Raw genomic sequence first — 72,089 nt, forward strand, 5'->3', positions numbered from 1 at the left:
TTGGTAATATTCCCTCCAATAAGCTACTTTTCTATGGTAATATTTCCTCCAATAAGCTACTTTTCTAAATGGTATAATCAAGAACACTATATGGTATTTTCAGAACTTTTCCCAGAAGATGTTTACTAAAATTAAATGGTTATCATTATTAGTAATGTTGCCATTATAAATGATCTAATTGCTAGTTATTTTTGCACCTTGTTGCCCATCTGGGGGAAGTAAATCTCTTATTTTTCTCTTGAATTTGAGCTGAAATGTGGTTTATAAAATTACTTTATATACTACAAAATGATCACTCATTCTATCTTACTGAGAAATCAGAATGCTATAGCTCTATGGAAACTTACAAAAATATGAATAGAAACCAACTTATCAACCTTTAAAATAACTACTTTTATCACTTGAAATGGTTATAGGAAGTCATCAAATATTTAAATGGAATTCATTTTTCAATAAATCTTCACCAGATATTTTTAGTAATACTATCTAAGAATAGCTAATCAAAATATGACCTTGTAAAAGCCAGGTTTTCTCCACACAAGGAGAAAAACCTGGATAGTTGGAGTCTCTGCATTTGGTTTCTGCATCCTACTGAGTTATAGTCACACAGACTATGAGGTTAGAGTTCCCATCATTCAGACTATCACCTGATAGCTTGACTCCCATGGAATTGCTTCAAAGAGCTTTTTTTTTTCCGTGGGTGGCCTAATCGTTCATTAGAAACTCACTTTGGTTCCATATTTTAATATTCTGTTTTATTAAAGTGTGGAATGAATAACAGTTGTATACCAACATTGCAATTAATTTGGCTCTGTTCTCAGTCAAATGTATTTAGAACAGCTTGAGAAGGATACGTATTATCTCTGTTTTATTTTTTTTTTTATTTTTTTTTTTTGAATTAATTTTTAACGTTTATTTACTTTTTTTTTTTTTTAGTTTTTTGTTTTTAAATTATTTATTATTTTTTTTTTTTATTAAAATTTTTTTAATGTTTATTTATTTATTTATTTTTTTTTTATGAAGTTTATTGACAAATTGGTTTCCATACAACACCCAGTGCTCATCCCAAAAGGTGCCCTCCTCAATACCCATCACCCACCCGCCCCTCCCTCCCACCCCCCATCAACCCTCAGTTTGTTCTCAGTTTTTAACAGTCTCTTATGCTTTGGCTCTCTCCCACTCTAACGTCTTTTTTTTTTCTCCCTTCCCCTCCCCCATGGGTTCCTGTTGAGTTTCTCAGGATCCACATAAGAGTGAAACCATATGGTATCTGTCTTTCTCTGTATGGCTTATTTCACTTAGCATCACACTCTCCAGTTCCATCCACGTTGCTACAAAAGGCCATATTTCATTTTTTCTCATTGCCACGTAGTATTCCATTGTGTATATAAACCACAATTTCTTTATCCATTCATCAGTTGATGGACATTTAGGCTCTTTCCATAATTTGGCTATTGTTGAGAGTGCTGCTATGAACATTGGGGTACAAGTGCCCCTATGCATCAGTACTCCTGTATCCCTTGGGTAGATTCCTAGCAGTGCTATTGCTGGGTCATAGGGTAGGTCTATTTTTAATTTTCTGAGGAACCTCCACACTGTTTTCCAGAGCGGCTGCACCAATTTGCATTCCCACCAACAGTGCAAGAGGGTTCCCGTTTCTCCACATCCTCTCCAGCATCTATAGTCTCCTGATTTGTTCATTTTGGCCACTCTGACTGGCGTGAGGTGATACCTGAGTGTGGTTTTGATTTGTATTTCCCTGATAAGGAGCGACGCTGAACATCTTTTCATGTGCCTGTTGGCCATCTGGATGTCTTCTTTAGAAAAGTGTCTATTCATGTTTTCTGCCCATTTCTTCACTGGGTTATTTGTTTTTCGGGTGTGGAGTTTGGTGAGCTCTTTATAGATTTTAGATACTAGCCCTTTGTCCGATATGTCATTTGCAAATGGTGCTGGGAGAACTGGACAGCAACATGCAGAAGGTTGAAACTAGACCACTTTCTCACACCATTTACAAAAATAAACTCAAAATGGATAAAGGACCTAAATGTGAGACAGGAAACCATCAGAACCTTAGAGGAGAAAGCAGGAAAAGACCTCTCTGACCTCAGCCGTAGCAATCTCTTACTCGACACATCCCCAAAGGCAAGGGAATTAAAAGCAAAAGTGAATTACTGGGACCTTATGAAGATAAAAAGCTTCTGCACAGCAAAGGAAACAACCAACAAAACTAAAAGACAACCAACGGAATGGGAAAAGACGTATTATCTCTGTTTTAAATGTCTGGTAGAAGTCCCCTGGGAAGCCATCTGGTCCTGGACTCTTATTTGTTGGGAGATTCTTGATGACTGATTCAATTTCTTCACTGGTTGTGGGTCTGTTTAAGCTTTCTATTTCTTCCTGTTTGAGTTTTGGGAGTGTGTGGGTGTTTAGGAATTTGTCCATTTCTTCCAGGTTGTCCAGTTTGTTGGCATATAATTTTTCATAGCATTCCCTGGTAATTGCTTGTATTTCTGAGGGATTGGTTGTAATAATTCCATTTTCATTCATGATTTTATCTATTCGGGTCATCTCCCTTTTCTTTTTGAGAAGCCTGGCTAGAGGTTTATCAATTTTGTTTATTTTTTTCAAAAAACCAACTCTTGGTTTCATTGATCTTCTCTACAGTTTTTTTTTTAGATTCTATATTGTTTATTTCTGGTCTGATCTTTATTACTTCTCTTCTGCTGCTGGGTTTGGGGTGTCTTTGCTCTTCTGCTTCTCTTTCCTTTAGGTGTGCTGTTAGATTTTGTATTTGGGATTTTTCTTGTTTCTGGAGATAGGCCTGGATTACAATGTAATTTCCTCTCAGGATTGCCTTCGCTGCATCCCAAAGCATTTGGATTGTTATATTTTCATTTTCATTTGTTTCCATGTATTTTTAAATTTCTTCTATCATTTTCTGGTTGACCCATTACTTCTTTAGTAGGGTGTTCTTTAACCTCTATGTGTTTGGAGGTTTTCCAGACTTTTTCCTGTGGTTGATTTCAAGTTTCATAGCATTGTGGTCTGCAAGTGTGCATGGTATGATCTCAATTCTTGTATACTTATGAAGGGCTGTTTTGTGACCCAGTATATGATCTATCTTGGAAAATGTTCCATGTGCATTTGAGAAGAATGTATATTCTGTTGCGTTGGGATGCAGAGTTCTAAATATATCTGTCCAGTCCATCTGATCCAAAGTGTCATTCAGGGCCCTTGTTTCTTTATTGATCCTGTGTCTACATGATCTATCCATTGTTATAAGTGGAGTATTAAAGTCCCTGCAATGACCACATTCTAATCAATAAGGTTGCTTATGTTTGTGATTAATTGTTTTATAAATTTGGGGGCTCCCGTATTCTGCACATAGACATTTATAATTGTTAGCTCCTCCTGATGGACAGACCCTGCAATTATTATATAATGCCCTTCTTAATCTCTTGTTACAGCCTTTACTTTAAAGTCTAGTTTGTCTGATATAAGTATGGCTACTCCAGCTTTCTTTTGAGGTCCAGTAGCATGATAGATAGTTCTCCATCCCCTCACTTTTAATCTGAAGGTGTCCTCAGGTCTAAAATGAGTCTCTTGTAGACAGAAAATAGATGGGTCTTGTTTCTTTATCCATTCTGATAACCTATGTCTCTTGGTTGGAGCATTTAGTGCATTTACATTCAGTGTTATTATTGAAAGATATGGATTTAGAGTCATTGTGATATCTGTAGGTTTCATGCTTGTAGTGATGTCTCTGGTACTTTGTGGTCCTTGCAACATTTCACTCACAGAGTTCCCCTTAGGATCTCTTGTAGGGCTGGTTTAGTGGTGATGAATTCCTTCAGTTTTTGTTTGTTTGGGAAGACCTTTATCTCTCCTTCTATTCTGAATGACAGACTTGCTGGATAAGGGATTCTCAGCTGCATATTTTTTCTGTTCATCACATTGAAGATTTCCTGCCATTCCTTTCTGGCCTGCCAAGTTTCAGTAGATAGGTCTGCTACTATTCTTATGTGTCTATCTTTGTAAGTTTGAGCCTGTTTATCCCTAGCTACTTTCAGAATTTTCTCTTTTTCCTTGTATTTTGCCAGTTTCACTATATGTTGTGCAGAAGATTGATTCAAGTTATGTCTAAAGGGAGTTCTCTGTGCCTCTTGGATTTCAATACCTTTTTCCTTCCCCAGATCAGGGAAGTTCTCAGCTATGATTTGTTCAAGTACACCTTCAACCCCTTTCTCTCTCTCTTCTTCTGGAATTCCTATGATATGGATATTGTTCCATTTGATTGCTCACTTAGTTCTCTAATTCTCCCCTCATACTCCTGTATTTTTTAGCTCTCTTTTCCTCAGCTTCCTCTTTTTCCATAATTTTATCTTCTAATTCACCTATTCTCTCCTCTGCCTCTTCAATCCATGCTATGGCCGCCTCCATTTTATTTTGCACCTCATTTACAGCATTTTTAAGCCCCTCATGACTATTTCTTAGTCCCTTGATCTCTGTAGCAATAGATTCTTTGCTGTCCTCTATGCTTTTTTTCAAGCCCAGCATTAATTTTATGATTATTATTCTAAATTCTTGTTCCATTATATTGCTTAAATCGGTTTTGATCATTTCGTTAGCTGTCTCTACTTCCTGGAGTTTCTTTTGAGGAGAATTCCCCCATGTTGTCATTTTGTGTAGTCACTGCGGTAGCTCCAAACTGCAGAGAATTCCCCTGTGCTGTCCACAGTAACTTTTGTTGGTGGGAGGGGCAGCAGTCAGACCAGATGTCTGCCCCCAGCTCACAGCTGGGGCCACAGTCAGTCTGCTTTGTACCTTATCTTCCCCTCTCCCAGGAGCAGGACTTACTGTGGAGTGGTGTGTTCCTTATCTGGGCTACTTGCCAGGCTTGTGGTACTGCTTCGATGGGATCTGGCCAAGGCCGTATTAGCTGGGGTGGATCCCAAAGGTGCACAGGGGTAGGAGGGCAGGCTTAGCTCGCTTTGTCATAGGTGGTCCCCTGAGGGAGGGACCCTGCAGCACCAGAGGGAAGCAGGCCTATTGGAGGGATGGATCCATAGAAGCACAGTGTTGGGCATTTGTGTGGTGCAAGCAAGTTCGTTGAGGGGAACTGGTTCCTTTTGGAATTTTGGCCTCTTCTGTTGGCTCTTGTCTATGCTTAGCTCCAGAGAGTCCATTCTGCTAGTCTTCTGGAAGTTTTCTGGGTTATTTAGGCAGATGTGGGTGGAATCTAAGTGATCAGCAGGATGAGGTGAGTCCAGCGTCCTCCAACACTGCCATCTTCCAAGATCTCTCAAACTCTGTTCCTTAAATCTCCCCTCATGATGTGCTGCTCCATAGAGCATTTCTTCTTAGCATAAACCTGTGGGCTTTTCTTTAACTTTTCTTCTTTTCTTGTCCTTGACAATCTACACACACACACACACACACACACACACCACAATTTATTTACTCTGTTGGACTCCACCGTTTTCTAGGTTTGTTTTCCATACTCATTGCACAAGTGCTGACAACACTGACTCCATCTTTGGCCCTCCATCTTGTTCATGCCTGTGCAATGACTTCACTTAGGGCTATTTTCCCAGGCCCCATGGAGGTTAATATATGCCTTGAGTGGAATGCACTAAGTATTGTTCTAATCCCTAAAAAGCTCCATTTCATATAACTAGTAGAGTTGACTGGCACACAGAAGACCCAACTTAAGATAACTAGGAGAGATGACTGGCACATAGAAAGCCCCACTTTATATATACTAGACATTCCCTGGTGCACAGATTGCACTGCTTTAGATATTTGCCCTGTGACCACACCACCATGCCTCTCACTCCATAAAAGCTGAGGTTTAAGGCCCAGACTCAATGTAAAATGGGTCAGAGAATGGTTCTGTACCTCCTGAATCATATATCTTGCTTCCAGATCTATCCTGTCAGCAAGTTATCTTGAATAAAGTTGTGTATTGAATAGCTTGCTTCATTTTTCAGTCTTAAAGTATCTTCTCAGTTCGGGGGGGGGTACATTATATTTTTTTAATTTTTTTAACACTTATTTATTTTTGAGAGAAAGAGAGAGAGAGAGACAGAGCATGAGCAGGGGTTGTGCAGAGAGAGAGGGAGACATGTAATCTGAAGCAGACACCAGGCTCCAAATTGTCAGCATAGAGCCTGACATGAGGCTCGAACCCATTGGAGCACACTCCAGGCTCTGAGCTGTCAGCACAGAACCTGACATGGGGCTCGAACCCACGAACTGCAAGATCATGACCCGAGCCAAAGTTTGAAGCTCAACTGACTGAGCCACCCAGGTGCCCCTGGAGGGTACGTTATTGACTCTCCTCCACCTTCTAATAATTGGTGAACCAGCCAGAAGACCAACAATGAAACAAGCAAAGGTAAAGGGGATGTGCTGAAGGAAAGCCCATTGTCCATGGGGGAAATCCCAAACTGGCTAGTCACACTGTGTGGGGAAATTTGGCCAGGTCTTTTGAGCATTTTGGAGCAGTGCATGACTAGGGGGATGCCCTAGAAATGCCCAAGGGGTTGTTGGATATCCTATCCAAAAAGGTGGGGAGAAATGGAGAAGGGAAAGTGACCAAACTATTGTGGCAATAGCTTGGCCATTGATCTAAACATTTTGAGATGCCATGGAAAGACAATTTTGAGTAAGGAGAAAATTGGAACAGAACAGGGAGGAATACTTAGAGATTGTGGCATGTGGCAATGCAGGGATGTATGGGTATGAACTGACTCACATCGAAGTGAAAACTATTGTATCTCAGGAGAGTTGTGTCCCTGAGGCATAAGATCCCTGGAATGATGACTCCTCTGATGAGGAAGACATTATAATATAGGAGGAAAATTATTTTCAGGCATATCCTTTGACTCAAACAAAGACCAAGTTCATCCTGGAGTCAAGAGATGGCCGAGAGGAAGTTCCCACCATTTAGAAGATGACTATGAGGGAATATTCTGCCACTGAATTGGTGTAGCTAGCCAGCTACTTTGAGAAGGGAGGCTGAGAGGTGGTGGCAGATTGGATGTTGCAACTATGGGATTCTGGGAGAGATGGTACTATGTTAAATGGGTTTGAGATGTTAGAAATGGCCTCAGTCACTACTCAGTCTACCCTGAAGCTGATATTATGTGCCACAGGCATGAGCAAGAAATGCAGGTGCTCAGCTAATTTGATTGTCTGGATAAATGCTAGCCTTAAGATAACCGGACCTAGTCAAGAATTGCAGGTGCTCAGCTAATTTGACTGACTGGAGCATTAAGATAGCATTAAGATAACCTGGTCTTTCTGTAACTTTTTTTCCCCTTAGTCTTCCCCATGGTCTTCTGTTAAGTTTCTCAAGATCCACCTATGAGTGAAAATATATGGTATCTGTCTTTCTCTGACTGACTTATTTCACTTATCTAATACCCTCCAGTTCCATTCACATTGCTGCAAATGGCCAGATTTCATTCTTTCTCATTGCTATGTAGTATTCCATTGTATATATCAACCACATCTTCTTTATCCATTCATCAGTCAATGGACAGTTAGGCTCTTTCCATCATTTCGCTATTTTAAGAGACTCTTGGATACTGAGAACAAACTGAGGGTTGATAGGGGGTGGAGGAGAGGGGAAAGTGTGTGATGGACATTGAGGAGGGCACTTGTTGGGATGAGCACTGGGTGTTGTATGGAAACCAATTTGTAAATAAATTATATTAAAAAAATAAAAATTAAAAAGTTAAAGAAAAGATAACCCGGCCTAACAAAGGGGCTGTTCCCTCCCTTCCATTATGCTGGATCTCAGTGGAAGAACTACAAGAAATTATATGTGAACAGAGAAAGAATTATTTTCTTCTGGTATGAAAGACAATATCTTGCAGTCAGCCCCATGGGGTACCTAATATATCCTTTTGGTTAGAAAAAAAAAACAGGACATCCACTAAGACATATCAGTATATACTACAGTTTTCTAACACCTTTTTCAGTATTCTATTAGGACTTGAATCCCAAAACCAACTTGCGTTCCCATGGAAGAGGAAACAATCGACCTTACAGGCATTGCCTTAAGGGTATCTCCATAATCTCAAATTTTGTCACAGGATGGTAGCCAGAGATTTGAGAAAATGGTACTGCCAGAGGAAATGGTGCTTTTAACTGGTGATAACTTATCTTTCCTGTCTCAAACAGTTATGTCTTTACAGGCCTACTTAAAGACAGGAGGATGAGAGGTAAACACCAACAAGATCCAAGTGTTGAGTCAATCAGTAAAGTTCCAGGGCATGATCTGGTCAGGTAAAACAAATGTGATGCTGGAGGCAGTTACCAATACAAAGAAGCATTCCATAATCCCTGAAATGGTAAAGGAATTACAGGATTTGTTGGTTTATTAGGTTATGGGAGACCTTTTATTTCCCTTCTAGCACAGATATTAAGACTCTTATATGCCTTGGTTACAAAAGGGAAACCGATGGGATTGGGGTTCTAACCAACAAGAGGCTTTCTTAAAGGTAAAAAATGGTAGTGAAACAAGTACAGGCCCTGGGGATATTAATGCTAGATGTAGTTTGTTAATTAGATATAAGCTCATATCCACAAGGGTTTGACTGGGGCTTGTGGCAATCACAAAATGGGAAACAAATCCCATTATGATTCTGGTCTCAATTATGGAAGAGAACAGAAGCCAGGTATAGTCCAATCAAGAAACAACTATTAGCTGCATAATCTTGCACTGCAACAGATGGAAGGACTGACTGCCAACATGCCCATGATGATATGAATCATTTTGCTGGTAGGAGGATATATTAAGGACATATTCAGCAAGCCTAAGAGTGTACCCAGGTAATCACCTTAAAGAAATGGCATGCTTACACAGCAGAAGAGAAATTACAACATCAGCCTACTATCTCATGAACTACACTCATTACTAGGGCAAGTCACCTATGTTGACCAAGCCCAACTTCCAGAAGTTGCCGGCATTATGCCTCCCCTCACCCAAGCAAAGAAAGGGGTGGTATTACCTCTAGCAGGCACATGGTACACTGACAGCAGTTGCCAGGAAAACCCACCTATTTGGCATTCCTCTCCTATACAACTGGATTCTTATGCACTTTGGTTTGAGTAGGCAAAATTGAGAGCAGTATGGATTTTGTTGATGAATGAACTCATGCCCATTAATTTGGCTACTGACAGCTGGGGAGTGTGGAAAGGGTTAGCAACATGCATGCTCCAGTGGCACAATGAAGCCTGCTCTATATTAAATAGACCCCTGTGGAGAGTGGAACTATGTGAAGATAATTGGGAATTGGGAAGTATGCCCTAAACCCAATTCAGGCATCTAATTCTGGCATGTGTCTGCTCAACTCCACATCCACAATACCAGGCAATCATTAGGCAGAAGCTCTAGTCCAGGCATGAGCCCTTCTGCTGGAGGAAATGCTGAGCCTGATGCAGCAGAATGGATCCACTGTAAATCAAGACACCACTGTCCCAAAATGACTCGGGAAATAGTAAAAAGACAACATCAGCTTTTAAAATATTCCAATCTACAAGCACTGACAAAAACTGGCCACAGTGCTGCCTCAGGCAATGGCCACTGTACCACACTCCAGGACACACTGGGCAGACTACATACCCTGTTTCTTGCTGGCTAAAAGATTACATAGGCCCATTGCCAGTATCTAAAGGGAGCAAATATGTGCTGACCTGTGTGGATACTTCCACAGACTTGTATAAGCCTTTGCCTGTAGAAAAGCCAATCAGGCTACAACTATAAAGATATTAATGGACCCTGGAAGATAGCCAGTAGGAGGATCATAAGATCACCTCATCCCACAGATACACCTAAAAAAGAGCCACATCAGTGTCACTAACCCAGAAAATGAACTGAACACTGGCAGAACAGACTGTCCACAGTTATTTGTAGAAAAGAAGCCACATTGAAAATGGGAGGAAGGGCAGAGTCCCAGTCTAGAACCAAACTACCAGTGAGGATAATCACAAATGGGAGGGACACTACAAATACAAAGAAGGGAAAGGAACATACTCTACACCATGCACCCCAGACATAGGGGACCTGCACTAGTAAGATGAGTTCTCATGAAATTTGACTTTGAAAACCAGAGGGGCTTACCTTATAATAAGTGGAGCTTAATGCTGGGAACTTTAAAAGTCAGTGGGCTTGACTCTGGAGGAGCTGGATGTTGACTAGAAACTTAGTCCCCGCCATTAAAAATACAGCATGAAAAACAACCCTGCCAAGATACAGCATAGAAGCAGCAATTTGAAAAGCTCCTGGGGTATATGGAATAAGATTTATGTACTAATCTGAGAAAATTCATGAGAGGGACAGGAATCTTTAGGAGGCTTCTCCAAAAACAAAAAAGCTGGTTGGCGCCATTCCATTCCCCCTTCAGACTAGATAGCCAGACACCTGTGGGAACCACCAGGAACACTGTCAACATAGCTTGCTAACACTGTGTGCCCCATACCCATGTTCTCCTGTGGACTTCCCCATCTAACCTGCCCCATTCCCTGGGACTCTCTCCAGAGCAGCTCCAGCCAGGCCTTATCTTGCAAGCAGCCACAGTAGGGACTGGCACATACATTGCTAACACTACACACCACAACCCTGTTTTCTCCTGTGTACTACCCCATCCAACTTGCCCCACTTGGCAGGAGTCCCACGAAAGTGGTGCTTGACACATTTTATTTTGCAAGCAGCTCCAACAAGTGACAAATACCACTCCAAAGGGACTCCTGCCCTGTGGAAAGGGGAAAATAACCACAAATAACAGTTCCACTACAGCCAAGCAGTGGGCCAGGGATAAACATCTACTCTGACTGCCAGTCTTGCCCACCAACAAAAACCTGATAGGGGATATTACAAGGAGAAATCCTTGTAGTTTTGGGTCCCTGCGAATACAGCAGACAGACTGGGGGCAGATATCTACTTTGGCTGAAGGCCCTGACCACCAAAGAAAGCCCCTCAGGGAACAACATTGGGAGAAAGCCCTACAGTTTGGTGCAAATGCAGTTCCAGCAAATGGACGGAGGACAGGTATCTGATCTGACCCAACTGTAAGACCAAGGAGGCCCCAGACATGCCCCTTAACAGCACAGGGACCAAATACTACCCATTAAAGTCGAAGAGCACCATTTTAGTCAACAGGACTGAAGGCAAAGATGACTCTGTGACAACTATAAAGTGCACATAACACACATAGGAGATAGTCCTGAAGTGCCAGGTTGTGGTGAAGAGGAGATACTTTACAAGACACTATAGGAACTCTTTTTCATAAGGCCACTAGTTTAAGATCAAAAGACATAGCTGGCTTTCTGAATATATAGAAACAAACACAGAGATTTAGACAAACTGAGGAGACAGAGCAATATGCCTCAAATAAAATAATAGGACAAAATCATAGCAAAAGAGCTAAATGCAATGGATATAAGCAATATTCCTGATAGAGAATTATAAATAATGATCATAAAGATACTTTCTGTACTTGAGAAAAGAGTGGAGGACCTCAGGCATTCAAAAAAGGTATAGAAAACATTAAAAAGAAACCATCAAAGATGAGAACTAAATAACTGAAATTAAAAATACACCAGAGGGAACAAATAGTAGACTAGAGGAAACAGAAGAATGGATCAGCAAGCTAGAAGACAGGGTAATGAAAAGCAACCAAAGAGAACAGTGAAAACAAAACAAAAAAAATATTAGTAAAAATTGGGAATAGGTTAAGAGAACTCAATGACATCTTTAAGCATAATAACATTCATATTTTGGGATCCCAGAAGAAGAGAGATAAAAGTGAACAGAAAATTTATGTGAAGAAATAATAGCTGGGGCCCCTGGGTGGCCCAGTTGGTTGAGCATCCCACTTCAGCTCACTTAATGATCTCATAGTTTGTGAGTTCGAGCCCAGCATCAGGCTCTGTGCTGACAGCTGAGAGCCTGGAGTATGCTTTAGATTCTGTGTCTCTCTATCTCTCTGCTCTTCCCCCATTCATTCTCTCTTTCTCTCTCTCTAATAAATAAACATTAAAAATTAAAATAAGTAAAATTTTTAAAAAAGAAAGAAAGAAAGAATAGCTAAAAACTTCCTTAGTCTGGAGCAGGAAACAGACACCCAGATCCAGGAGGCACAGAAAGCCCCCAACAAAATCAAACTAAGGAGGTCCACAGGAAAACACATAATGAATTGCAGAAAGTAGTGATAAAGAGAAAAATTTTAAAGCAAGAAGACAAAATGTTACACGAAGGAAACCCCATAGTTGTCAGCTGATTTTTCATCAGAAACTGCAGGACAAAGTGGGTGGTGTGATATATTCAAAGTGTTTAAAGCAAAGAAACCTGCAGCCAAGAATCCTCTATCAAACAAGGCTATCAGTCAGACTGGGAGAGATAGTTTCCCAGACCAATAAAAGTTTAAGGATTAATCACCAATAATCAGCCTTACAAGAAATGTTACAGGGAATTCCTTGAGTGGAGAGAAAAGGCCATAATCAAGAGTAAAAACAATTAGGGAAAGAGAAAGTTCACAGGTACAACCAATATAATAAAACTAGTAGATTAATCACATAAAACCAGAAAGAAATAAAAACACAAAAGCAGTGAAATCAATTATATCTATAAAGATCAGTCAAGGGATTCACAAAATAAAAAGATATGTAGTTTGACATCATATACATAAAACATGGAAGGAGGAGTAAAAATGTATTGCTTTTAGAATGGGTTCAAACTTAAGTGACTTTCAATCTAATATAGACTGCTATATGCACTCCAATCAAGTGGGATATATTCCAGGGATGAAAAAGTGGTTCAATATTAGCAAATCAATCAAAGTGATACATCTCATTAACAAGAGAAAGTATAAAAACAATATGACCATTTCAATAAAAGCATAAAAAGCTTTTAACAAAGTGCAAAATCCATTCATGACAAAACTTACGACAAAGTTGAAAGACAACAGCAAAGAAAGTCCAAAGCCAACAGAAGAAGAGAAATAATAAACATTAGACCAGAAATAAACAATATACAATCTAAAAATACAGTAGAGCAGATCAATGAAACTAAGAGCTAATTTTTTGAAAGAATAAAGGGAATATTGATAAATCCATAGCGACACTCCTCAAAAAGAAGAGAGAGGACCCAAGTAGATAAAATCACAAATGAAAGTGGATAAATCACAACCAACACCACAGAAATACAAATAATTATTAAATAATATTATGAAAATTATATGCCAAAAAACTGGCTAATCTGGAAGAAATGTACAAATTGCTAGACACTCACACACTATCAAAACTGAAACAGGAAGATTTAGAAAATTTGACCAGACCATAACCAGCGAAGAAACGGAATTGGTTATCGAAAAATCTCCCAACAAATAAGAGTCCTGGGCCATATGTCTTCAAGGGGAATTCTATCAGACATTTAAAGAAGAGTTAATACCGATTCTGGGAAGATGGCGGCGTAGGAGGACGCTGGGCTCACCGCGCGTCCTGCTGATCACTTAGATTCCACCTACACCTGCCTAAATAACCCAGAAAACCGCCAGAGGATTAGCAGAACAGAGTCACCAGACCCAAGTGCAGACGACAGGCCCACGGAAGAGGGTAGGAAGGGCGGCCAGGCGGTGCGCGCTCCACGGACTGGCGGGAGGGAGCCGGGGCGGAGGGGCGGCTCGCCGGCCAAGCAGAGCCCCCGAATCCGGCTTGCAAAAGCAGAGGGGCCTGACGGACTGTGTTCCGACAGCAAGCGCGACTTAGCGTCTGGGAGGTCATAAGTTAACAGCTCTGCTCGGAAAGCGGGAAGGCTGGAGGACAAAGGGAGGGTGAGCTGCGGAGCTCCCGGACGAAAGAGCTCAGTTTGGCGGGGAACAAAGGCGCTCGCCAGCGCCATCTCCCCCGCCCATCCCCCAGCCAAAATCCCAAAGGGAACTGGCTCCGGCCAGGGAAATTGCTCGCTCCGCGCGAACACCCAACTCTGTGCTTCTGTGGAGCCAAACCTCCGGCAGCGGATCTGACTCCCTCCGGCTGCCACAGGGCCCCTCCTGAAGTGGATCACCTAAGGAGAAGCGAGCTAAGCCTGCCCCCCCTGCCGCCGTGCACCTTGCCTTCCCACCCCAGCTAATACGCCAGATCCCCAGCATCACAAGCCTGGCAGTGTGCAAGTAGCCCAGACGGGCCACACCACCCCACAGTGAATCCCGCCCCTAGGAGAGGGGAAGAGAAGGCACACACCAGTCTGACTGTGGCCCCAGCGGTGGGCTGGGGGCAGACATCAGGTCGGACTGCGGCCCCGCCCACCAACTCCAGTTATACACCACAGCACAGGGGAAGTGCCCTGCAGGCCCTCACCACACCAGGGACTATCCAAAATGACCAAGCGGAAGAATTCCCCTCAGAAGAATCTCCAGGAAATAACAACAGCTAATGAGCTGATCAAAAAGGATTTAAATAATATAACAGAAAGTGAATTTAGAATAATAGTCATAAAATTAATCGCTGGGCTGGAAAACAGCATACAGGACAGCAGAGAATCTCTTGCTACAGAGATCAAGGGACTAAGGAACAGTCACGAGGAGCTGAAAAACGCTTTAAAGGAAATGCAAAACAAAATGCAAACCACCACGGCTCGGATGGAAGAGGCAGAGGAGAGAATAGGTGAACTAGAAGATAAAGTTATGGAAAAAGAGGAAACTGAGAAAAAGAGAGATAAAAAAATCCAGGAGTATGAGGGGAAAATTAGAGAACTAAGTGATACACTAAAAAGAAATAATATACGCATAATTGGTATCCCAGAGGAGGAAGAGAGAGGGAAAGGTGCTGAAGGGGTACTTGAAGAAATTATAGCTGAGAACTTCCCTGAACTGGGGAAGGAAAAAGGCATTGAAATCCAAGAGGCACAGAGAACTCCCTTCAGACGTAACTTGAATCGATCTTCTGCACGACATATCATAGTGAAACTGGCAAAATACAAGGATAAAGAGAAAATTCTGAAAGCAGCAAGGGGTAAACGTGCCCTCACATATAAAGGGAGACCTATAAGACTCGTGACTGATCTCTCTTTTGAAACTTGGCAGGCCAGAAAGAATTGGCACGAGATTTTCAGGGTGCTAGACAGCAAATTATGCAGCCGAGAATCCTTTATCCAGCAAGTCTGTCATTTAGAATAGAAGGAGAGATAAAGGTCTTCCCAAACAAACAAAAACTGAAGGAATTTGTCACCACTAAACCAGCCCTACAAGACATCCTAAGGGGGACCCTGTGAGACAAAGTACCAGAGACATCACTACAAGCATAAAACATACAGACATCACAATGACTCTAAACCCGTATCTTTCTATAATAACACTGAATGTAAATGGATTAAATGCGCCAACCAAAAGACATAGGGTATCAGAATGGATAAAAAAACAAGACCCATCTATTTGCTGTCTACAAGAGACTCATTTTAGACCTGAGGACACCTTTAGATTCAGAGTGAGGGGATGGAGAACTATTTATCATGCTACTGGAAGCCAAAAGAAAGCTGGAGTAGCCATACTTATATCAGACAAACTAGACTTTCAATTAAAGGCTGTAACAAGAGATGAAGAAGGACATTATATAATAGTTACAGGGTCTATCCATCAGAAAGAGCTAACAATTATAAATGTCTATGCGCCAAATACCGGAGCCCCCAAATATATAAAACAATTACTCATAAACATAAGCAACCTTATTGATAAGAATGTGGTAATTGCTGGGGACTTTAACACCCCACTTACAGAAATGGATAGATCATCTAGACACACGGTCAATAAAGAAACAAGGGCCCTGAATGAGACACTGGATCAGATGGACTTGACAGATATATTTAGAACTCTGCATCCCAAAGCAACAGAATATACTTTCTTCTCGAGTGCACATGGAACATTCTCCAAGATAGATCATATACTGGGTCACAAAACAGACCTTCATAAGTATACAAGAATTGAAATTATACCATGCATACTTTCAGACCACAATGCTATGAAGCTTGAAATCAACCACAGGAAAAAGTCTGGAAAACCTCCAAAAGCATGGAGGTTAAAGAACACCCTACTAACGAATGAGTGGGTCAACCAGGCAATTAGAGAAGAAATCAAAAAATATATGGAAATAAACGAAAATGAAAATACAACAATCCAAACGCTTTGGGACGCAGCGAAGGCAGTCCTGAGAGGAAAATACATTGCAATCCAGGCCTATCTCAAGAAACAAGAAAAATCCCAAATACAAAATCTAACAGCACACCTAAAGGAACTAGAAGCAGAACAGCAAAGGCAGCCTAAACCCAGCAGAAGAAGAGAAATAATAAACATCAGAGCAGAAATAAACAATATAGAATCTCAAAAAACTGTAGAGCAGATCAACGAAACCAAGAGTTGGTTTTTTGAAAAAATAAACAAAATTGACAAACCTCTAGCCAGGCTTCTCAAAAAGAAAAGGGAGATGACCCAAATAGATAAAATCATGAATGAAAATGGAATTATTACAACCAATCCCTCAGAGATACAAACAATTATCAGGGAATACTATGAAAAATTATATGCCAACAAATTGGACAACCTGGAAGAAATGGACAAATTCCTGAACACCCACACTCTTCCAAAACTCAATCAGGAGGAAAGAGAAAGCTTGAACAGACCCATAACCAGCGAAGAAATGGAATCAGTTATCAAAAATCTCCCAACAAATAAGAGTCCAGGACCAGATGGCTTCCCAGGGGAGTTCTACCACACGTTTAAAGCAGAGATAATACCTATCCTTCTCAAGCTATTCCAAGAAATAGAAAGGGAAGGAAAACTTCCAGACTCATTCTATGAAGCCAGTATTCCTTTGATTCCTAAACCAGACAGAGACCCAGTAAAAAAAGAGAACTACAGGCCAATATCCCTGATGAATATGGATGCAAAAATTCTCAATAAGATACTAGCAAATCGAATTCAACAGCATATAAAAAGAATGATTCACCATGATCAAGTGGGATTCATTCCTGGGATGCAGGGCTGGTTCAACATTCGCAAATCAATCAACGTGATACATCACATTAACAAAAAAAAAGAGAAGAACCATATGATGCTGTCAATCGATGCAGAAAAGGCCTTTGAAAAAATCCAGCACCCTTTCTTAATAAAAACCCTTGAGAAAGTCGGGATAGAAGGAACATACTTAAAGATCATAAAAGCCATTTATGAAAAGCCCACAGCTAACATCATCCTCAACGGGGAAAAACTGAGAGCTTTTTCCCTGAGATCAGGAACACGACAGGGATGCCCACTCTCACTGCTGTTGTTTAACATAGTGCTGGAAGTTCTAGCATCAGCAATCAGACAACAAAAGGAAATCAAAGGCATCAAAATTGGCAAAGATGAAGTCAAGCTTTCGCTTTTTGCAGACGACATGATATTATACATGGAAAATCCGATAGACTCCACCAAAAGTCTGCTAGAACTGATACATGAATTCAGCAAAGTTGCAGGATACAAAATCAATGTACAGAAATCAGTTGCATTCTTATACACTAACAATGAAGCAACAGAAAGACAAATAAAGAAAATGATCCCATTCACAATTGCACCAAGAAGCATAAAATACCTAGGAATAAATCTAACCAAAGATGTAAAGGATCTGTATGCTGAAAAGTATAGAAAGCTTATGAAGGAAATTGAAGAAGATTTAAAGAAATGGAAAGACATTCCCTGCTCATGGATTGGAAAAATAAATATTGTCAAAATGTCAATACTACCCAAAGCTATCTACACATTGAATGCAATCCCAATCAAAATTGCACCAGCATTCTTCTCGAAACTAGAACAAGCAATCCTAAAATTCATATGGAACCACAAAAGGCCCCGAATAGCCAAAGGAATTTTGAAGAAGAAGACCAAAGCAGGAGGCATCACAATCCCAGACTTTAGCCTCTACTCCAAAGCTGTCATCATCAAGACAGCATGGTATTGGCACAAAAACAGACACACAGACCAATGGAATAGAATAGAAACCCCAGAACTAGACCCACAAACGTATGGCCAACTCATCTTTGACAAAGCAGGAAAGAACATCCAATGGAAAAAAGACAGCCTCTTTAACAAATGGTGCTGGGAGAACTGGACAGCAACATGCAGAAGGTTGAAACTAGAACACTTTCTCACACCATTTACAAAAATAAACTCAAAATGGATAAAGGACCTAAATGTGAGACAGGAAACCATCAGAACCTTAGAGGAGAAAGCAGGAAAAGACCTCTCTGACCTCAGCCGTAGCAATCTCTTACTCGACACATCCCCAAAGGCAAGGGAATTAAAAGCAAAAGTGAATTACTGGGACCTTATGAAGATAAAAAGCTTCTGCACAGCAAAGGAAACAACCAACAAAACTAAAAGGCAACCAACGGAATGGGAAAAGATATTTGCAAATGACATATCGGACAAAGAGCTAGTATCTAAAATCTATAAAGAGCTCACCAAACTCCACACCCGAAAAACAAAGAACCCAGTGAAGACATGGGCAGAAAACATGAATAGACACTTCTCTAAAGAAGACATCGGGATGGCCAACAGGCACATGAAAAGATGTTCAGCGTCGCTCCTTATCAGGGAAATACAAATCAAAACCACACTCAGGTATCACCTCACGCCAGTCAGAGTGGCCAAAATGAACAAATCAGGAGACTATAGATGCTGGAGAGGATGTGGAGAAACGGGAACCCTCTTGCACTGTTGGTGGGAATGCAAATTGGTGCAGCCGCTCTGGAAAGCAGTGTGGAGGTTCCTCAGAAAATTAAAAATAGACCTACCCTATGACCCAGCAATAGCACTGCTAGGAATTTACCCAAGGGATACAGGAGTACTGATGCATAGGGGCACTTGTACCCCAATGTTCATAGCAGCACTCTCAACAATAGCCAAATTATGGAAAGAGCCGAAATGTCCATCAACTGATGAATGGATAAAGAAATTGTGGTTTATATACACAATGGAATACTACGTGGCAATGAGAAAAAATGAAATATGGCCTTTTGTAGCAACGTGGATGGAACTGGAGAGTGTGATGCTAAGTGAAATAAGCCCTACAGAGAAAGACAGATACCATATGGTTTCACTCTTATGTGGATCCTGAGAAACTTAACAGGAACCCATGGGGGAGGAGAAGGAAAAAAAAAAAAAAAAAAAAAGGACGTTAGAGTGGGAGAGAGCCAAAGCATAAGAGACTGTTAAAAACTGAGAACAAACTGAGGGTTGATGGGGGGTGGGAGGGAGGGGCGGGTGGGTGATGGGTATTGAGGAGGGCACCTTTTGGGATGAGCACTGGGTGTTGTATGGAAACCAATTTGTCAATAAATTTCATATATAAAAAAATAAAAAAAAAAACTGAGAACAAACTGAGGGTTGATGGGGGGTGGGAGGGAGGGGCGGGTGGGTGATGGGTATTGAGGAGGGCACCTTTTGGGATGAGCACTGGGTGTTGTATGGAAACCAATTTGTCAATAAACTTCATATATAAAAAAAAAGTAAAATAAAGAAGAGTTAATACCTATTCTTCTCAAAATCTTCCAAAAAAAATAGAAATGGAAGGAAAACTTCCAGATTCTTTCTATGAAGCCAGCATTCCCCTGATTCCCAAACCAAAGACCCCACTAAAATGGAGAATTACAGACCAATATCCCTGATGAACATGGATGGAAAACTCCTTAGCAAGATACTAGCAAATCAAATACAACAGTATATTAAAAGAATTATTCAACATGATCAAATGAAATTCATTCCTGGGCTGCAGGGATGGTCCAATATTCACAAATCAATCTACATGATACATACATCACATTAATAGAAGAAAGGGTAAGAACCATATGATCCTGTCAATAGATGCAGAAAAAGCATTTGACAAAATACAGCATCTTTTCTTAATAAAAACCCTAAAGAAAGTCAGTGTTGAAAGATACCATAACATCATAAAAGCTATATGAAATTCCCACAGCTAATATATCCTCAATGGGAAAGAAACTGACAGCTTTGCCCCTGAGATCAGGAACATGACAGGGATGTCCACTCTCACTACTGTTGTTTATCGTAGTGTTGGAACTCCTACTCTCAGCAATCAGACAACAAAACAAAATAAAAGGGACCCAAACTGGTGAAGAAGAAGTTAAACCTTCACTCTTTACAGATGGCATGATACTCTACATGGAAAATCTGAAAGATTCCATAAAAAAAAAAACTGCTGGAACTGATACATGAATTCAGCAAAGTTGCAGAATGTAAAATCCATGCACAGAAATCGGTTGCATTTCTATATGCCAATAATGAAGCAACTCAAAGAAATATTAGGGAATCAAACCCATTTACAGTTGTGTCAAAACCCATAAAATATCTAGGAATAAACCTAACCAAAGAGGTAAAAGGTCTGTACACTGAAAACTTATGAAGGCAATTGAAGAAGACACAAAGAAATGGAAAAACATTTTGTGCTCATGGGTTGGAAATACAAATAGTGTTAAAATGTCTATACTATCCAAAGAAATCTATACATTCAATGCAATCCCAATCAAAATAGCACCAGCATTCTTCACAGAGCTAGAACAATCATAAAATTTGTATGGAAACACAAGAGACCCTTAATATCCAGGGTAATGTTGAAAAAGAAAACCAAAGTTGGAGGCATCACAATCCCAAAATTTAGCCTTTATTACAAAGCTGTAATCATCAAGACAGTATGGTATTGGCACAGAAACAGACCCATAGACTAATGGAATAGAATAGAAAACCCAAAAATGGACCCACAAGTATATGGCCAATTAATCTTTGGCAAAGTAGGAAAGAGTACCCAAAGTGGGGGAAAAAGCAGTCTCTTTAGCAAATGGTGCTGGGAAAACTGGAAAGCAACACGCAGAAGAATGAAGCTGGGCCACATTCTTACACCATACAAAAAAATAAATTCAAAATAGATGAAAAACCTCAATTTGAAACTGGAAACCATCAAAATCGAACAGGATAAACAAAGCAGCAACCTCTTCGACCTTGGCAGAAGCAAATTTTTACTTGACATATCTCTAGAAGCAAGGGAAATAAAAGCAAAAATGAACTATTGGGACCTCATGAAGATAAAAAGCTTCTGTACAACAAAGTAAACAATCCCAACAAAACTAAAATGCAACCGACAGAATGGGAGAAGATATTTGCAATGACATATAAGATAAAGGGTTAGTATCAAAAATCTATTAAAAAAAACCTTACCAAACTCAATACCCCAAAAAAACAAATAATCCAAGGAAGAAATGGGCAGAAGACACGAATAGACACTTATCCAAAGAAGACATCCAGATGGCAAACAGACACATGAAAAGATGCTCAACATCATTCATCATCAGGTAAATACAAATCAAAACCACACTGAGATGCCACCTCATAGTGGTCAGAGTGGCTAAAGTGACAGCTCAGGAAACAACAGATATTGGTTAGGGTGTGGAGACAGGGGAACCCTCTTGCACTATTGGTTGGAATGCAAACTAGTGCAGCCACTCTGGAGAATAGTATGGAGGTTCCTCAAAAAAATTAAAAATAGAACTATCCTACCACCCAGCAATTGCATTACTAGAAATTTATCCAAAGGATACAAACATGATGATTCGAGGGGGCACATCCTCCCCAATGTTTATAGCAGCACTATCAACAATAGCCAAATTATGGAAAGAGCCCAAATGTCCATTGACTGATGAGTGGATAAAAAAAGATGTGATACACACACACACATGCACACACACAATGGAATACTACTCGGTGATGAAAAAGAATGAAATCTTGCCATTTGCAATAATGTGGATGGAACTGGAGGGTATTATGCTAAATGAAATAAGCCAGTCAGAGAAAGACAGATATCATATGATTTCACTCATGTGTGGAAATTGAGAAACTTAACAGATGAACATAGGGAAAGGGAAAGAAAAATAAGATAAAAACAGAAAGGGAGACAAATTATAAAAGACTTTTAAATACAGAGAAAAAACTGAGGGTTGATGGGAATGGGGGGTTGGAATGGTGGGGAAAATGGGTGATGGGCATTGAGGAGGGCACTGGTTGGGATGAGCACTGGGTGTTGTATGTAAGTGATGAATCACTGGAATCTAGTCCTGAAGCTAAGACTACACTGTATGTTAGCTAACTTGAGAAAAAAATAATTAATACATAACAAAATAATAAATAAATAAATAAATAAATAAATAAATAAATAAATAAATAAATAAAAAACAGTGTAAATGATATGCGGTGGCTTGCTTTATTTTCATCTCAAAGCACCTTCTCAGTCTGGTGGATTCATTACTAACCCTCCTCTACCTTCTATCACTCAGTTGCTGAGATATTTATCCTTGTGCTAATTATGCCATAGTAATATAAAATATCCTATTAGTTAATTTGTAAGTCTTCTGGTTTCTTACCCACTATTGCCTTATTCTTCTGATTGATACATTAGGACACAACCACTTGGAGTGTTGACACACATAACAAGCAGTTTCTTAACTATGTTTATATCAACAGCAAATATTGCTTCAAAATGTAATCATTTGAAAGAAAAAATCAGTTCTTCTTATATAGCTATATTAACATAAAGAAAAGTTTGTTTTAAATGCAACACGTTTTGAAGGGTACTTGTTAGAACCATTTGCTAGCTGCTATTGACTGAGACTTAGAATCATAATTTTTTTCCTGGCCATTTATTACATCAGCTTCTTAAATGAATGGAAGTAACATTGTTTATCAGATTTTAAAGTAAAAATGATCTAAATTTTCTTTTTAGCTCTCTGAATTTCAGGGTTTGGGAGGTGTTTTTTGGTTTTTGGGTTTTTTTTTTCTTTTTTAATAACACATTTATCTAAATGGTCTCAGTTCTAAGAATCTATTCAGTTTGACAATTATTTGGCAAGGAGAACACCGTGCAGGAAAGAAGATTTTGCCAAAATGAGAGAAGCAGTTCTTAAGGAGAATTCACATAATCAGACAATGACTTCTGTTGTGTGCCAAATATACAGACCTAAGGGGATATAGAAGGAGTCTAAAAATTTCACATTCATGCTTTCTTTGCATTCTTCCACGTCAAGCCGCAAACTCTAAGTTATACACAGAGACATTATACACAGACACAAAGCTGACTTAGAGACACAAAATGGATTGTATGCATCTTAAAATAGGACCTGGGGAACAAATAAATATAGAGGAAAGAAAGACCTTAGTCAAAGAAGGTATATCTGAAATATTTAAGGGTGACTGATACCAAATTTACAGAAACCTTGGATCAAGTTCCTCTCTTTCTGAGATTGAGTTAAGTGCATTATTAAAACTCTCCATGGACACTTAAAACATTAAGGCAGACATAAGATGAAGTGGGGTAGGGTGTGAAGGCAGGACTACTCTTGGATAAGAAAGTAACTGATACCTTATCCAAGGACTATTTCAATACATGGCCTGATTAAAATTTCAGTATTCAACACAGCTTTGCAAGACATTGAAGACTCCTGTTAAATGCACCAGCCATAAATGAGTAGAAATGATTGATTCACCAAGCAAATATTTATTCAGTATCCACTATGCACTCAGTACTGTACCTGGTTTAGTTGGTGCAATGGTGAAAAAAATAACTGGGTCTCTGTCTTCAAAGAATTTCTAGTTTAGTAGGGGAAATGGACAAGTAGATATACCATTAAAGTGCAAGGTAAACAGTATTGGTAGGTGTGATGAGCTAAGCACAGATAGCTATAGGATCACAGAGGAGGGCCACCTAACTCAAAATGGGAGCTGGGTCAAGTAATGTCTGTGCTGAGACAAATAACATAGATAAGGTTAAAATAGTGATCAGGGGGTAGCTACATCAAGAAATTACAGACAGGAGGGAATTTTCAGTAGAAGATTTTGCTAAAGAAATATTTATTATGTGGGTAAAGCCAGTAACAGACAAAATATGGACAGCAATACATGAAGTTGTATGCATACACAAATATCAACAAGTAAGGGATGCCTGGATGGCTCAGTCAGTTGAGGATCAGACTTTGGCTCAGGTCATGGTCTCATGGTTCGTGGGCTTGAGCCCCACATCAGACTCTGTGCTGATAGCTCAGTCTGGAGTCTGCTTTAAAAGTCATTCAATATTTGGTTCCTTGTCCTAGCATTTAAGATAAAATACCATTCAAATCTCATTTTCTATAATCCACTTCAATTCTAAACCTTCTCAATTTAGATAGCATTTTCATCACAAAACAATTATTAGGTTCTAATTTTGCTCTTTTTGGTGTGGTTTTTTTTTATATATATATGAAATTTATTGACAAATTGGTTTCCATACAACACCCAGTGCTCATCCCAAAAGGTGCCCTCCTCAATACCCATCACCCACCCTCCCCTCCCTCCCACCCCCCATCAACCCTCAGTTTGTTCTCAGTTTTTAACAGTCTCTTATGCTTTGGCTCTCTCCCACTCTAACCTCTTTTTTTTTTTTTCCCTTCCCCTCCCCCATGGGTTCCTGTTAAGTTTCTCAGGATCCACATAAGAGTGAAACCATATGGTATCTGTCTTTCTCTGTATGGCTTATTTCACTTAGCATTACACTCTCCAGTTCCATCCACGTTGCTACAAAAGGCCATATTTCATTTTTTCTCATTGCCACATAGTATTCCATTGTGTATATATACCACAATTTCTTTATCCATTCATCAGTTGATGGACATTTCGGCTCTTTCCATAATTTGGCTATTGTTGAGAGTGCTGCTATGAACATTGGGGTACAAGTGCCCCTATGCATCAGTACTCCTGTATCCCTTGGGTAGATTCCTAGCAGTGCTATTGCTGGGTCATAGGGTAGGTCTATTTTTAATTTTCTGAGGAACCTCCACACTGCTTTCCAGAGCGGCTGCACCAATTTGCATTCCCACCAACAGTGCAAGAGGATTCCCCTTTCTCCACATCCTCTCCAGCATCTATAGTCTCCTGATTTGTTCATTTTGGCCACTCTGACTGGCGTGAGGTGATACCTGAGTGTGGTTTTGATTTGTATTTCCCTGATAAGGAGCGATGCTGAACATCTTTTCATGTGCCTGTTGGCCATCTGGATGTCTTCTTTAGAGAAGTGTCTATTCATGTTTTCTGCCCATTTCTTCACTGGGTTCTTTGTTTTTCGGGTGTGGAGTTTGGTGAGCTCTTTATAGATTTTAGATACTAGCCCTTTGTCCGATATGTCATTTGCAAATATCTTTTCCCATTCCGTTGGTTGCCTTTTAGTTTTGTTGGTTGTTTCCTTTGCTGTGCAGAAGCTTTTTATCTTCATAAGGTCCCGGTGTGGTTTTGTTTTAATTGGGACTAAGATTTGTGACCTATTCCCTATTACATGCTTAAACCTATCAAATATTAAAAACAACAACAAACCTCACATTCTGAAAAGGCAGATCACAGGCTTTAATTGTACACCTGCAAAATATTTAAGATTTAACAATGCAGTGTTCAAAAAGGAGATGTACTGAAAATCAATGTATTTTTTGGGGCTTCAAAGCCATTGCATCATAAGAAGAGAGAGATTTGGAATGATGTTTTAGCAATAAGCTCTGTCATCTGGCTAGCTTTTGTAATGGAATGAGTGCCTTCAATTATTTACATTTTTTTAAATGTTTATTCATTTTTGAAAGACACAGAGAGACCAGAGTGGGAGTGGGGGAGGGGAAGAAAGAGAGGGAGACACAGAGTTTGAAGCAGGCTTCAGGCTCTGAGCTGTCAGCACAGAGCCCTACACCAGGCTTCAACTCACAAACCACGAGATCATGACCTGAGCCAAAGTTGGACACTGAATCGACTGAATCACCCAGGCACCCTGCCTTCAATTATTTAAATATGACAATTGTAGTGTATATGTTAATTAAGTTTTCTTTCTCAAATACTATTATAAAAAACTAGTCAAAACTCCCAATGAAACATCACTATGCACAACTAGAATCGTTAAAATTAAAAAGACAGAAAACGCCAAGTTTTGGCAAGGATGTGGAGTAATTAGTAATTCATTGCTAGTGGGAATGAAAGATTGCATATTCACTGTGATAAACACTTTGGCAGCTTCTTAAATTGTTAAAAATATACTTATCGTATGATCCAGCCATTGTACTCGTAGGTAATTACAGAAGAGAAAATGAAACACATTTCCATACTGAGACCTTATGTGAATGTCCATGACATCATTATTCATAATAGTCACATAGTGGAAGCAGCCCAACTGTCTATCAATAGTAAATGGATAATGGATAAAAAACTGAGTTATGTTCATACAATGTCAGCAGTGACATGCAATAACATAAATGAATCTCTCTTTTTTAAAATTTAAATTCAAGTTTGTTAACATACATTGTAGTCTTGGCTTCAGGAGTAGTAGAATCCAGTGATTCATCTGTTGCATATGACACCCAGTGCTCATCCCAAGAAGTGCCCTCCTTAATGCCCATACGCGTTTAACCCCCCTCCCCACCATGACCCCTCCAGCAGCTCTCAGTTTGTTCTCTGTATTTAAAAGTCTCTTATGGTTTGCCTCCCTCTCTGTTTTATCTTATTTCCCTTGGTTTGCCTCCATCTCTGTTTTATCTTATTTTCCTTCCCTTCCCCTAAGTTCATCTGTTGAGATTCTCAAATTCCACATGTGAGTAAAATCCTATGATATCTTTCTCTGACTGACTTATTTCGCACACACACACACACACACACACACACACACACACACCACCTTATTCATTCATCAGTCAATGGACATTTGGGCTCTTTCCATAATTTGGCTGTTGTTGATAGTGCTGCTATAAACATTGGGGGGCATGTGCCCCTTTGAGTCATCATTTTTATGTCCATTGGATAAATACCTAGTAGTGCAATTGCTGAGTCATAGGGTAGTTCTATTTTTAATTTTTTGAGGAACCTCCACACTGTTCTTCAGAGTAGCTACACCGGTTTGCATTCCCACCAACAGTGCAAAAGGTCTCCCCTTTCTCTGTGTCCTCACCAACATCTGTTACTTTCTGAGTTATCAATTTTAGCCATTCTGATAGGTGTGAGATGGTATCTCATTGTAGTTTTAACATAAATGGATCTTAAAAGTATTATGCTAAGTGATAACATAAATGAATCTTAAAACTATTATGCTAAGTGATAAAAGCCAGACACAAAAGATTGAATACTGTATGATTCCATTTATATGTGATTCTAGAAAAGGCAAAACTGTAGGGGCAAAAATCAGAGCAGCAGTTTCCAGAGCCTGGGTGTTCATAGAGTGAATTTATTAGAATGGAGCACAAGGAAACTTTCTGGGATGATGAAAATAGTCTATATATTGTGTATGATGCTAATTACATTGTTGACTGTATACATTTATCAAAACTCATTGAACTCTATACTTAAAAGGGAAAATTTTATTTTACAAAAATTTTACCTCAAAAACTTAAAAAAAAACAGCTTTTCAGCATGTATTTTCTTACTATCTAAGATGATTTACAAAAAAAAAAAAGAATCATAGTCCTTAATAATGTTATAGAACATAGGGTGGAATAAGTCTGTGATAATTAGCCTTGTAATTAAGAGACTTTTGTTCTTCTAATTCCCTAGTAATAAGTCAGGTAGTCAATGAGGCACCTCCAGTTTTTAGTCATGATATTTAGTAATCAATGAGCAGGGCCACTGTGTGGTTCATGACTCACTAAGAAAGAGAACAAGGAAACTTGTAGGTCTTGTGTGGAATGGAATTACCTTATATTAGTAATATCAGTGTTTCTTAATAATGTGGGTTGGGGTTATTAGTAGATTGTCAATCAATTTAGTAGGTCATGACAATTCTTTTTTATTTTTAAATAAAAATTAAAAATGAGATATGAGTATATCTTAAGCAATAATGATAAGTATTCCTTTGTGGAACTTTAAGTTTTTGTGTATGTGTGTATGTAATGATTCAAGATATAAAATATATTTCTTACTATAGATTTCAATAAAAACTTGAAAGATTGAATGCCAGGGACTTATTTGGCAATATATCTTAAAGTTTCAATATGGTTTTTCCCAAATATAATGGGATAGAAGGCAGAGTCTGTGTTTTGGTGTGCATCTGATGTGGTCAGATCCTCATTCTGCATGACCATCAGATATATGGTGTGCTTCTATGAGGAAGGGAGACTTATATCCACCAACTCATTTGTATCCTAGTTGGGCCTGACTCACTAGGGACCAATAAGTGCTTTGTAGTCCAGCAGCCCAGAGACTTTCTTCCTAAACAACTGTTGGTCAGAACCCAGATCTAATATGTTATAAGGACTAACCTAATGAAAAATGGCCAGCTGCATGATGTGGTATGAGAAACACCTGGTTAAATATTGTATCTTCTGAAAATTCTTCTTTTGAAATCTAATTATTGATATATAAAACTTCTTTATTGGTATTCATTAGTATATACGATGCTTTCTTTTTCTGGAATAGAAGAGCAATAAGTGTAGCAGGAAGGCACTTGATATCTAATGATATAAGAGAAATAAAAAGTCTGACAAATATTTTAAAATATAAGAGGTGGGTGAATGTGGGGGATAAGCTTAGGAATCCCCTGGGTTTACACCAATGGGTTAACAAGGCATAAAGAAATACAAAGTCATAAAATGCTCACACCCGAGTTTGGATAAATCAGATTGACACCCCAAGAATAGGGGATGCAAAGGCACCCTGAGAATAGGGATGCTCAAAGGTGCCAGAATAGGGAGGTACAAATGCACCCCAAAATAGAGAGGGGGTGAAGAGCCCCCAGAATAGAGAGGGAGAGGCAAAGTCCTAAAATAAGAATGGCTCAAAGGTGCCCAATACATAGGTATATGAAATATACAAGATTAGATATTCAGGGTGGAAGCACCCCCAATTTAGTACTATAGCAGAAAAGCTGCTTTCAGAGGAGAATAGGGCCAGGTTAGGTAAATTGGTGAATTGGATTATGGACTGCTGTGCTGCAGCAGGCAAAGCAGCCCAGAGAAGAGACAGTTAACAAAAGAAAAGGTGCCTTATTAACCCTGAGGTGATTTCCCCTATCTGTCTTATCCCCTAGGCTAACTACGATAAACAGAGGTGCTGCCTTCTGTCTGCTGGAAACCTTCCTACTGACTGCCTGGTGCCTGGAATTTGTTTTATCTTGACCCAAACCCCAAACACTGTATATCTTCAAAACCCCCCACCTCCCTCATGCCCCCAAGTTAATGTTCCCAGTTTCTTTGTCTCTTTGTACATGCCCATCACGTTTGTAAGCCTTCTGATATGAATAAATACAGGGCAAGGACCCTTATTTGGGGCTCTTGTCTTTCCACAGACATTAGCCATCTCTCGCTTTAATCCTGTGTCCACTCTTTTGCTGGTCAAAAGAGAACTTTAGACTTTGAGTCTACGACAGGTGGGAGGTGGGTGAAATAGGTGATAGAGATTAAAGAGTGCACTTGTGATGAACACCAGGTGATGTACGGAAATGCTGAATCCCTATATTGTACACCTGAAACTAATATTACACTGTATGTTAACTAAATGGAATTTAAATAAAAACTTTAAAACTTGGATGTCTGGGTGGCTCAGTCTCTTAAGCATCTGACTTCAGCTCAGGTCATGATGTCACTGTGCATTGGTTAGAGCCCCACATCAGGCTCTGTGCTGACAGCTCAGAGTCTGAAGCCTGCTTTGGATTCTGTGTCTCCCTCTCTCTGACCCTACCCAACTCATGCTCTGTCTCTCTGTCTCTGTCTCTGTCTCTCTCTCTCTCTCTCAAAAATAAACATTAAATAGAATCTGGTGTGCAAGCTGTTTAAAAAAAACCTTTAAAATATAAGTTATAATAGTCTATTGAAAATTAGGCAGTATGGCTAATCAGATGTATAAAATAAAGTTTTCCAATCCTTCTTCCAAAAAAATAAAAAGATAAGATAATCTGTGTCAAAGGTCACTGTGACATAATTTATATTTTTATTCAGATCCAGTTGTAGAAGCTGTTCAATTTATTTTCCTGTTAACCTAGTGACTTTTGCTTTGGTTCATGGTCCAAAGGTGGAACAAAGATGGTATCATGGTAAAGATACAAACTAGCTATCTTTAAACAAAAACATCTTCTTGGATAACATGGGGAATTGGACAAGAGGGGAGTACCTATGCAACTGTATCCAACCTCCATCTCATTTATCCACCTGAGAATCACTCTGAACCAACATACAAATATATATGAAAAGGAACACATTTTCATCATAGGAGAATGATGGACTTTTTAATTATGAAACACTGAATTGGGTCAAAACTTTCTGGTGAACACCACAGTATGTATTAGCACATCATTGTATTTCAGTCTATTCTTTGAGATAAGTGAAAGTAACCATTATGCTGATATGGAATAAGAATTGTTTAAAATTCTAGTCATACAAAAACTTTGACTATTTATGGCTCATCTTATTATAATGATACTGATTCAACTTATAAAAACTTTATGTTGTTAATGCATTGGGTTGGTGCTTATCTCCTAAGCAATTAAAAGTAAAGCAATATGATGATGTATTCTTCTGGGTGCACCTATCTCTAAGTGAGTTCAAGATGACTGATTTCACTGATCCCTTGGGTATTAAGCTACCTAAGAGACAGCAACTGGTTTTTCTAAAGTGTAAGCTCCTTCATGGCAGGAAGTAGATCCAATCCCCTGAATACTCAGTGACAAGTGCAGTGTCTGGCATAGTGGAAGGGAGCAAGAAATGTTTTTTTAATTAACTGTTTTATTTGAGCTTACAGGAGAGAGGGATAAAAGGGAATAATGATATCTAAAAAATGAGTTTTGGCCAGAAGTGGATTTTAGTGAAAACCTGTTAGGAAACTGTTTGGTTTAATTCTTAAGCCAAAACAAACAAACAAACAAACAAAAAAAAAAGAAAAAGACAGAGGAGTATGCATGGTTAATTTATTTCATTAGTAAAAACTGAAGCGCACCGTTTTTCAGGAAACTCTGGGACAAGGCATTGAAAACAAATATGCACTTGGTAAAAAGCAAATGTTACAGTTATTCAACTGTGCTGCCCTCTCATTAGGCAGCAGGAGATCCAGAGCTCTTGGCAGTGACAGAAGGACACAGGCTACTGCTGTTTCTTTATTGTGTAGGTAGTCATGATGGTAGATGATTAATTCATGCTATAAAGACAGAGAGTGGGCTAGGAAAAAGAAAGGAGGTGTGTGTGTGTGTGTGTGTGTGTGTGTCCAATACTATCCACAAATTGATTTAATATTGGTGTATTATACTTTTCTCCAAATATTCATAAAGACAGTTTGGCACTTCCTTTCCTTTCCTTCAAAGACAAACAAATAGACTAACAAAAACTGCAATCCCCCCTCCCCATACCTACAAAATGAGTAACTATACCTGGACTTGGGGCTTTCAAGTTGTCTTGCAAATTGATTGCTCAAAAAGATAAGTTCTCACTGTGAGGCTGCAGGTGAATGTGGTCTTGAATTCCTAACGAGACTACATGCAGTCCCTTTTCAGGCAAAACCTGCCTTGTATGCAGAATAAGGATCAGCACCATTCTTGATCAAGTTTCCTACAGAAAAGCAATGGAAAAATAAGGGGAGAAAAGTAATCAATGTAGATGCTTTAGAAATCAATTAACTCTTTCAGGTCCCAGAAATCCTTAAAGCCTACAGTCTAATAACAGTAGCTAACATTTTTGGCATACTTACCAAGTGACAGGCACTTTTATAAGGGTTCGACATAGTTTCTTTTAATCATCATAACTATTAGAAAGTTTCCAAACACAGAACAAAATTTAGGCAATCTGACTCCAAAGTTCTGGATCTATAAAGCCATGTGTATACTGCCAGATACATAAGCTTTGGGCTCAGACAGCTTGGATTACACTGCAGCCTTTGTCAATTCCCAGCTTTATTACTTTAGGTATATAACTTTATTGAGCTGCATTTCCTCATTTGTAAAACAGGGAAAACTATATGTGTATCACAGAATTGTCATAAGGTTTAAGTGAAATAAGCCTCACATCTAGCATTTTTCACAGTGCCTAACACCTAGTAATTCCTCTACATATGGTAGCAATTATTATAAGCAGCTGAATGTCATTAATTATATATTTATTACACAAATATTCATTGAACATCTGCATAGAGAATGGTGATTAGGTTATATTGATAGGCAATGGCTAAATCAGAAAAGACCTTGTCCATTTTGCTCCCAAAGGACAATTTCATGAATATATTTGCCTTTTTAAGGGATAATTCGGCAGCACAATAAATAGAGACTGACATTTGAAGTCAAGAAAATCAGAAGACTACAACAATAGTCCAGGGGAGAAATAAGGACTTAATGTAAGAGCGTAGCCATATGATAGAGAAGAGAAAATAGATATGAAATTTTATATTGGTAGTGTCTAAATGACCTAAGAATTGCTCAGGCATGTGGGGTAAAGGAGATGGAACTGACAAAGTATCACCCAGTTTCTGGCTTTGACAGATAGTGGAATAATTGTTTCCATTGACTGAAATAGGGAACACAGGAAGAAGAGCTGGTTTGTAAAGGAATAGCTTTACTTCAGTAAAAATAAAGATTATATTTTGGACCTGTTGAAATGGAGTTATTTGTGGGACATCTGGAAAACAATGTCCAATAAAGAACTGAAAATTGTTGAAAATGGAAAAGTTGAAATTAGACTATTAAGAATTAAAAACAGGTTGTTGCTCCAGGAAAAATTATGTCCAAGAGAAATGGATTTGGGATTTTTCAGCACACAGGTTGAAATATTATATGTGACTGGGATCAAACTAAGGACCACATTTTGAGACAAGTAGGCTGAGGGCAAAATCCTGGGATATACCATAGGTAAGAGGTAGGAAGGGAAAGAAAGAAAAGGTGACAAAAAATTCAAAGAGCCATCAGGGAGGTCAGATATATATTAAAGGGCAAAAATTCGTAAATCATTGGAGGGTAGAGTTTTAAAATGATCAGATAAAACCACAGGGTCAAATGTTGCAGATATTTAAAAAGTTAAGAATTACAAGGTGGTCATTGGATCTGGGAACATAGATGTGCTAATTATCTTTTGTAGGCCTCTCCAGATCCATCATTTACCTTTCTCCATTGCACTCTGATCTGTGCCTGGGTGTCTGATGTGTATAAACCTCATCAATGGACTTTGATTTAGGTTCAAATGCTGGGGAGCCCTTGAAGGAGATCTCAGGGAAAGAGAAGAGTTAGATTTGGATATTTATTCATCTTACTCCCTCCCTCCCTGTGTCAGCATATACTAGACATTTTCATGACAGAAAAATGATGGAAAGTCACTGCCTCTGCCCAGTGTCTATCTGCAAACAGTTTTCTCCACTTCCAGGATTTTAGGAACTGCTTCCTTCTCTTGCCTCTTCAGGTAGAAGGGTGGTAAAGTGACCACACTATTACTAACCCTAAGATTCTACAGTTGTTTCCCTACACCTAAGCCCATATCTTTATAAATAATCCCTTTACTGAGTTATCATTAAATTATCAAATTTTAGGATGCCATCTATTTTCTGCTGGGTCCCTGACTGATATATTGAAGATGAATGGTACAGGTTTGATGTAGTAGTGGGAGAAAAGCTAGACTATATGGAAATGTAGACCAAATGAAAGGTGAGGGGAATGTTAAGAGTGAGTATAGAAAATCCTTTTAAGGTTAATAGTTAAGGAAAATGGAGAGGGACTAGTAACTAGAAGAGGGCACAGAAGGGTCAAGGACTTAATATTTTTGGTGTACAGAGACTTTAAAATATTTATAGGCCAAAGTAAACCAGACAGAAAATAGAGGATAGGTTGAAGATACAGTAAAGGAAAAAAAGTAGTTAAAGCAATATTTCAGAGGAGACAAGAAAGAATATATCTCAGAGCATTGGCAGAAACATTCATCTTGGAAAGAAAAAGACTGAACCAATAGAAATAAGGTTATACATAGGTACAGATAATTTTGCAGGTTGGAAACACGAAATTGCAGTAGTTTTTCCTGAAGACATCTATTTTCTGAGATGAATAGAGAATTGTGATGATTTCCATTCTTCTCTGAGATGAGTAGAAAATTGTGAAGAATAGATTATGTGGGAAATGGAAGAAGGATCTTCCCAAGGACACTTGAACAAATTAACCTACTTTGCTGAGAGCTCAGCTGTGGTTGGAATCTATGTATTTGTAATTGTACAAATAATTGTATTTATGGGAAGATGGCCAATCTCAGTGACCTAACGTAGGATTCAGTGAGTTAATATGTCAAATTTATCCAGGTTTTGGAATTTTAAGGTCAATATCAGTGCAAATATGTAGAAACAAGGTAGCAGAGGATGCTAACATGAGAGTAGTTGAAGAGATGGATCCTAGGGTTAGAGTTGAATAGGGAGGAAAGTGATATTAGAAGGGGGCTGATGATTTGAGGAAAAAGGAAAAGATGAAGGGACCAGAGAACTAGATAAGCTCAAAGAATAAATATAGTAGGAATAAGGAAATAAAAACACCCAAAGCAATGTTGACAGGTTAGTGTTCAGTGAAGCAGCCCTGAACAATGATAAGGTCCAATGTATGACAACCAATAGGTAAATAAACTTGTTAGCTTACGTATTCTCAGTGTCTTCATATTGTTCTGAGACTTTATTTACCAATTCATTTGTTTTTACTCTTTTCTAATTGGAAAAATACATATATATGAGTTCTCTTAATAGAAAATTTCCCCTCAAATTTAGAGTAGTTATAAAAGCTTAGAAACACTTTGTAGGAATGTTAATTAATGATGTCAAATGACACTTTTAATAGTCCCAAAGTGCAAAAGATTTTGCTAATAGATCATCCTTTCTGAATTTTAAAACTGAGCAGATCATTTAATTGTGTGTAAGATTAGATAGGTTTATTTTCCTGCTAGCATTTTGTACCTTACTCAGGATCAGTTATCTCTCTTGATTGTTCGTAATAAATGGCTGACTAATTGGTAGCAGAAAGGGGTAGAATCTTACTGTTGGGGGGGGAACATTTATTCCATACCTCTTTTGTTTTCTTCCATGTGGAGGAAACTCCATTAGTCACTTTTCTGAATAATGAGTTTAGGAGAAGGAACTGAGTGTGTGTGTAGCTCAGTGATTACTTCACCTATCCTGTTTGGGTTCTGTCTGCATATGCTTTTCAGTAAGACCAAGCCCCTCTGTACAAGGCCTAGAAGTTCTATGGCTACTTGTTACCTAAGCACATGAGTCTGCCTAATTAGGGATTCAGTGCTAAGAACCATACTTTACCTCTCATGGAGGCCATAGTATTCAATATCAGTTTTATAAGGTATAAAGAAGATCTTTCTTCTTCAGGTTTTTATTTAAATTCCCATTGATTGATATATAGTGTAATATTAATTTCAGGTGTAGAATTTAGTGATTGGTAACTTATATACAATACCCTGTGCTCACAGCTACTACTGCCCTCCTTAATGCATCACCCATTTAACCCATCCTCCAGCACACCTCTTCTCAAGGAACCCTAAGTTTGGTCTCTATAGTTGAGTTTGTTTTCTGGTTTGCCTCTCTTTTCCCTATGTTATTTGTTTTGTTTCTTAAATTTCACATATGAGTGAAATGATACAGTATTTGTCTTTCTCTGGCTGACTTATTTTGCTTTGCCTAATACTCTATCCACGTTATTGCATTCATACACGTTATTGCAAATGATAAGATTTTATTTGATATTTTCATTTTATGGCTGAGTAATATTCCATTGTGTGTATGTATATATATATCTCACCTCCTTATCACCTCTTCTTTATCCATCCATCAGTCACTGGACATCTTTATCCATATCCAAATGTCACTGGACATTTGGGCTCTTTACATAATTTGGCTATTGTTGATAATGCTGCTATAAACACTGGGTGGCATTTATCCCTTTAAATCAGTATTTTTGTAACCTTTGGGGAAATGCCTAGTAGTGCAATTGCTGGATCATAGAGTAGTTCTATTTCTCACTTTCTGAGGCACCTCCATAATATTTTCTAAAGTTGCTGCACCAGTTTTCATTCCTACCAATAGTGTAAGAGTGTTCTCCTTTCTCCATATCCTCACCAATATCTGTTGTTTCGTATGTTGTTAATTTTACCTTCTGACTGGTGTGAGGTTATATCTTATTGTGATTTTGACTTGTATTTACCTGATGTTGCAGGGAGTATGGTCGAAGTCACAAAAGGTAAGTTCGCAAAGTGCAGTTAAGTGAAGGTCCTCATACTCCAGTCAGAATGAGGCCTCTCCAGAATGAAGCTCCTTTTTATTAGGATAATTGCTAAAGACCACATGCATAAAGTCAGCTAAGCAAGTGTTTAATCAATCTAATGGTTTAGCTTTTCAAGGTTGAATTTCGAGTTAATTGGTTTCTATAACACTAGGAAGGGTCAGGTGTGAAGGAGGATCAGGCCCTGGACAATGTTAATGGCTCTAGGCCTTCCTTACAAGCAGCAGCTGCCTTCAGCTGTGTAAACATGTCCTAAGGCCTTGCACCTTCTCCAGCCCTTCCCTTTTGAAGTCTCTTCCTTTGATGCTTCTCTCCTGCATCTCCCACACCCTGATAATGAGTGATGTTGAGCATCATTTTATGTGTCATTAGCCATCTGTATGTCTTCTTTTGACATTGTCTAGTCATGTTTTTGGCCATTTCTTTAACTGGATTATTTGGGTTTTGGGTGTTGAGTTTTATAATTTCTTTATATATTTTGGATAGTATCCCTTTATCAGATATGTCCTTTGAAAATATCTTCTCCCATTCTGAAGGTTGCCTTTTAATTTTATTGTTTCCTTTCCTGTGCAGAGGCATTTTATCTTGATAAAGTCCCAAGTTTATTTTTGCTTTGCTCCCCTTGCCTCAGGAGACATACCTAGTAAGAAGTTGTTATGGCCAAGGTCAAAAAGGTTACTGCCTGTGTTCTCCTTGAGGATTTTAATGGCTTAATGTCTCACATTTAGGTCTCTCATACATTTGAATTTATTTTTTTGTATGGCATAAGAAAGTGGTCCAGTATCATTTTTTTGCGTTTTGATATCCAGTTTTCCCCAACAATATTTGTTGAAGAGACTTTTTCCATTGGATATTCTTTTCTGCGTTGTCTTAGATTAATTGACCATATAGTAGTGGGTTCATTTCAGGGTTTTCTATTCTGTTCCATTGATCTATGTGTCTGTTTTTGTGCCAGTACCATTCTGTCTTGATCCCTACAGTTTTGTAATATAACTTGAAGTCCGAAATTGTCCGAAATTTTAGGATTGCTTTTCCTAGCTCTGTGGGAAATGCTGGTGGTATTTTGATAGGGATTATTTAAATGTGTAGATTGCTTTGGGTAGTATAGACATTATAGGACAATATTTGTTCTTCCAAGCCATGAACATGGAATATTTTCCATTTTTTGTGTGTCATCTTCAATTTCTTTCATAAGTGTTCTATATTTTTCAGAGTACAGATATTTTTCCTTTGTGGTTAAGTTTATTCCTAGGTATCTTACGGATTTTTGTGCAGTTGTAAAAGACATCAATTTCTTGATTTCTCTTTCTGCTACTTCATTATTGATGGAGAGAAATGTGACAGATTTCTGTATGTTGCTTTTGTATCCTGCAACTTTGCTGAATTTGTGTATCAGTTCTAGCAGTTTTTTTTTTTTTTTGATGGGGAGTCTTTTAAAGGGTTTTCTATGTGGAGTATCATGTCATCTGCAAATAGTGAAAGTTTGACTTCTTTTTTTGCCAGTCTCAATGCCTTTTATTTCTTTTTGTTGTTTGATTGGTGAGGGTTGGACTTCCAGTATTATGTTAAATAACAATGGTGACAGTGGACATCCATCTTTATCCTGACCATAGAGGAAAAGCACTCAATTTATCCCCATTGAGGATAATTTAGCTGTGGACTTTTCATGTATCACCTTCATGATGTTGAAATATGTTCTCTGAGTCTCTGCTTTGTTGAGGGTTTTTATAAAGAATGGATGCTGTATTTTGTCAAATTTTTTTTGCATTTATTGAGAGGATCATATGGTTCTTATCCTTTCTTTTATTAATGTGGTATATCACATTAAATGATTTGTGAATACTGAACCACCCTTGCAACCCAGGAATAAATCCCACTTGATTGTCATGAATGCTTCCTTAAATGTACTTTTGGATTCAACTTGCAAGTATTTTGTTGAGAATTTTTGCATCCATGTTCATTAGGGATATTGGCCTGTAGTTCTCTATTTTTTAGTGGAGACTTTGGATTCAGGGTAATGCTGGACCCATAGAATGAGTTTGGAAGTAACACTTCCATTTCTAATTTTTGGAATAGTTTGAAAAGAATATATATTAACACTCCTTTACATGTTTGGTAGAGTTTCCCTGGGAAGCCATCCAGCCCTAGGCTTTTGTTTGTTGAGAGATTTTTTTTTAAGTTTATGTGTTTATTTTTGAGAGACAGAGTGTGTGTGTGAGCAGGGGAGGGGCAGAGAGAGAGGGAAAGAATCCCAAGCAGGCTTCATACTGTCAGTGCAGAACACAATGCAGGGCTCTATCTCATAAACTGTGAGATCATGACCTGAGCTGAAACCAAGAGTCAGACGCTTATCCAGCTGAGCCACCCAGACACACCTGTTGGGAGATTTTTGATTACTGATTCAATTTTTTTGCTGGATATGGGTCTGTTCATGTTTACAATTTCTTCTTGTTTCAGTTTTGGTAGTATATGTTTCTAGGAATTGATCCATTTCTTCCATGTTGTCCAATTTGTTGACATATGATTTTTCATAATTTTCTAATTGTTTTTATTTCTGTGGTATTGGTTGTTATTTCTTCTTTTTTATTTGTGACTGTATTTCTCTTTTGATTTTGAGAAGTCTGTTTTTGTTGTTATTTGCTTGTTTGTTTCTATACCATTTATTTGTATTCTATTCTTTAGTATTTCCTTTCTTCTACTGACTTTGGGCTTCATTTGTTTTTCTTTTTCTAGCTCCTATAGGTGAAATATTAGTTTTGTATTTGAGATTTTCCTTACTTCTTGAGGTGGACCTGTATTGCTATATACTTCCCTCTTATGGCTACTTTTGCTGCATCCAAAAGGTTTTGGACTGCCGTGGTTTCATTAACATTTTTTCCATGTATTTTTAAATTTCTTCTTGAATTAATGGCTGACCCATTCAATTTTCAGTAGCATGTTCCTTAAGTTCAATGTATGTTTGGTCTTTCCAAATTTTTTCTTGTGGTCCACTTCAAGATTCATTCTGTTATGGCCCGAAAATATGCACGGTATGATCTCAATCTATTGTACTTGTTGAGGCCTTATTTGTGGCCTATTGTGTGATCTGTTCTGGACCATGTCCCATGTTCACTTGAAAAGAATGTGTATTCCTGTGCTTTAGGATGAAATGTTTTGAATATAACTGTTGAGTCCATCTGATCCAGTGTGTTATTCAAAGCCATTATTTACTTGTTGATTTTGTGCTTAGATGATCTTTCCATTGTTGTAAGTGGGATGTTAAAGTCCCCTACTATTATTGTATTCTTATCATGAGTCCTTTATGTTTGTTATTAATTGTTTTATATATTTTGGTGCTTTAAAGTTGGTGTAATAAATATTTACAATTGTTAGCTCTTCTTGTTGAATAGTCCCCTTTATTATGATACAGTGCCCCTCTTCCTCTCTTGTTATATCTTTGGTTTAAAATCTAGTTTGTCTGAAATAAGTATTGTTACTCTGGATTTCTTTTGACATCCATTTGCATGATAAATGTTTTTCCATCTGCTGGTGTCTTTAGGTCTCAAATGAGTTTCTTGTAAGCAGCATATAGATGAGTCTTGTTTTTTGTTGTTGTTGTTGTTTGTTTTTGTTTAGTTTTGTTTTGTTTTTAATTCCATCCTGACATCCTATGTCTTTTGAACAGAGTGTTTAGTCCTTTTACATTCAGAGTAATTATTGACAGATATGTATATAGTGCCATTTTATTACTTGTCCTTTTTTCTGGATACTTTCTCTGTTCCTTTGTTGTCTTTGTCACTTTTGGTCTTTCCTTCCCACTCAACGAGTCTGTTTAATGTTTCTTGCAGAGCTGGTTTAGGGGTCACAAAGTCCTTCAGTTTTTGTTTGTCTCATAAACTATCTATCCTTCTAGTCTGAATGATAGCTTTACTTGATAAAGTACCCTTGGCTGTAGATTTTCCCATTCAGCACTTTGAACATATCATGCCACTCTCTTCTGGATTGCCAAATTTTCTGGAGAAATCTGCTGCTACTTTCATTGGTCTTTCCTTGTAAGTTGGGGACTTCTTTTGTCTTGCTACCTTTAGGATTTTTTCTTTATTAATGTATTTTAAAAATTTAACTGTAATATGTCTTTGTGTTGGCCTGCTTTTGTTTATTGTGATGGGAGTTCTCTCTGCCTCCTAGATTTGGATGTCTGTTTCCTTCCCCAGATTAGGGATGTTTTCAGCTACAATTTCCTCAAATAAACTTTCTACTCCCTTTTTTCTCTCTTGTTCTCATGGGACTCCTATAATATGAATGTTATTATATTTGATGGAGTCATTGAGTTCCCTATGTCTAATCTCATGATCCCAAATTTTTCTTTCTTTTTTTGTTCAGCTTCATTATTTTCCATAATTCTATCTTTTATATCACTTATTAATTCCTCTAATTCTTCTTTCCTTGTGGTCATTACATCAGTCAATTTTGAATCCCAGTTGTTGCATTTTTCATTTTGGTCTGATTGTTTTTTAGCTTTTATCTCTGCAGTAATGGACTCACTGATATCTTGCATGCTATTCTCAAGCCCAACTAGTATCCGTATGAATGTATCTTTAAATTTTGTATCAGGCATGTTACCTATATCTGTTTTGATTGAATCCCTAGCCATGAACTTTTCTTGTTTTCTTTTGGGATGAACTCCTTTGTCTTGGCATTTTGTCTAAGTCTTTATCTTCTTTTCTGTGTTAGAAAGGCCTGCTATTTTTCCTGTTCCTGAGAGTAGTGGCTTTATGAAGAGGGCATATAATGTCCAGGGCCTGGCCCTCCAGACGTGACTCTAGTGTATGCTGTGTGCACTTTGCTGCTGTGTTCTGACTGCTCTGTCCCTTATGTCAGTCATTTGCAGAGGTTCCCCTTGTCTGCAGTGGGCAGTGTTTGGACCTTGGCCAGAGTGTGGTGAATTTCAACCATATCTGGTCTGGTTGGTTTGTTAAAGGAGAACTGATGCTATTTTCACTAGAATTGAAGTTTTGCAGAACTATGGTTGGTAGACATGGCATGTGCAGGGGTTTGTGGTGATCTTCTGGTGAAGGAGTTGCTGTACTGGTCCTTAGGCACACTTGCCCAAGAATAGCAGAATCAACAGAGCACAGGGACATGAGACTAGGTGTAAGCAGTTTAGGCAGCCAGTGTTGGTACTCTGCTGTTTACTGAATTTGGTTTATGCTGAGAGGTGGGGGAGGGAAATGGTGCTAGCCCGCTCCTTTGTCCCAGATAAGGGAATCCATGCTTGCTGTTCTCAGGGAAGTGCTTTCAGAGGAGCGAATAATTTCCTCTTTTAATCCCAGATGTTTTTCAGATTGCTGTTTTTACACTGTCTGCCTGTGGGTCACTTGCCTGCTTGGAGCAATGCAGTGCACACCCTGTGGCCTATCCCAGCTGACTTTTAATATTCCAAATTTTAGGGAACTCATGTGTCAAGAACCTGCACAATCCCTGGGAAAGGGTCTTACTGAGCTGGGACTGATGCATGCTTGACCCAGAAGGAGAGTTGTACCAGAGAGCAAAGTTGTGGGATTTTGAGCAAAGCAGTTTAGCCAGTGTCCAGGCTAACCACCCTCAGCAGGTGTCTCTGCACCTATGCTGAGGGGTGGAGGAGAGAAATGGCACCCGTTGGTTCTTTTTTCCCCAAAAAGGCAATGCTACCTCTCACACATGTCCTCCAAAAAGTAAGAGCAATCTCTCCCTGTGTGCCTTTGGAGATCCTCAGATTGTGCAGTCTGCCCTGTGGTTGCTTGCCTACCTCTTCTCCAGAAGTAAGGTAGTGTACCTAGGTCTGTATCCCAGCCAAGCCCAGGGATCTCTAAAACCTCAGCATATGAGCTCCACTTGTTGCAAAAACTCACTAAAATCAGTCCCTTTCATTTCCCCCAACTAATAGCTTTGGGAAAGTGTTGTCTTTGTGCATTTCCCTGTGTGTTCCACTCTCACCTTTCTCCATGACCAGAGCTCCCTCCCCTCAGCAGCACCTACAATCTGTTTCTCTCCAAAACCACATTTCTGCACTTCTTACCTTCCTCAGTGTGGCCTCTTCTCTCTCTCTGGTTGTACAGTTTGTTCTATCAGTCCTGGGGTTGATTTCTTGGTTCTTCAGAACAATTTGATAGTTATATAGTTGTGTTGAAGGAAGGATGCAAACCTAGTGTCCTCATACTATGCCATCATCTTAGCTCCTGAGGGGGATATTTCGATGTCTATCTGCTGCACCTCATTGCCCCTATTTCTTAATTAGCTTTGATGCTGGCAGCAGCTGTGCAAATGCAACATGGCCTAGTGATAAAGAGTGGGCTGTGGAGTTAAACTGCTGGACTCTGAATGCCACTTATATACTACATACTAGGCCACTTATATACTACATACTAGCATTTTGATTTTGAGCCTTTTACTTCACTTCTCAGTCCTTTAATTTCCTATTCTATGAAATGAAGATTATAATAGTACCTATCTCATATAGTTGTAAAGATGAAATGAGGTAAAAACATTTTTAAAAAACTTAGATCTGTGTCTGGAAATTTGACACACTCAGCTGCTATTATTATCTCTTCTTTAAGGATAAAAATCAGCTATTCAGAAAACATATGTGGCTTGGGGTGCTTGGGTAGCTCAGTTGGTTGAGCATCCAAATCTTGAAAGTAGCTCAGGTAATGATCTCATGGTTCATGAGATCAAACCCCACCTCGGGCGCTGTGATGGCAGTGTAGAGCTTGCTTAGGATTCTCTCTCTCCTCTGCCCCTCCCCTGCTCATGTTCTTTCTCTCTCAAAATAAATAGATAAATAAACATTAAAATAATTTAAAAAAATAAGAAAACATATGTGGCTTGCCCAAGGCCATTGGCTAGGAACTAGAACACAGAATTCTAACTCAGATCCCTTGAGTTCCAAAACTCCCACAGTTTTCTATACCTGTGTGTCCTCTTGGTAAAGCTTGAGTCATTCATCTTGGTTTTGAGATTGCATCTCATTATTTCCCTAGAGGAAAGGCATGAAACCAAAACATCCAATCAACTCGGAAGCTAACTCACATCTGTGTTATATATGATGGAAAATCCAGTGAGTATATGTACGATTGTCTTATTTTTTGTCCAGATGCTTATATAATTGCCAACATTTGTTTTCACAACACTTAATATTATCTTCTAGTCCATTGTCAAAGTGTCAAGATTAGTAGCATACTTGAGAATTTGTTAGAAATGCAGAATCCCAGGCCCCACCTCAGACTGAAACAGAATCTATAATTTATTTTTTTTTTCAACGTTTATTTATTTTTGGGACAGAGAGAGACAGAGCATGAACGGGTGAGGGGCAGAGAGAGAGGGAGACACAGAATCGGAAACAGGCTCCAGGCTCCGAGCCATCAGCCCAGAGCCCGACGCGGGGCTCGAACTCACGGACCGCGAGATCGTGACCTGGCTGAAGTCGGACACTTAACCGACTGCGCCACCCAGGCGCCCCAGAATCTATAATTTAATAAGATCCAGTTGATTAATATGCACATTGCTGTGTGAGAAGTACTGCTATGGTCATTCAGTTGAAATTAATTAAATGATGTTTTGATGTGTAACATTTTCTACATATTTAAAGTCAAATTTCAATAAGTCTGTCTGTCCTATTTGGTTAGTATTTAAGCAAGATTTAGTATTGCCTAAGCATTTGCACATCTAAATACTAAACTAGATAATTATTTTTGCAAGAAAGGTAAAGAGTCAAAGGATTAGAATATCTGCATGGCAACTCAATCCCAAATTACTACAGTTTTTAATTTTTCCTAAACATCTGTGAAGTATAATTATAATTAACCATGATTTGAATAGCAATTGTGTATGTGTCTTTAACGTGTTAGTACAAAAGAAATCAGTAATACACAAACTCATTTAAGAATTCTGCCAAATGTTTTAATAATTTATTTTAGATTTTTCAGCTAAGGATATCACTACCAATAATTGAGTGTCTCTTACTTCCTGCAGCAAGCAAGCAAATAACTTCGTAATATATGCTGAAATAGAAAAGCAAAGATTTTGAATTGGGAGTGGTGCTATATGCTAGTTTTTATTTCTACAATAAAATTATGCCCATAGTTCCTCTGTATATTTCTGAAAAATCTATGAAATCCAAATATTAATAGATTTTTGTAGAATTACTTATCATGAAATTTATATTTACCATATTAGAAAGATGTGGCAATATTTGCATAATTATTTCACTAAACACAAAAGACTGTGGACAAGTATTTCACTTATTTTCTTTTTTTTTAAATTTGTATTTAAATTCTAGTTAACATGTAGTGTAATATTGGCTTTAGAAGTAGAATTGAGTGATTAATCAATTCCATATAACACCAAGTGCTCTTCATAACAAGTGCCCTCCTTAATACCTATCACCCATTTAGTCCATCCACCACGAACCTCCCTTCATCAACCCTCAGTTTGTTCTCTATAATTGTCTCTTCTGGTTTGTTTCCCTCTCTCTTTTTTTTCCCTTCCCATATGTTCATCTTTTTTGTTTCTTAAATTCCACATATGAGTGATATCATATGGTATTTGTCTTTCTCTGACTCACTTATTTCACTTAGCATAATACATTCTAGCTCTATCCACATCATCGTAAATGGCAAGATTTCATTCTTTTTGAAGGCTGAGTAATATTCTATTGTAAATATAATACCACATCTTCTTTATCTATTCATCATTTGATGGACATTTGGGATCTTTCCATAGTTTGGCTACTGTTGGTAATGCTGCTATAAACATCGGGATGCATGTACCTCTTTGAATATGTATTTTTGTTCCCTTGGGTAAATACCTAGTAGTGCAATTTCTGGACCTAATCTTAGCAATTTACATAGTAACATTAAACATGATTGGGAGGAAGCCGGAAGATGACGGCGTAGGAGGACGCTGGGCTCACTGCGCGTCCTGCTGATCACTTAGATTCCACCTACACCTGCCTAACTAACCCAGAAATTCATCAGAGGATTAGCAGAACGGAGTCTCCGGAGCCAAGTGCAGACAAGAGGCCCACGGAAGAGGGTAGGAAGGGCGGAGAGGTGGTGCACGCTCCACGGACTGGCGGGAGGGAGCACGGTGGAGGGGCAGCCTGCCGGCCAAGCAGAGCCCCCAAGTCTGGCTGGCAAAAGCGGAGGGGCCCGACAGACTGTGTTCTGACAGCAAGCGCAACTTAGCATCTGGGAGGTCATAAGTTAACAGCTCTGCTCGGAAAGCGGGAAGGCTGGAGGACAAAGGGAGGGAGAGTTGCTGAGCCCCCGGATGACAGAGCTCAGCTTGGTGGGGAACAAAGGCGCTCGCCAGCGCCATCTCCCTTGCCCATCCCCCAGCCAAAATCCCAAAAGGAACCAGTTCCTGCCAGGGAACTTGCTCACTCGGCGCAAACACCCAACTCTGTGCTTCTGTGGAGCCAAACCTCCGGCAGTGTATCTGACTCCCTCCCACTGCCACAGGGCCCCTCCTGAAGTGGATCACCTAAGGAGAAGCGAACTAAGCCTGCCCCTCCTGCCCCCGTGAACCTTGACTACCCACCCCAGCTAATACGCCAGATACCCAGCACCACAAGCCTGGCAGTGTGCAAGTAGCCCAGATGGCCATGCCACCCCACAGTGAATCCCCCCCCAGGAGAGGAGAAGAGAAGGCACACACCAGTCTGACTGTGGCCCCAGCGGTGGGCTGGGGGCAGACATCAGGTCTGACTGCGGCCCCACCCACCAACTCCAGTTATACACCACAGCACAGGGGAAGTACCCTGCAGGTCCTCACCACTCCAGGGACTATCCAAAATGACCAAACGGAAGAATTCCCCTCAGAAGAATCTCCAGGAAATAACAACGGCTAATGAACTGATCAAAAAGGATTTAAATAATATAACAGAAAGTGAATTTAGAAGAATAGTCATAAAATTAATCGCTGGGCTTGAAAACACTATAGAGGACAGCAGAGAATCTCTTGCTACAGAGATCAAGGGACTAAGGAACAGTCACCAGGAGCTGAAAAACGCTTTAAACCAAATGCAAAACAAAATGGAAACCACGACGGCTCGGATTGAAGAGGCAGAGAGAGAATAGGTGAACTAGAAGATAAAGTTATGGAAAAAGAGGAAGCTGAGAGAAGGAGAGATAAACAAATCCAGGAGTATGAGGGGAAAATTAGAGAACTAAGTGACACACTAAGAAGAAATAATATACGCATAATTGGTATCCCAGAGGAGGAAGAGAGAGGGAAAGGTGCTGAAGGGGTACTTGAAGAAATTATAGCTGAGAACTTCCCTGAACTGGGGAAGGAAAAAGGCATTGAAATCCAAGAGGCACAGAGAACTCCCTTCAGACGTAACTTGAATCGATCTTCTGCACGACATATCATAGTGAAACTGGCAAAATACAAGGATAAAGGGAAAATTTTGAAAGCAGCAAGGGATAAACGTGCCCTAACATATAAAGGGAGACCCATAAGGATCGTGACTGATCTCTCTTTTGAAACTTGGCAGGCCAGAAAGAATTGGCACGAGATTTTCAGTGTGCTAGACAGAAAAATTATGCAGCCGAGAATCCTTTATCCAGCAAGTCTGTCATTTAGAATAGAAGGAGAGATAAAGGTCTTCCCAAACAAACAAAAACTGAAGGAATTTGTCACCACTAAACCAGCCCTACAAGAGATCCTAAGGGGGATCCTGTGAGACAAAGTACCAGAGACACCACTACAAGCATAAAACATACAGACATCACAATGACTCTAAACCCATATCTTTGTATAATAACACTGAATGTAAATGGATTAAATGCACCAACCAAAAAACATAGGGTATCAGAATGGATAAAAAAAACAAGAGCCATCTATTTGCTGTCTACAAGAGACTCATTTTAGACCTGAGGACACCTTCAGATTGAGAGTGAGGAGATGGAGAACTACTTATCATGCTACTGGAAGCCAAAAGAAAGCTGGAGTAGCCATACTTATATCAGACAAACTAGACTATCAATTGAAGGCTGTAACAAGAGATGAAGAAGGGCATTATATAATAATTACAGGGTCTATCCATCAGGAAGAGCTAACAATTATAAATGTCTATGCGCCAAATACCGGAGCCCCCAAATATATAAAACAATTACTCATAAACATAAGCAACCTTATTGATCAGAATGTGGTAATTGCTGGGGACTTTAACATTCCACTAACAGGAAATGGATAGATCATCTAGACACACGGTTAATAAAGAAACAAGGGCCCTGAATGACACATTGGATCAGATGGACTTGACAGATATATTTAGAACTCTGCATCCCAAAGAAACTGAATATACTTTCTTCTCGAGTGCACATGGAACATTCTCCAAGGTAGATCATATACTGGTCACAAAACAGCCCTTCATAAGTATACAAGAATTGAAATTATACCATGCATACTTTCAGACCACAATGCTATGAAGCTTGAAATCAACCACAGGAAAAAGTCTGGAAAACCTCCAAAAGCATGGAGGATAAAGAACACCTTAGTAAAGAATGAGTGGGTCAACCAGGCAGAGAAGAAATTAAAAAATATATGGAAACAAACGAAAATGAAAATACAACAATCCAAACGCTTTGGGATGCAGCGAAGGCAGTCCTGAGAGGAAAATTCCTTGCAATCCAGGCCTATCTCAAGAGACAAGAAAAATCCCAAATACAAAATCTAACAGCACACCTAAAGGAAATAGAAGCAGAACAGCAAAGGCAGCCTAAACTCAGTAGAAGAAGAGAAATAATAAAGATCAGAGCAGAAATAAACATTATAGAATCTAAAAAAACTGTAGAGCAGATCAAGGAAACCAAGAGTTGGTTTTTTGAAAAAATAAACAAAATTGACAAACCTCGAGCCAGGCTTCTCAAAAAGTAAAGGGAGATGACCCAAATAGATAAAATCATGAATGAAAATGGAATTATTACAACCAATCCCTCAGAGATACAAACAATTATCAGGGAATACTATGAAAAATTATATGCCAACAAATTGGACAACCTGGAAGAAATGGACAAATTCCTCAACACCCACACTCTTCCAAAACTCAATCAGGAGGAAAGAGAAAGCTTGAACAGACCCATCACCAGCGAAGAAATTGAATCGGTTATCAAAAATCTCCCAACAAATAAGAGTCCAGGACCAGATGGCTTCCCAGGGGAGTTCTACCAGACGTTTAAAGCAGAGATAATACCTATCCTTCTCAAGCTATTCCAAGAAATAGAAAGGGAAGGAAAACTTCCAGACTCATTCTATGAAGCCAGTATTCCTTTGATTCCTAAACCAGACAGAGACCCAGTAAAAAAAGAGAACTACAGGCCAATATCCCTGATGAATATGGATGCAAAAATTCTCAATAAGATACTAGCAAATCGAATTCAACAGCAGATAAAAAGAATGATTCACCATGATCAAGTGGGATTCATTCCTGGGATGCAGGGCTGGTTCAACATTCGCAAATCAATCAACGTGATACATCACATTAACAAAAAAAAAGAGAAGAACCATATGATCCTGTCAATCGATGCAGAAAAGGCCTTTGACAAAATCCAGCACCCTTTCTTAATAAAAACCCTTTAGAAAGTCGGGCTAGAAAGAACATACTTAAATATCATAAAAGCCATTTATGAAAAGCCCACAGCTAACATTATCCTCAATGGGGAAAAACTGACAGCTTTTTCCCTGAGATCAGGAACACGACAGGGATGCCCACTCTCACCGCTGTTGTTTAATATAGTGTTGGAAGTTCTAGCATCAGCAATCAGACAACAAAAGGAAATCAAAGGCATCCAAATTGGCAAAGATGAAGTCAAGCTTTCGCTTTTTGCAGATGACATGATATTATACATGGAAAATCCGATAGACTCCACCAAAAGTCTGCAAGAACTGATACATGAATTCACCAAAGTTGAAGGATACAAAATCAACGTACAGAAATCAGTTGCATTCTTATACACTAACAATGAAGCAACAGAAAGACAAATAAACTGATCCCATTCACAATTGCACCAAGAAGCATAAAATACCTAGGAATAAATCTAACCAAAGATGTAAAAGATCTCTATGCTGAAAACTATAGAAAACTTATGAAGGTAATTGAAGAAGATGTAAAGAAATGGAAAGACATTCCCTGCTCATGGATTGGAAGAATAAATATTGTCAAAATGTCAATACTACCCAAAGCTATCTACACATTCAATGCAATCCCAATCAAAATTGCACCAGCATTCTTCTCAAAACTAGAACAAGCAATCCTAAAATTCATATGGAACCACAAATGGCCCCGAATAGCCAAAGTAATTCTGAAGAAGAAGACCAAAGCAGGAGGCATCACAATCCCAGACTTTAGCCTCTACTACAAAGCTGTCATCATCAAGACAGCATAGTATTGGTACAAAAACAGACACATAGACCAATGGAATTGAATAGAAACCCCAGAACTAGACCCACAAACGTATGGCCAACTAATCTTTTTGACAAAGCAGGAAAGAACATCCAATGGAAAAAAGACAGTCTCTTTAACAAATCGTGCTGGGAGAACTGGACAGCAACATGCAGAAGGTGGAAACTAGACCACTTTCTGACACCATTCACAAAAATAAACTCAAAATGGATAAAGGACCTGAATGTGAGACAGGAAACCATCAAAACCCTAGAGGAGAAAGCAGGAAAAGACCTCTCTGACCTCAGCCGTAGCAATCTCTTACTCGACACATCCCCAAAGGCAAGGGAATTAAAAGCAAAAGTGAATTACTGGGACCTTATGAAGATAAAAAGCTTCTGCACAGCAAAGGAAACAACCCACAAAACTAAAAGGCAACCAACGGAATGGGAAAAGATATTTGCAAATGACATATCGGACAAAGGGCTAGTATCCAAAATCTATAAAGAGTTCACCAAACTCCACACCCGAAAAACAAATAACCCAGTGAAGAAATGGGCAGAAAACATGAACAGACACTTCTCTAAAGAAGACATCTGGATGGCCAACAGGCACATGAAAAGATGTTCAATGTCGCTCCTTATCAGGGGAATACAAATCAAAAACACACTCAGATATCACCTCACACCAGTCAGAGTGGCCAAAATGAACAAATCAGGAGACTATAGATGCTGGAGAGGATGTGGAAAAACGGGAACCCTCTTGCACTGTTGGTGGGAATGCAAATTGTTGCAACCGCTCTGGAAAGCAGTGTGGAGGTTCCTCAGAAAATTAAAAATAGACCTACCCTATGACCCAGCAATAGCACTGCTAGGAATTTACCCAAGGGATACAGGAGTACTGATGCGTAGGGGCACTTGTACCCCAATGTTCATAGCAGCACTCTCAACAATAGCCAAATTATGGAAAAGTGCCTAAATGTCCATCAACTGATGAATGGATAAAGAAATTGTGGTTTCTATAAACAATGGAATACTACATGGCAATGAGAAAGAATGAAATATGGCCTTTTGTAACAACGTGAATGGAACTGGAGAGTGTGATGCTAAGTGAAATAAGCCCTACAGAGAAAAACAGATACCATATGGTTTCACTCTTATGTGGATCCTGAGAAACTTAACAGAAACCCATGGGGGAGGGGAAGGAAAAAAAAAAAAGATTAGAGTGGGAGAGAGCCAAATCATAGGAGACTGTTAAAAACTGAGAACAAACTGAGGGTTGCTGGGGTGTGGGAGGGAGGGGAGGGTGGGTGATGGGTATTGAGGAGGGCACCTTTTGGGATGAGCACTGGGTGTTGTATGGAAACAAATTTGACAATAAATTTCATATATTGAAAAAAATAAAAAATAATAATAAAAAAATAAAAATGATTGGGAAACACCACAATTTAAATGAAAGGAATTGCCCTGATAGGTTAATATGGACTCATTAAACTAAACAAAGTGAGGTTGACTTTTGAGTTGAACCTCTTGGAATTTTGCTTTTATTTCTTTATGACATTTCTTATTTTTAAGTATGGGACAGATTTTGAGCAAATGTCATGTAATATGGCCATGAGGAAACACTGTCTGTTTAATTTATACTTTTTGTCCAAAACAAAGTGGCAATAAATAAATCTATTATTAAATGGATTATATTTTCAAATGGATATATCTTGTATAGACTTTGATGATATTTTCTTCTTGAAATATATTTTCTGATTAACAAATGGCTTAGTATCATATCTTGAAATGCAGTATGTATAGTTTATGACAGAGAAAATTCCATGAAACTTATTTTGTTTAATTCACCAATAAATATATAGTAAATTTATCAATATTTGAATATATTATAAGAAATTTATTTATGTATATTAGTTATAATGTTTTACAATTTTTATATTTTAGAACAAGTAAATGCTACATGTTATAGAACAATTTATTGATTACTTGTGGTATTTTCAGACACGCAAACTGGGATATATAGTGAGTTTATTTAATTGAAATTAAAATCTCTTTCATAAATAGTATAGTCTTTAATGCAGGTGAAGGGTAGACAGTGACAAGAGCTAAAGAAACATTATATACAAATAAATGTTGGTAAGAGAAATATAGCATAAATTAACTGCTGAACAGAGATATATTCTTACTGGTAATGTCTTCCATCTATGTGGCATAATATTGATTTTACATATATTATTTCAGTATTTCCCTTGTAGAGATGCTAACTAGACACAAGATATAATCTATTTTGCAGAGGAGGAAGGTGAGGTACAGAGAGATTAACAAATTTGTCTGGTCATATGACCAGTAAATGCCAGACTAATGCCAAATTAGGATTACTCAAATCCCAATGTAGTACACATTTCCATTATATTGTACTCCATTTATGGAGGCTATTTGTGAAGATGAGAATAATAATATCAACAAGGCTTTATCTTGTTTGCTGAGGACCTGAAACCAGTATTTTTGTGGCTCAAAAAAAGAGAGTAGATATGCCTTTAACCTCTTCCTCCTTCAAATTTGCATAAGAATACGAACGGTTATTTGTATAGATAATGACACCTTGATGGGTTAAAAACAAGTCACAAACCTTGCCGGTTGTTGCAAATGTCAATTAAAGACCAACATATTTACAATGTTGCACATTGAACTAATTTCTTACATAAAAAGGAAAGGAAGAAGAAGGATGAGAGGAAAATAATATTAAGTGCCTATTGTGTGTCGGACATAATGCTAGCCACCTATGGATGCTCTCATATTTTCATTGTTCTCCATAGGCATCAGGAGAAGGTGTTAGAAAAACTTTCATTCTACAGATTTTACAGATGCACAAAGACACAGAGGCAAAGTGACTTGCCTAAGGATATGCAGTGAATGGAATCAGAACTGAAATCATGCTCTGTGAACTCCTAGTTCTGTATTCTTTTCAGTATCTTCCAGATGAGTCTTCCCATACATAAAGGGCAATGAAAAGTCACAAAGGAAAATGCAAGGTGCCCAAGCATTTTGAAACACTGTGATATGCAGGCTGATAATAGAATAATTGAGTATTGGCATTTAGTACAAGTTTTGGTGAAGTAATGCATTTTAGAAAGTGAAACATTCTTAGTATGTTGGCATTGGATTAATTCCTTCAACAAATAGGTATTGAGTTTCTACTATTGCTAAGGTACCATTCTAGGCTCAGAGGATACATTACTGAACACAACAAAAACACTGTTCTCATGGAGGTTAGTCTGAGATATGGATGGAGGGTGTTTACAAACAGATAGTAATCAAACAAACAAACAATAAACTAGATAATTAGTTTTTCACTCACAGAGGATGATAAAACTATTTACAACTAGATAACTAAGAGATTTCTGAAGTCTCAAATCTATTTCATATAGGGCAATTTTCAGATGAGTTATTTTTTTAATTTTAATTCCAGTTAGATAACACACAGTGATATATTAGTTTCAGGTGTAAAAATAGTAATTCAAATGGTTTTTTAAACCAGCATCTTTATGGAAGTTTAAAGGAAATAATTGTAGCATAAATCATATATTTTGACACTTATTACTAGATGTTTTTAATTAAAATTCAAGTACATGGCAGGAGTTTTCTCATGCATGTAAGATATATTCTCCTAAACCAGTTCATAAAGCAAGTAGAGAAAACACAATGAAGCTAATTACAGATTATTTCTTTTTTTAAATATTTTTTAATGTTTATTTATTTTTGAGGCAGAGGGAGACAAAGCGTGACTGGGGGAGGGGCAGAGAGAGAGGAAGACACAGAATCCGAAACAGGCTCCAGGCTCCGGACTGTCAGCACAGAGCCTGATGCGGGGCTCAAACCCACAAACCATGAGATCATGACCTGACTCGAAGTTAGACGCTTAACCGACTGAGCCACCCAGGCGCTCCAACAGATTATTTCTTTTACGGAAAAAAAGCTCATAAAACAGTCTCAGTTTTCCATATGAAAAGTGTATGCATTGGGATGAGCACTTCTCAGGAGGTAGGTTCTGAAATGTTTCAGATAAATGAATAAAATGATTGTTACCAAATGAAAGTAAAAAAATAATGGAATTTTGAATTCATGTGCTAGACACCTTGTCATGTGAATAGGGCAAAAGTTCATGTAGATTCAATAAGTTACTAGTATATAGTAATCATCTGGTTATACAAGTTATCACTAGCCCCATTTCTTTTCATTTCCATATTTTATCAATGTCATATGCAAAAGTGCTTAGAATAATGTTGGCACAAAGAAAATGATCAATTACTATTTATTTAAAAAAAGTTACAAGCCACCCCACTTCTGTAGTGCTGACAAATATCTGAAACAAACAAATGGACTTCATTCTCCCAACATGTTTTCAGTAACAATAAGTATGATAATAATAACAATTGTGTATTGAACACTAATTATGTCCCAGGCACTTATTACATGGATCAGATTGCCCCATCCTTATGGTAACCCAAAGGGGTAGGTAAAATAATACTTTTGTCTCCATTCCAAAGTTGAGGAAACTGAGACATAAGTTAAGGAAACTGAGACACATAATTTATATATCCCCTTACAAAGCTATCATGTGAAAAGACCAGGTTTCATTTGAAAGAATATGGGTTTATTCCAAGACCCAGGTTTGAATCTTGCCTCTACAACTTATTAGTGATGAGAACTTATGTAACGTTTACTTAATTTCTCTGAGCGTTAAGTTTCTCATCTGTACAATGGAGTTGGTATCTATTTTATGGGAGTGATGTGAAGATTAAAGTAGATAAAGTATGTAAGTTTCCTAAGTATGTGCTTAGTATATAGTAGATGTCCAACAAATGTTAGTTTAATTTCTCCTGTCTTTTTTTAAAACTCTCCTCCTTCCCCAAAGTTAAAGAAAATAAAGAGATTGAAAAAATAAAATTAAAATAAAAAAAAAACTTGCTGTATTTATTAGGAACAGACACCAAAAGTTATGAGAGTTAAATTGGTGTTGCGACACCACAAAGCACAGTAAAGATATTTAAGCAAATATACATCAGGAACAACTGACATTCTTTAAATTTCAAAATTTCCAGGCAAGACCATAACTGGACAAGAGAAAGACCTTGGACTGAGACTGAGAGTGATCCGATCTCTAACTGTATGGCTTTCTTTGGACTGGAACTGGCTTCCCTTTTCGTGCACCTGGGGAGGAAGGGAGCCAGCTCTGGGTGCGGTGGTAGGTCAGAGGCTCAGTCCGCAGCTGGAGAAAGTGGTTCCCTCCCTGGAGAGCTTCATGATAGCACAGAACCTGCTTGTGTCCACCACCCCCGGGCACAGTGGCTGGGCCGAAGGCTCAGTCTGCAGGAAGATAAGGTGGGATTTCCCTGGAGTGCTGTGGGGAAAGACAAAGCTTGCCTTCGTCTGCCACCCTGGGGGCTCACGGCAAGGGCAGCAGCTCTCAGTGCACAATAGGGGAAGTCGGTCCTCCCTGAAGTGCAGCAGCAAAAAGCCAGCCGGGACCACATATTGCCACACTGAGAGGCGCTTCCCCAGTGCCAGAGCGAAGGGAGAGGGACTTTGAATCCTAGCCAAGTGAAGGGTCAGAAGAGTTGGTGGAGCAAGAAGGACTGCCTCTTCTGTACATGTGGCACAGTGAAGACAACTCAAACAGAGTCCACAGCGTCTGGCTCCATGGAGAAGAGACTGGGAGAGAGATCAACATTACCCCCCCCCCACCACCACCACGAGTAAGGCAGGCCTCAGGGATCACTCCCAGGGCTCATAATGGAGGTGGGTTCAGAATAGGCCAAACCAAGCCCCCTTGGACTGGGTAACTGCCTATCCATCAGAGTGGCACAGACCCTGCAGACAGCTACTCCCGACAAGTGCTACAGGATTGCCTGGATTAACTCTAGGTCAATTCTGGATATGTAGATATATTCTTCCCCACCCACCCCCCCCACCCCCCACCCCCCCCCCGCTGCGATTTCTCCACCTTATCTCTTCCCTCCCCTAGGCTCCTCACTCTGGTTGTTGGTCTGCCTAACAGGCATATTTAATCCATTGTCTTGATACAGGTTCAACACCTCAGTCTTTACACTCCTTTCTCTCTCTCTCTGCAATAATCAAGCCATATAGTTTCTCTGTCCAGGTAATTTTATCTTCATTTTGTTTTCCCCGCCTCCTTCTTTATTTTCCTTTCTCTCTCTCTGGATTAAGCCTTTTAGCCTCTCTGCCTAATGGACATTTATTCCCCCTCCTCTTGTTATTTCTCTCTTTGTATATGCTCTTCCATCAGCACCGCCTCCACCTCTTATTCACTTGTAGTCGGTGTTTGTGGGTTTTTTGGTTTTAGTCTTTAGGTTTTTGTTTTTGTTTACTTCTTTGTGATCAAAGGAATAAAAAATAGCCATGAGGAGCTAAAAAATGCCATAAATGAGGTGCAAAATAAAATGGAGGTGACCATAGCACAGACTGAAGAGGCAGAGGAGAGAATAGGTGAATTAGAAGATAAAATTATGGAAAAAGAGGAAGCTGAGAAAAAGGGAGATAAAAAAAAATCCAGGAGTAAGAGGGGAGAATTAGAGAACTAAGTGATGCAATTAAACGGAATAATATCAATATCATAGGAATTCCAGAGTAAGAAGAGAGAAAGGGGCTGAAGGTGTACTTGAACAAATCATAGCTGAGAACTTCCCTGATCTGGGGAAAGAAACAGGCATTGAAATCCAAGAGGTACAGAGAACTCCCTTCAGACGTAACTTGAATTCATCTTCTGCATGACATATCATAGTGAAAATTGCAAAATACAAGGAAAAAGAGAGAATTCTGAAATCAGCTAGGGATAAACAGGCTCTAACTAACAAAGGTAGACACCTAAGGGTAGTAGCAGACCTATCTACTGAAACTTGGCAGGCCAGAAAAGAATGGCAGGAAGTCTTCAAATTGATGAACAGAAAAAAATATGCACCCAAGAATCCTTATCCAAAAAGTCTGTCATTCAGAATACAAGGAGAGATAAAGGTTTTCCCAAACAAACAACAACTGAAGGAATTCATCACCACTAAATCACTACAAGAGATCCTAAGGGGGATTCTGTGAGTCAAATGAGGCAAGGACCACGAAGTACCAGAGATATCACTACAAGCATGCAACCTACAGACATCACAATGACTTTAAACCCATATCTTTCCACAATAACACTGAATGTAAATGGACTAAGTGGTCCAACCAAAAGACATAGGGTATCAGAATGGATAAAAAAACAAAAAAACAAAAACAAGACCCATATATTTGCTGTCTACAAGAGACTCATTTTAGACCTGAGAACACCTTCAAATTGAAAGTGAGGGGATGGAGAAATATCTGTCATACTACCAGAAGTCAAAAGAAAGCTGGAGTAGCCATACTTATATCAGACAAACTAGACTTTAAATTAAAGGCTGTAGCAAGAGATGAAGAAGGGCATTATATAATAATTACAGGGGCTATCCATCAGGAAGAGCTAACAATTATAAATGACTATGCACCGAATTTGGTGGCACCTAAATATTTAAAACAATTAAACACAAACATAAGCAACCTTATTGATAAGAATGTGGTAATTGCAGGAGATTTTAATACTCCACTTACAACAATGGATAGAACATCTAGACAGAGAATAAAGAAACAAGAGCCCTGAATGATATATTGGATCAGATGGACTTGACAGATATATTTAGAACTCTCCATCCCAAAGCAAAGCAGAATAGCAGACACAACCCAAACCCAGCAGAAGAAGAGAAATAATAAAGATCAGAGCAGAAATAAACAATATAGAATCTAAAATAACAGTATAGCAGATCAATGAAAACAAGAGTTGGTTTTTTGAAACAATAAACAAAATTGATAAACTTCTAGCCAGGATCCTCAAAAAGAAAAGGGACATGACCCAAATAGGTAAAATCATGAACGAAAATGGAATTATTACCACCAATCCCTCAGAAATACAAGCAATTATCAGGGAATACTATGAAAAATTATATGCCAACAAACTGGATAACCTGGAAAAATGGAAAAATTCCTAAGCACCCACACACTTCCAAATCTCAAACAGGAAGAAATAGAAAATTTGAAGAGACCCATAACCAGTGAAGAAATTGAATCAGTTATCAAAAATCTCCTGACAAATAAGAGTCTGGGAGCAGATGGCTTCCCTGGGGAATTCTACCAGACATTTAAAGCAGAGATAATACGTATCCTTGTCAAACTGTTCCAAAAAATAAAAAGGGAAGGGAAACTTCCAGACTCATTCTTTGAAGCCAGCATTACTTTGATTCCCAAACCAGACAGAGACCCAGCAAAAAAAAGAGAGCTCCAGGCCAATTTCCCTGATGAATATGTATGCATAAATTCTCAATAAGATACTAGCAAATCGAATTCAACAGCTTATATAAAAAAAAAATATTCACCACGTTCAAGTGGGATTCATTCCTGGGCTGCAGGGCTGGTTCAACATTCGCAAATCAATCAAGTGATACATCACATTAACAAAAGAAAATATAAGAACCATATGATCCTGTCAATCGATGTAGAAAAAGCATTTGACAAAATTCAGCATCCTTTCTTAATAAAAACCCTGGATAAAGTCGGGATAGAAGGAACATGCTTAAACATCATCAAAGCCATGTATCAAAAGCCCACAGCTAATATCATCCTCAATGGGGAAAAACTGAGAGCTTTTCCCCTGAGATCAGGAACACAACAGTGATGTCCACTCTCACTGCTGTTGTTTAACATAGTGTTGGAAGTTGTAGCATCAGCAGTCAGACAAGGAAATCAAAGCATCAAAATTGGCAAAGATGAATTCAAGCTTTCACTTTTTGCAGAAATGATAGTATACATGGAAAACCCGACAGACTCCACCAAAAGTCTGCTAGAACTGATACATGAATTCAGAAAAGTCACAGGATACAAAATTAATGTACAGAAATCAGTTGCATTCTTATACACTAATAATGAGGCAACAGAAAGACACATAAACAAACTGATCCCATTCACAATTGCACCAAGAATCATAAAATACTAGGAATAAATCTAACCAAAGATGTAAAAGATCTGTATGCTGAAAACTACAGAAAGCCTATGAAGGAAATTGAAGAAGATGCAAAGAAATGGAAAGACATTCCCTGCTCATGGATGGGAAGAATAAATATTGTTAAAATGTCAATACTCCCCAAAGCAATCTACACATTTAATGCAATCCCAATCCAAATTGCACCAGCATTCTTCTCGAAGCTAGAACAAGCAATCCTAAAATTTGTATGGAACCACAAAAGACCCCGAATAGCCAAAGTAACTTTGAAGAAGAAGACCAGAGCAGGAGGCATTCCAATCCCAGAATTTAGCCTCTACTACAAAGCTGTCATCATCAAGACAGCATGGTATTGGCACAAAAACAGACACATAGACCAATGGAATAGAGACTCCAGAATTGGACCCACAAATGTATGGCCAACTCATCTTTGACAAAGCAGGAAAGAATATTCAATGGAAAAAAGACAGTCTCTTTAACAAATGGTGCTGGGAGAACTGGACAGCAACATGCAGAAGAATGAAACTAGACCACTTTCTTACACCATTCACAAAGATAAGCTCAAAATGGATGAAGGACCTGAATGTGAGACAGCAAACCATCAAAACACTAGAGGAGAAAGAAGGAAAAAACCTCTGTGACCTCAGCCGCAGCAATTTCTTACTTGACACATCCACAAAGGCAAGGGAATTAAAAGCAAAAATGAACTATTGGGACCTCACCAAGATAAAAGCCTTCTGCACTGCAAAGGAAACAATCCACGAAACTAAAAGGCAACCAACGGAATGGGAAAAGATATTTGCAGATGACATATCAGACAAAGGGCTAGTATCCAAAATCTATAAAGAACGCACAAAACTCCACACCCAAAAACAAATAACCCAGTGAAGAAATGGGCAGAAAATATGAATAGATTATTCTCTAAAGAAGACATCTAGATAGCCAACAGGCACATGAAAAGATGCTCAACGTTGCTTCTTATCAGGGAAATACAAATCAAACCCATACTGAGATATCACCTCACACCAGTCACAGTGGCTAAAATGAACAAATCAAGAGACTATAGAGGCTGGAGAGGATGTGGAGAAATGGGAAACCTCTTGCATTATTGGTGGGAATGCAAACCGGTGCAACCACTTTGGAAAACAGTGTGGAGGTTCCTCAAAAAATTAAAAATAGATCTACCCTATGACCCAGAAATAGCACTGCTAAGAATTTACCCAAGGGATACAGGAGTGCTGATGCATAGGGGAAATTGTACCTCAATGTTTATAGCAGCACTTTCAACAATAATCAAATTATGGAAAGAGCCTAAATGTCCATCAACTCATGAATGGATAAAGAAGTTTTAATTTATATATACAGTGGAATACTACTTGGCAATGAGAAAGAATGAAATCTGGCAACGTGGATAGAACTGGAGAGTGTTATGTTAAGTTAAATAAGTCATACAGAGAAAGACAGATACCCTATGTTTACATTCATATGTGGATCCTGAGAAACTTAACAGAAGACCATGGGGGAGGGGAAGGAGACAAAAAAGTTACAGAGAGGGAAGGAGGCAAACCATAAGAGACTTAAAAACTGAGAATAAACTGAGGGTTGATGGGAGGTGGGATGGGAGACAAGGAAAGTGGGTGATGGGCATTGAGGAGGGCATCTGTTGGGATGAGCACTGGGTGTTGTATGGTGACCAATTTGCCAATAAATTTCATGTTAATAAAAAATAATAATAAAGTTCAAAATTTCCATTGAGTAACATGGTATTTTTTTCCTATTAATGACTTTCAATTATTTATGGTGTGTCTTCAAATGAGACATGTAGATTTCTTTTTTTAAATTCTAGTAATTTGTGAATGGAATTCTGCCCTTCTCAGTATAATTTGTAATGTTGATTCACAGTAAAAAAAAAGTTGGTTTGCTTATTTTCATTTTCTTTACAGCCCCCATGTTAAACTCTTTTATTAGGTTTGATTGTTTTTCAATTGATGTTCATGGATTTTCTAGGTATACAATAATATTATCTGCAAACAATTTTGTCTCTTCATTTTCAATAGCCCTACATCTCCATTTCCATAGAAATGCAGGGTTTAATCGCATCTGTTAGAACCTGGTAAAACAGACTCCTGCATGTTGAATGTTATAAATGTATATATCTCGGGCCATGGTTGCCTGTGATTTTTATTTTCACAGGCATACTTTTAAATATTTTCTACCATAAGCTGGAGGACCTGGGTGGCTCAATCTGTTCAGTGTTGAACTTCAGCTCAGGTCATGATCTCCAGTTTGTGGGTTTGAGCCCCCATGTTGAGCTCTGTGCTGACAGCTCAGAGCCAGTAGCCAGCTCCAGATTCCGTGTCTCCCTGTCTCTCTGCCCTTCATCTGCTAGTGTTCTGTCTCTCTCTCTCTCAAAAATGAATAAACATTAACAAATTAAAATAAATAAATAAACAAATATTTTCTACCATAAGAAGCATTTCCTTTACAAGCAGAAAAAAACACTATAGTTTTTTGTTTTTGTTTTTTTTTGCTTTGTTTTGTTTTGTTTTTTAATTTTGTTTGTGTTTTAATCTGGTGATGCCAGTTGCTTTTCATAGTCCTTAGCCAAATTCCTGGGGTCTATGGAGATTTACTTCCTAGGTCTCAATCCCTGTTGTGCATGTTTCTCTTCAGAGTGAGGTCAGCTTCCTTCCCACCCCTACCCCTTCAGGAGCCTTTGAAACCTAGGTAGTTCTTTCCTGGGAAGAATGATTACATGGAAAACTACAACTCCCAGTGAGCTACCCTTTCCTCCTAGTGAATGTATGACCTCACCACCCAGAATGCAATGTGACAAATATAAACTTCCACCAGGAGCCAGCTTGCATTCCTGGGATGTGTAGGCCAGGGATTAACATGGATACTGAGCTAAGGACTGCTGGGGAGGCCCAGGTTAGAAATGGGGATGGGGGCAGTTACAGAAGTAGGAGTAAAACTACAGTTACAGACAGCTGCACCTGCACTGTAGAGGAAGGTAGCTACAACTTTTTGAGTCAGGAAAGCTGCTTCAATGGTTATTAAATTTTGCTCCCATGTTTCCTAAAAGAAGTCCTTAGCCAAAAACTATGTACTCCTTTGCACATTTTGAACATGACTTCTTGATTTTTTTTTTTCATCATGAGTTTAAATAGTTGTAAAGGATGTGATTCCCAGGGCTCTGTAAATACACTATTGTCTTTTAATGTGTTTGTTGAGGTGTAAATAAGAACAATAAAGTCTAAATATCTTAAATGTATTGCTGGATGAATATGCATATTGTCCTGCAGTCGTGCAGATTCACTTATTCAGGGTATTTTCATATGCTTTGAAGGCTCTGTCATGTGCCTCCTAGTCAAAACACTCCAGAAGTAACCACTATTTTGACTTTTATCACAAGAGATTAGTTTTGCCTATTCTTGAATTACAACAGTGTATACACAAGCATATTGTTAGCAGTATTATAGATGTACTGAATGGAAAATAAATACTGGAATGAAATTCATCATTATACATTTAAAAATCATGAAAATTCTTCTTAACAGTTAAAAATTCTACATAGTTTTTCTCCTTGAACTTCTACTTCCAAATTCTGATATCCACAGAATTTTATTCAAATATTATTATACTATGCTTTCATGTTGGAAAGGCTTTTGTTGATTACCATATCATACTATGTGCAAGAAAAATATGTTGACATTTAATTTTTAAAATAACCTCTCATTATAAGGTTGTAGGTTAAAACATTTCTTCTAGATTGTGTTATTATCATCATTATTATTCATAGAACATTGATCAAAAGAACCTAAAATATATAATTTGTAAATATTTTTTAACATTTTAAATTATTTTTGAGAGAGAGAGAGAGAGAGTGTACGAGTGGGGGAGGGGCAGAGAGAGAGGGAGACACAGAATCTAAAGTAGGTTCCAGGCTCTGAGCTATCAGCACATGGAGCTCAAACCCACTAACCATGAGATTATGATCTGAACTGAAGTCGGATGCTTAACCGACTGAGCCAGGTTCCCCTAAAATATATAATTTTTTATTAATAGTTACTCAACATTAAAACTAAATATGCAATTTGAAATACATTTCTTTCTTTTTCTTTTTTTTTAATTTAGAGAGAAAGAGAACATGTGAGCAAGGGAGGGAGGCAGAGAGAGAGAGAAAGAATCTTTTTTAAAAAAATGTTTATTTATTTTGAGAAAGAGCATGAGGGGCAGATAGAGGGGGGAAGAAAGAATTGCAAGCAGGTCCCACACTCTCAGTGCAGAACCTGATGCAGGGCTCAATCCCATGACCCTGGGATGATGACCTGAGCCCAAATCAGGAGTCAGATGCCCAACCTACTGAGCCACGCAGGTGCCCCTGAAATGCATTTCTAAATGTAATGGAGTTTTGTCATTAATTTACATATATGCATTAATAATACTTATTGGTATTACAAGACATTTCATTATCAAACCTATATCCATTTTGTTTATAAATGTAGGTAATGAAGAAATTTACTCAATAGATGAGAATGCAAGATTTGTTATAGCAAAATCACTCAATTCTTTTACTTCCTTCAGTATTATACGCCAAAAATAAAATAGTGATCTATCATCAAGAATTATTTTAAATGGCATACGGGTTTATAATTGGATTGAGTACTCTTTCAAGTTTGTGGAAAGCAAAGAATTGGAAATCACCTGGTTTGCAAATGGATTTGTTCCCAATCATTACAGTCCAATTAAACACCTTTGTTTGGCTTCTTGGAGTTTCTCCTCCCAACAGTTTTATCAAAGTGTAATTCACATATGGATGAATGGATCCATAAACAATAATGCAATAATGCATTATTATTAATCCATAATGCAATCATTATTTTGTAAACTTATAGATTTGTGTGACTACCACCACAATTTAGTTTTAGAACATTTCCAGAATCCCCAATTTGTTTTTCTTATACCTGTATGCCATCAATCAATGCTCCTAACCCCAGGCTAAGGCAGCCACTGTTCTGTTTTCTGCTTAGATTTACCTTTTCTGGAAATTTTATATAAATGTAATCATATAATAAGTAGTATTTTGTGTCAGACTTTGTTAACTGAGCAACCTGTTTTTGTGTTGCCATAGATCAGGTTCTGAATGGATAAAAGGTATGCTTTTCTTCTGTAAAATGGGAGATGGGTGATGATAAAAGAGGATTTGGCAAATGATCAATATTAAGATAGAAAAACTAAATACGGAAGTTGAGATTTTGAACAAGATTTTTTTTAACAACCCATGCCTTTTCACTCCTTAGAAAGTCTTTATGTACTATCAAGAGTGTACATACTCCATGCTAAAGAAAACTGGGCTAAATTATGTATGAGTATCCAACAACATAGATTAGAAGTTTCAAAAAGTGTTTTGGTCACTTGGTCTCTATGCTTTAATTTCCTGTTATGTAAAATGAGCACAATAATATCAATCTTTACACTTTTGCTGTGGGAACCAGAGAGCCTGAGAATTGTGAGGAAAGGATTGAAATTACTGTCAGCAGCTGCCCCCTTAGATGCCAGTCAGTAATTGATAATAAAAAACTTCTGGCCAAGAGATTTAATTTAGCCTCAACCTGACTCTTTCATACTGTAAAGGATCTGCCTGGAATCTTGTCTGGCACCAGTGTCAGGATATACAGAATTCCTTCTGCAGTAATTGATCTCAGTCTTAGCTAAACACTGGAATAACAAAGATGTACTTGGAATTTGGAGTTCCTATACACTGAGCCCAAAGATCAGAAACTAGAGTGCATTTAAGAAATAAAAGGATTTCAAATTCAGAATACTACGAAACCATTTTCATTGATTTGATTTCAAATATGAATGCAACTTAATTGAGAGAAATATACGGTATACTTACTTTGCTATAGAAACCTACAACTTTCTCACTTCTAATCCTCCAGCACCTAGGCTCCTAAAGCAGCTGGATGGAGGTACATTCTTTCATAGTCATGTTGCTTAGCCCAGTTTATCAATCAGTTATTTTAGGTTTCCAATTTGGATGTGAATGATTATTTATCAAGAATAGGGAGTCCTGGAAGAGTTAAATGGTAAGGGGACCCTGGGCATATCTCATTTCTCAAACACAGCTAAATCAACATCAAACCACTTTTGAACACCTAGAAAATTTATCAGAGGATTAACAGAACAATTTGTATCATTTGAGGGAGAAAATGAGGCAGGTATGCAGTGCAGAGTGGTGAACTGGGGGAGGGAAGAGCCATGGTGCCACAGAGGGGAGGGAGCCATTTTCACAGAGAAGAAAGTGTGTGTGGGGGAATTAAGCAGTGCATAGGGTTTGTGAAAGAAAAGCATTCCCCCCTGAAAGTAGGTAGAGATAAAGAGTGAAAATGCACAGAGGACTGCACGAGAAAACTGTTCCTCCAAATCTTTGATAAGGAACAAGGAGAAGGTTTCAATACCACTATTTTTTTTTTATAAACAGCAGAGAGCAGAGTCTGAAGTTTTGGAGGTCAGTGCCTGGCAGTACTCCAGTGAGGAAGCAGGGTGGAGTCCCCAGGGTGGGCAGTGTTGTCTGAGGATCCCCTGGGTTGCATGGGGAGAAGCATTTCCCCAGCATGGAATGCATTTGTAGAGCTGATATGGCCTCGCTGCGGGCAAAAGACCCAGAGGTTCACTATAGATGCCACATTCATTGGTATAGGAACAAAGATGCCTTCTGAGGGCAGCAAACTCTGGTGCCTGCTGTGTGTAGTGATTTACCATAAACTCTGAACCACTGCTGCTGTGCAGTGGCATGACCATTTCTTGGGACAAGCTGGCACCAGCCACAGCATGGTGAGACCCTCCCCCAGAGGATCACTGTGGGTCCAAGCCATGGGGGTCTCTGAAATGTGGGGTTTTGAAACATAGTTGTGCCTGAGATAAAACTTTGGAGGTGCCACATGGCAGGCGGACAACTCAGACACAGACAAGGTAAGGCAGGGAGATGATGGAAGCAGGAGACACAGGGGTGATTGATTGCACATCTGTGAGGGTGAGAACTTCCTGCTCCAGAGACTAGAGAGCAGGGCAGAGCCATTTTCACCATTAGCCCAACACTGATAAACCTCAGGGAGCTAAACAGCACCACCAAGTGGAGAATGGGGCCATTACACCAAGCCCCACCCCCTGTGCCCTTCAGGCACATCTCCACTTGGCCTGAGAATCTAAGCAGCCGGATCCTCTCCAGAATACCAGCATAAATCTCTTTCATACTGTTAGACAACTGATCTAGACTGCTGGAACTGGATCTAGACTGGGGAAACTGGATCTAGCTTCACTTGGATTTGTTTATTTGTTCACTTTTTTTTTTTTGCTTCTGTTTCTTGTTTTGTTTTGTTTTGTTGCTTTTCTTTTGTTTCTTGGATACAGTAAAAGCAAATTTTTAAAATTGTATTTAATTTTTAATTGTTTTCTCTTATTTTCCTTTTCTATTTTTTTCTATCAAACTTCTCTTAACTGGCAGACCAAAACACACCTAAGATCTAGCTTCCTTTATTTGATTTTTTTAATTAAAATTTTTAAATTTCATGTTATTATTATAATTGTTATTTTCATTTTTCCTCAAAAATGACAAGACAGGAACTCACCTCAAAACAGGAAGAAATGATGGCCAGGGATTTCATCAATGTAGATATAACTATTGGAGTAGAATTTAAAACAAAAATTATAGGCATACTAGCTGGGCATGAAAAAAGCATAGAAGACACCAGAGAGTCCCTTTATGCAGACATAAAAGAACTAAAATCTAGTCAGGCTGAAATTAAAAATGCTATAACCAAGAAGCAAATGCAAATGGAGTCCATCAAAAAGAGAATGGATGAGGCAAAGTCTGAATTAGTGATATAGAAGATGAAATTATGGAAAGTAATGAGGCTGAAAAGAAGAGGGGGAAAAAGGTCATGGATAGTGAAGGCAGACTTAAGGAACTCGGCAACTTATTAAAATATAATAACATTCATATCATAGGAATCCCAGAAGATGAAGAGAGAAAAAATGGGCAGAAGGTTTATGTGAGCAAATTATAGTTGAAAACTTCCCTAATCTGGGGAAGGACAAAGATATCAATATCCAAGAAGCTCAGAGAACTCCCATTAGATTCAACAAAAGCTGGCCATTTCCAAGACATATCACAGTCAAATTGACAAAACACACAGACTACAAAAGAATCCTAAAAGCAGCAAGAGAAAAAAAGTCTTTGGCCTACAAGGGAAGACAGTTAAGGTTCACAGAAGATCTGTCCACAAAAACTTGGCATGCCAGAAGGGAATGACAATATATGTTCAATGTGCTGATTGGGAAAAATATACAGCCAAGAAAATTCTATCCAGAAAGGCTGTCATACAGAATAAAATGAGATGGGCACTTGGGTGGCTCAGTTGGTTAGGCGTCTGACTTCGGCTCCGGTCATGATCTCATGGTTCATGAGTTCAAACCCCACATAAAGCTCTTTGCTGAAAGCTCAGATCCTGGAGCCTGCTTCAAATTCTGTGTCTGTCTTTCTTTGCCCTTTCCCCGCTCACTCTCTCTCTCTCTCTCTCTCTCTCAAAAATAAAATAAACATTTACAAAATAAAAATAAATAAAAAGTAAAAGGAGAGATACACAGTTTCCAATACAAACAAAAACTAAAGGAGTTTGTGACCACTAAACCGGCCCTGCAAGAAATTGTAAGGGGGACTCTGAGTGAAGAGAAAAATGGTGAAAAGCAACAAAGACAAGAAAGGGCCAGAGAGGATCACCAGCAATACCAACTCTAACAAGTAATGCAATGGCACTAAATTAATATCTTTCAATAATCACTCTGAATGTAAATGGACTAAATGCTCCAAAGACATCATGTATCAGAATGGATAAAAAACAAGATCCATCTATATAATCCTTCCAAGAGACTCATTTTAGACCTACAAACAGTTTCAGGTTGAAAATGATGGGATGGAAAATGATCTATTATGCTAATAGATTTCAAAAGAAAGCAGAGTAGCCATACTTATTTTAGACAAACTAGATTTTAAAACAAAGACTGTAATAAGAGATGAAGAAGGGCTTTATATTCTAATTAAAAGGTCTATCCATCAAGAAGATCTAACAATTGTAAATATTTGTCTCCAACTTGAGACACCCAAATATATAAATCATTTAATTACAAACATGTAGAAGCTTATTGATAATAATACAATAATAGTAGAGGACTTTAATACCCCATGTACAATGACTGACAGATCATCTAAGCAGAAAATCAACAAGGAAACAATAGCTTAGAATGACACACTGGACTGGATGGACTTAACAGTTATATTAGAACATTTCATCCTAAAGTAACTGAATACACATGGAACATTCTCCAGAATAAATCACATACTGGGTCACAAATCAGCCCTCAACAGGTACAAAAAGATCAAGATCATACCTTGCATATTTTCTGATCACAATGCTATGAAACTTGAAGTCAACCACAAGAAAAAATTTGGAAATCCTTTAAACACATGGAGGTTAAAGAACATCCTACTAAAGAATGAGTGGGTTAGCCAGGAAATTAAAGAAGATATTTGAAAATGCATGGAAGCAAATGAAAATGAAAACACGACAGTCCAAAATCTTTGGGATGCAGCAAAGGGAGTCCTAAGAGGGGAACTATTTTGTAACTCAGACCTATCTCAAGAAGCAAAAAAGGTCCCCAATACACAAATTAACCTTAAGCCTAAAGGAACTAGAAAAGCAACAGAAAATAAAGCCTAAGGCCAGCAGAAGAAGGAAAATAATAAATATTACATCAGAAATAAATGATATAGAAACAAGCAAAAAACTCCAGTAGAATATAGCAATGAAACTCAGAGCTACTTCTTTGAAGTAATTAACAAAATTTATAAACTCCTAGCCAGACTTGTCAAAAAGACAAAGAAAGGACCCAAATAGATAAACTCATGAATGAAAGAGGAGAGGTCACAACCAACACTACAGAAATACAAACAGAAATACTATGAAATGAATACTATGAAAAATTATATGCCAACAGAGTGGGCAATCTGGAAGAAATGGATTAATTCCTAAAAACTCACAAACTACCAAAACTGAAACAAGAAGAAATAGAAAATTTTAACAGACCCATAACCAGCAAATAAATTGAATCAGTAATCAAAATATCACAACAAACAAGAATCCTGGGCCAGATGACTTCCTAGGGGAATTCTACCAGATCCTTAAAGAAGAGTTAATACCTATTCTTCTCAAACTGTTCCAAAAAGTAGAAATGGAAAGATTATTTCCAAACTCATTCTACAAAGCCAGAATTACCTTGATTCCAAAACCAGACAAAGACCCAACTAAAAAGAACTACAGGCCAATATACCTGATTAACATGGATACAAAAAGTATCAATAAAATACTATCAAATCATATTCAGCAGTATGTTAAAAGAATTATTCACCATGATCAAGTGGGATTTATTCCTAGGATGCAGGGCTGATTCAATACTGGCAAATAAATAAGCATGATACACCAGATGAATGAATGAAAGGACAAGAACCATATTTTCCTCTCAATAGATGCAGAAAAAGCATTTTACAAAATATAGCATCCATTCATGGTAATAAAAAAAACCCTCAATAAAGTAGAGATAGAAGGAACATACCTCAACATCATAAAGGCCATATGCGAAAGACCCGCAGCTAATATCATTCCCACTGGGGTAAAACTGAGGGCCTTTCCCTTATGGTCAGGAACAAGACAAGGATGTCCACTTTCACCATTACTATTTAACATAGTACTAGAAATCTTAGTCTCAGCAATTTGACAACAAAAAGAAATAAAAGATATCCAAATCCGCAAGGAAAAAATCAAAATTTCGCTATTTGCAGATGATGTGATAATTGAAGTAGAAAACCATGCTCATGAATTGGAAGAAGAAACATTGTTAAGATGTCTATACTACCCAAGGCAATCTACATATTTAATGCAATCCCTATCAAAATACCACCAGCATGTTTCTTGGAGCTAGAATAAACAATCCTAAAATTTTTATGGAACCACAAAAGACCCAGGATAGCCAAAATAATCCTGAAAAAGGAAAACAAAACTTGATCCATCACGATTCTGGATTTCAAGCTATATTACAAAGCTGGAGTCATCAAGACAGTATGGTACTGGCACAAAAACAGACACATCGATCAATGGAACAGAATAGAAAACACAGAAATAGATCCAAATAGAAATACACCTAATCTTCAACAAAGAAGCAAAGAATATCTAATGCAAAAAAGACAGTCTCTTCAACAAATGTTGTTGGGAAAGCTGAATCACAACATGCAGAAGAATAAAACTGGACCACTTTCTTCCACCACATACAAAAATGAATTCAAAATGAATATAAGACGTAAAAGTGACGCAGGAAACCATCAATATCCTGGAGGAGAACACAGGCAGTAACTTCTTTGGCCTTAGCCAGAACACCTACTTTCTAGACATGTTGATAAAGACAAGTGAAGCAAAAGCAAAAATGAACTATTAGGACTTCGTCAAGGTAAAAAGCTTCTGCACAGGAAAACAACCATCAACAAAACTAAAAGGCAACCAACAGGATGGGAGAAGATATTTGCAAACAATATATCTGATAAAGGGTTGACATCGAAAGTCTATAAAGAACTTATCAAACTCAACACCCAAAAAGCAGACAACCCAGTTAAGAAATGGGCAAAAGACATGAATAGAAACTTTCCCCCAAAAGACATGGAGATGGCTAACAGGTACGTGAAAATATGCTCAGCATCACTCATCATTTGGGAAATACAAATCAAAGCCATGACTAGATACCACCTCACATGTCAGAATTGCTAAAATTAGCAATACAAGAAACAACAGATGTTAACATGGATGTGGAGAAAGGGGAACACTCTTACACTGTTGGAGGGAATGCAAATTGATGCAGCCACGCTGGAAAATAGTATGGAGGTTTCTCAAAAAAATTAAAACCCAGCAATTTCACTATTAGGTATTTACCCATATGATACAAAAATACAGATTTGAAGGTGTACGTGAACCACAATGTTTATAGAAGCATTATCAACAATAGCCAATCTATTGACAGAGCTCAAATATTCATCAACTGATGGATGGATAAAAAGGATGTGGTACATATATACAATGGGATATTACTCAGCCATCAAAAGGAATGAAATTTTACCATTTGCAATGACGTGGTTGGAGCTAGAATGTATTATGCTAAGTGGAAAAAGTAAATGAGAAAAAGACAAATATCTTTTGATTTCACTTATGTGTGGAGTTTAAGAAACAAAACAGATGAACATATGGGGTGGGGGAAGAGGAGAAAAGGAAATAAGCCACAAGAAACTCTTCTAAATTTTTTTAAAAATGTTTTTAATGTTTATTTTTGAGACAGACAGAGACAGAATGTGAGTGGGTTAGGGGCAGAGAAAGAGGGAGACAGAATTGGAAGCAGGCTCCAGGCTCCAAGCTGTCAGCACAGAGCCTGACGTGGGGCTTGAACTCATGAGCTGTGAGATCATGACCTGAGCTGAAGCCCGACACTCAACCGACTGAGCCACCCAGACACCCCAAGCCACAAGAAACTCTTAACCATAGAGAACAAACAGGATTGATGGAAGGAGGGAGGTAAGAGATGGGATACTGAATGAATCACTGAATTCCAATCCTGAAACCAGCATTGCACCATATGTTAACTAACTAAATTTAAATTAAAAAAGAATAGAGAGTTCTGTGCAGACAGAAAAAATGAGCATCCTTTTTAAAGAAGGGTAATATTTATACCTCAGTAATTCTAAGATATTCAGGAAAACGAGGTGGGGAAAAGGATAAAATCTGATTTTCTGCAGGCAGACTTATTTTAATGAATTAATTTTCCAGTTATAACTTGAAAATAAATTGAAACTTCAGTAATAACAGCATTGTTGCCTAGCAAAGGGGAGGCTTAATGTGTTGCTGCAACTGGATAGAAGTTTAGCACATCCAGTAACCAATTATCTCAAGCGGAGCTGATGCTGCTTCTTTTCCACAGTAGCAAGGGAGGCAGATGAATAATCTAGATGAATGGTAATTCCTGTTGAAAACCCCAGAGAAGATAATGGAGCTAAATAAGATATCTAGTGCACATTTTCAGACTCCTGTTGTGAAGTACAGGCATACAGTATTTATCACATTTATCACTGAAACAAATATTGGCTTTGTGAGAATGCTAAGGTAATTCCAGAAAAATGGATCTCTTTTGC

This window comes from Lynx rufus, unplaced genomic scaffold, assembly GCF_022079265.1.
Source record: "Lynx rufus isolate CCGP_SWC_20201006 ecotype Redwood Valley unplaced genomic scaffold, mLynRuf1.p SCAF_14, whole genome shotgun sequence".
In the NCBI taxonomy this organism is placed as follows: domain Eukaryota; kingdom Metazoa; phylum Chordata; class Mammalia; order Carnivora; family Felidae; genus Lynx; species Lynx rufus.